General features: G+C 36.8%; 5 protein-coding genes and 2 pseudogenes across 5 annotated transcripts; 3 read left to right on the top strand and 4 right to left on the bottom strand.

Annotated features, from left to right (window-relative positions):
- Positions 1-3329: 3329 nt before the first annotated feature.
- Positions 3330-7844, top strand: LOC122311189. Its single transcript, XM_043125628.1, has 9 exons — positions 3330-3792; positions 3926-4020; positions 4122-4201; positions 5208-5249; positions 5322-5449; positions 6174-6354; positions 6693-6871; positions 7005-7624; positions 7656-7844. Exons 1-8 carry the CDS (start codon positions 3392-3394, stop codon positions 7531-7533), a joined length of 1635 nt encoding a protein of 544 aa, XP_042981562.1. The 5' UTR covers positions 3330-3391; the 3' UTR covers positions 7534-7624; positions 7656-7844.
- Positions 7845-18683: 10839 nt separating this feature from the next.
- On the top strand, positions 18684-20674 carry LOC122311191 (probable WRKY transcription factor 27). Its single transcript, XM_043125629.1, has 3 exons — positions 18684-19469; positions 19608-19721; positions 19825-20674. The coding sequence occupies exons 1-3, from the start codon at positions 18886-18888 to the stop codon at positions 20399-20401; spliced, it is 1275 nt and encodes a 424-aa protein (XP_042981563.1). The 5' UTR covers positions 18684-18885; the 3' UTR covers positions 20402-20674.
- Positions 20675-28488: 7814 nt separating this feature from the next.
- On the bottom strand, positions 28489-34475 carry LOC122310457 (annotated as a pseudogene).
- Positions 34476-37234: 2759 nt separating this feature from the next.
- On the bottom strand, positions 37235-40409 carry LOC122309151 (pentatricopeptide repeat-containing protein At5g52850, chloroplastic). The gene is given in 2 exon segments (XM_043122519.1): positions 37235-38026; positions 38028-40409. Coding segments are annotated over 2 exon segments (2643 nt in total). The 5' UTR covers positions 40229-40409; the 3' UTR covers positions 37235-37584.
- A 1329-nt stretch (positions 40410-41738) lies between these two features.
- Positions 41739-42227, bottom strand: LOC122310453 (receptor-like protein EIX2). Its single transcript, XM_043124325.1, has one exon. The coding sequence runs from the start codon at positions 42225-42227 to the stop codon at positions 41739-41741; it is 489 nt and encodes a 162-aa protein (XP_042980259.1).
- A 1948-nt stretch (positions 42228-44175) lies between these two features.
- LOC122310452 (receptor-like protein EIX2) lies at positions 44176-45761 on the bottom strand. The gene is made up of 4 exons (XM_043124324.1): positions 45099-45761; positions 44866-44973; positions 44463-44777; positions 44176-44286 (listed from the first exon to the last, which is right to left on the bottom strand). Exons 1-4 carry the CDS (start codon positions 45759-45761, stop codon positions 44176-44178), a joined length of 1197 nt encoding a protein of 398 aa, XP_042980258.1.
- Positions 45762-58533: 12772 nt separating this feature from the next.
- Positions 58534-59827, top strand: LOC122310451 (annotated as a pseudogene).
- Positions 59828-63972: the final 4145 nt, after the last annotated feature.

Raw genomic sequence — 63972 nt, 5'->3', positions numbered from 1 at the left:
TTATGGATGAAAGAAATTTTATGGATGAGACACGTTGAAGGCCGCCAAAGATGGAGGAAAGGCTACTCTTGCCTTTGAGAAGCTTTTTCCCGAGGATAGATCTTTTAACACAAAAATATTTAAGGTGAAATTTAGAAAAGACATTATTGTTTTTAATAAATTGATAGACAGACAAAAGATTTTTATGAATAGAAAGAACATGAAGAATATTATGAAATTGTTTTTAATAAATTGATAGACAGACAAAAGATTTTTATGAATAGAAAGAACATGAAGAATATTATGAAGTAAGAAAGGCTTAGAGGAAGAGAATAAAGTAGAGGAACTAGTATGATGAATTTGCAAACCTTAATCGTTACCGACTTGAACCTGATCTAGGCTAGTATATTGCTCGACTTTAGTTGCAAGTTTCCAAAATCAGAGGTGATATGATTTGTAGTGCTAGTGTCCGAGTACCATTTAATATTTTGTAGAGGTGCCGTTGTGGATATGTAAGCATGCTAGGGTGATGAACTAGGAGTTTCAAAATTTGGTTGAATCAATACCAACAGGATGGTGCCACATGACTGACTTTGTGGCAAACCTCGCAGTAAAGCCTAGAGGAAGAACCCTTGGTGGACTAAGATGCAAAGAATTGTTGGGAGCCAAAACGGCCATGCCCCCATCCTCGAGAGCTCCTAGTTAAGGAGCCTGCACAATGTGAAAAACCACTGAGGTTGCGAGAACCACGCCCTGGAGTTGATGAAGAGCGATTGGTGAAATTGGCAAAGAGGATGCCAATATTTGATGAGACAGTTACTCAAGCTGTAACTCATGATGGAGAAGAAAACTAAAGAGAATATCCACAGAAACAGGTTCTAATTTGGTAGTGATAGAGGTGACTAATGACTCATATTCAGATGGAAGCCCATCAAGTATATATACGAGATTTCAGAGTCACTTAATAGTTGACCAATGGCATCAAGAACATCGGCTAAATTCTTGGCTTTTTGGAAATAATATTGGATGGAGAGACCACTTTTTTTTAGGGTGGCTAGTTAAAAGCAAGTATGCATGACACGAGCATTGGATGTGGTGGAAAACATGCGTTCTAAAGTGAGCCAGAGGTCCTGAGAATTGTATTGCCAACAACTTGATTGAGAACTGAATCAGACAAGATATAGGGAAGAGTACTTAAAATAATTTGGTCTTGAGCAAACTAGGAGTCTTAGGATGGGTTTGGCAGATGAGGAAGAAGAAGAGATGTGTGTGGGAGGTGGGGGCAGTTGGCCATCGACATAGCGGTGCAAATTCTATATGAGAAGATATGGCGTTAATTGGATTTTCCAGGATAGAGAATATCTTTTGTGAGTTTGACTTGGATATGGTGAGGAGTGGTGAGGGTGGGTTCGGGTTTAAGATGACTTTGGGGAGGACACAAATGACATTTCTGAGGAGGATGACATAAGGAGGATGTATGTCTTTAGGCTCTTGATACCATATCACAATATTGAGAAAATCTGGCTGCATATATGTTGCAGAGCAGTATCTATTATTTATAAAGAAAATTGTTACAAATAGATAAGTGTAAAAATAGGAGAGAAGTACAGACAAACTATTCAACACTTTTATCATTATCACTCTTCCTATTATCTAGACTTCTATCTTCATCTTCACCATGTGGTTTATGGGCTCTGGAAGTCGAAATCGTTGCTAAATTATGCTTATCTCCCGTAGAGTTTGTTGTGGTCTCAACATTAGGTATAGTAAGACAGCTTATGAAATAAAATTTATAAATTAATATAATTAAATATGGAATGCTAGATCTACTTAATAGTTTATCAATTTATAAGTTTTACTTTAAAAGTCTCAAGTATCGTTTTCAAGTAATTTACCTTACATAAATTTATAGCTTAGTTATCAAATTTAAAGATGAATAAGACGCTTTGGACACATAGATGAGTTATGAAATTCATTCCCAAATATCAATCAAACATAAAACATATTTCAATTTTAAATTTTAAATTTTTTCATCTAATCGTTTCTAATCATTATCTAAATACAAAATTAATACATTTTACAAATTTCAAAACAAAACACAAATATCAATATAACTTTTCAAACTTTATAATAAAAATTATATTAAGATAATTTTTTATTCAAAATTTTCTCTCTCATTTACTAAAACTAGATAAAACATATTAATTCAAATTATTCACTTCTATTCACAAAATTTTAGATGCCCCAATTCTAAACTTCCAAACCACCCAAACTTTGAATTTGGTGCAACAATGTAAACATTTTCACACAAGCGTATTGTGCTTACCCTTAAGAGTGGTAATATGCAACATATCCATGAATTCAATATAAACACAACCTGAAATTAGCGAATATTGGTTTAATATAAATGAGTTCGGATGAAAACGGATTGACTCATTAAAATATAATTAATAAACGTGTCAACTCACTTAACCTGAAATCAACTCACAATAACCCGTTTCAGTTTTATTTCAAAATTAAAATTTTAATACATTTGAGTTGTAATATGGTATTTTTTTAATATTCTTATATTTTTCTTGTAGGGATTGAAATTCTAGATTTATATTCATATTTGTTAGAATTTTGTAATATTAATTTTATTATAGGTTAAAATTTTAAAAATATTGATATTTTTTTTACTTAATTGATATTTCTTGTTAATAGGTAGTCTTATTTTTTTTAAAATATTGCAGTTGCGAATAAATATAAATATAAAATTATATTAATTAGATCGAATGTATTATGCATGGTAGTTAAATATATTTAAATGAAACATATAAAAATAAGTCGTATCAGATTTATTTATTATTAATTAACTAATTTGAATGGATCAAAATGAAAAATACAGTATGACCCGTTATTTAAACCAATCGGATCAACATTTGAAGGAAACAGATCAGATTTAGCCATATAATTAAATGGAAAATACTATTGCCACATACAATTTCGGTAGAAATTGTTTATCGATCTTTTTTAATTTTTTTTAACTAACTGATTAAATAAATATTTTTAAATGAATATGTGATTTCTTTTTTATTGTTTAAAAATGTTTAAATAGTTTAAAAAAATGATGAAAAAAGTGAAAAATAAAAAAACAGAGTTTCACTCATCGGTAGAGTGTAACTATCATGATCCTTACAATGGTGGTACCGAGCCAGAAATCCGGTATCTGTATTATAAGTATAGTTTTTATTTAAAAATTATAATATAAATATAAGTAATTTTACCTTTAAAATTTTTTAAAATTATTAAAATATTCTTTTTAAAATAATTTTTTTTTTTTTTCCTTTAATAAAAATTCTGCACGAAACAGAATTTCTCCTATCGTATTCTTACTTCGCTGCGACTCTCACACCCGACCCTAGCCGTTGCCATGGCCATGGCTTTCCCAACTGACCCCGTCTCCAACTTCCTCCAATCTGCAACTTCCAATATCCTCTCCCTCTTCACTGCCCACAAATCGACGTCTCCCTCGTCCTCTCTAACCTCACCGCCTCATATCTGCCTCCCACTCCTCCTCCCCTCCTCCAATTCACCTTTGGACTCGACTCGACCCAACTCGGGTCTCCCTTCCATCAAGGGTGGCGTGCCATCATCTCCCGATTCCGGCATCTCCTCCGCATTCCCATCCACGGTCAGGGTTTCCGGACTCAACTCCAGCGGCAGGGGTGGTGGGCCCGCCTTCGTGGGCCAGGTCTTCAGTATGTGCGACCTTTCCGGGACTGGTCTCATGGCCGTCTCCACCCACTTTGACATTCCCTTCCTCTCCAAAAGGTATGTATTTTTTATAATTTCTCTAAAATCAAAAGCCTTTCTGCGATATGCCAGAATTTCATGGGACACTTTAGCTCTTAGACCATAAAGTCTTCAAAGATAATTATTTCAGTCGATTATCTTTGGTTTTCAGAACACCCGATTGGCTTAAGAAGATTTTTGCAACAATTAATAAGTGTGAAAGAAATGGCCCTGTATTCCGTTTTTTTATGGATTTAGGTGATGCGGGTACGTTTTTAATGTTAGCTCTTGTTATTATTATTGCTGTGAAGTTCGATGAACGCTATCTTCTGGTTAGAGATAACATGCATACTGTCTCTGTGTTGTAGTGGCATATGTCAAAAGGTTGAATATCCCAAGTGGTGTGGTGGGTGCCTGTCGTCTTGATTTAGCCTACGAGCATTTCAAGGTACTGCTCACCTGTTCTGAGTGAAACCGCTATATTTGTTTGTTGTCTTTCGCCTATTAGGGTATGGAGGGAATACCTATTTGTTAGCTAGCTTGTTGGCATTCCTCTTCATTCGCTTTCTTCCTAACCTCGGATAAGTGTGTTTGCGTATTTCTATGTATATTCATATGAATATACCCCTTTAGGTTGTTTTTTCACTTGCACTAGTGAGTTTCATGATGTCAGCATACAAAATCTTGATAAGGCTGCAAACTGCTTATGAGGCTGTTAAGAGGAGCCATATATAATGAAGTATTGAAAAAAATACAGGAAATTTTTTGGACAAGGCTTAATTCAAGGGTGGCTGGGGTTTCATCATTCATAGCCCCCCTCGCACCCCCCCAGTTTAATCCGTGCTCTAAAATTTTGTTGATTGGAGGTGAGTTTGAAACAAATGATCATTTTTATTTGTAAGAGGTGTGGAATCCTGCTTCAGGAGATTCATTGACAGCTTGAAGAAGAATAGATTATTGAATTTATGCATTTACTATAATTTAGTTGTAGAAATACGATACAAGTTCCTCGTGTGTAGTGGTTGGTTGTGATTGATAGATGATTATGTTGGTTTGGATAAGTAACATGGTTTGCATTGGATCTGTTATGAATATAGTTAGAAGGAAAGAAAAGGATTCTAGTTGAGGTCGGATAAAGAAAGGTTGTTCTCTTGACAGAAACCATGCCCTTGAATTCATCAGAATTGTTAATCAAGACTTTTGTTGCGAACCCAAGTAGTTGCCTAGGCTTTTTTCTTTCAAATGTTTGCTTTCCTGAAGATTATGTACATGTCTGTTATTTTTGTTGGCGAAATAATCTTTAGAATGCATGCCAATGAGTCATATCCTGGACATGGCCATTATTGGGCTTCGCTTTTCAACTTGATATCCTTCATTTATCTCCTTGTGTCGACATTCATTCTATCTTCTTCTCCTGGATACGCTTTAAAAATTGATCACTATGTGCCATGCAGGAAAAACCTCATATGTTCCAGTTCGTTCCAAATGAGAAACAGGTAGATATGATTCATATGTTGTTAGAATGTTAAAATTTAGCATTTGTTTTTATTAGTTAACCATCTGTGCAGGTCAAGGCTGCCAACAAACTTCTGAAGATGATCCCACAGAATGGAGGAAGCAAAAAGGTTGACGGCGTTCCGGTTTTTAGTGCTCAAAACGTGGATATTGCGATCGCAACTACAGATGGGATTAAGTGGTAAGTTCTGCCACATTTGCATATTTATATTTTTGTGAATTTAATATGCAGAGAGGTGAATATTTCTTGTTCATTGGTTTAATGAAAAATAGCGTTATTTATATGCATCAACTGTTGGTATCTTTCCTTTACATGGCAATTGGAAAATAGGCCTATTATTATGATGGATTAGATCTTTATTTTCTGCCCAAACTTTGGCCTTTGTTATTTAAGTATATTGGCCAATGTGAAGACGGGAAACATAAGGGGTTGGGGTTGGGCTTGGGTATTAGTTCTACGGGAAACAAGGGGTTGAGGTTCAGTGTAATTTTTTGGGTAGTTTTGGGATTAGTGTATTTTGGGTTGTTTTTCATGGGCCTTTTTGGGTCATTAGGGGCTCTTTATTTTGGGCTAGGTGTTTTTTTGTATACATTCAGTGTACTTGGTCACTTCTTTTGATATATAAAATATTTTTACTTATGGTAAAAAAAAAGGTATATTGGCCTTCTCTTGTTGGAAATGGGAGTGGTGATTTATTCTTCTTGCTGTTGTCTTCTGCTCTTGTCCATATTTGATTTGTATGAAAAAAACATTTCTAGATACCAGTTGAAGACCAGCTTCCCTATTGGATTGTTATTTCCTAATTTCTTCACAAATATCCAAATTATCGGACATTGAGTTTCCTTTCTATATAACTTTATTTTTTATTGCCTAATGCTTACATTGTTACTGTTTTTTTCATCAGGTATACTCCATACTTTTTTGATAAAAATGTTCTTGATAACATTCTTGAAGAATCTGTAGACCAACATTTCTTTTCTTTAATTCAAACTCGGCACATGCAACGTCGGCGGGATGTCATTGATGACAACTTGGCCGCAGAAGCAATTGAAGAGATGGGTGATAACTTGTGGGAGCCTCCAGAGGTATGAAAACCATTGTTCTGTTCCTACTTTTGGATCAAATGTCAAAACCCAGCATTAATACATAATGGAAAGGTGGGTTGAGATTCTTGGGTTCATGAGCTCTTTTGATTTGGGAACTTTTTAGTGTTTAATATGCAGTAAGTTTGTATTGGATTCTGTATAGTGTATGCACCAGACATGCTTGTCAGAAGCAAACCAATTCTGGAATAGAAGTTACACATATGAATGCGTAACGATGTGAAAGGAAAGAGGAAAGCAATGAATCAGCCACACTCATACAACACTAAGACGTAAAGTTAGAGAACGTTATTTTTTTCTTGATTGAAAACATATTACAGGTTCAAGAACTGCTGGATGAGATGGGCAATCCTGGAATACCTTTGAGTGTTATTTCAAAGGCTGCTGAAATGCAGCTTCTTTATGCAGTTGACAAAGTAATCCTCGGTAACAGGTGGTTGCGGAAAGCTACAGGCATACAACCAAAGTTTCCTTATATGGTTGACTCATTTGAGAAAAGGTGCTTCTATTCTCATTCTTTAGCTTCAGACACCGATTATTAGTATTTATGGAACTTTTAGACTCATTTCATTAGGGAGTTTGGATTCTGCATCTTGTGTCTTTTTTAGCAACATATGATTGTTATGTTGCAGGAGTGCTGCTTCTGTTCTGAGAGCATCAGAGTCCGTCAGCTGTCTTGCCAACTCTGAAATGGGAAATGACAGTAAAGATTATCAACGCCAAGGCACTTCAGAACTTACATTAAGAGATAATATTCAAGTGAACCGAGGTTACAAACCTGATTTCAGGTTACCTTTTGGAGATTTGTTTAGTTATATGTGGGCAAAAAAATCATGCCAAACAGAAGACTCGTTGAAGGAATGCATGAAACAAAATCTACAGGCAAATCCTTTTCTTCCAAAGATTACAATGGTTGGAATCACAACTGGGGAGGCAGGTCAGATGACTAGAGCCAGTTTAAAGAAGACAATGGAGGATCTAACAAAAGAGTTGGAGCAAACAGAACAGGGGCATACTGGAAATGCCACAGGTGGTAGTAGTAGTGTTAATGACTTTAAAAGTGAAGATAGAGATCCACTATTTGTAGCAAATGTGGGCGATTACTATTCTGGCATAGCAAAGACTGGTTCAGCGCGATGGGTTCGTGGCAGAAATATTTAGAAAAGATAGTTGCTTTGCTGTGGTGATACTCATCACTCGAAAGAAAAAATATTCTGTTCCCACCGAAAGGCAAAATTAGGGGGGGGGACTTCCCCCCCCCCCCCCCCCCCCCCCCCCCCCCCGGTCCAAAGGCATGGATTATGTCTAAATTCAGATTTGACCATCTGATCAATGTTGTAAAGGGTGATTATAAATAGATATTGAAGATTAATTGGTTAAATTTTGAATTGTTTGATACTTGCACAACAGAACAAGAATAGATCTTTCATGGTGTTGTTAATGGCATGTTGAGCATTCATGATTCATGGTCATTGAAATGAGCGAGAGGTTTTTGAGGAATAGAGGTTCTCTGTATGATGACGCTTTTACAATTGGAAGTTGTGTAATTAGCTTCCCATTTTAACCTTCTTCCAAATGTGTTAAAGAGTAACATATCTGTGTCAAAAGATTGTTAACTGTCTGGATCTTGGCCTTGATATATTATTAATTTCACTCTTACTAGAATAGAAATAATTATCTGCCAGATACCTCCCGGTTTCATGTGGGTTATCGGTTTGCTCTTCATTGAATATGCCTTAGTACAATCTAGACCCTAGTATATATATTTTGGTCGATGTACGTGCATGTGCATATGCTCAATTGCAGTTGTTTAATTGTATCTACTTAATCGACATTTAACATTACTCTTACAGTGCAAACCATGTGACTACTGGTGGCTCCACAATCTTCAAGCCATATATATATATAATATGGAAAAAGCATATATGCTTTTTGCAAGCTCTTGGGCGCGCCCCCACCCCACCAAAAAGAAAAAGGGCAATGCGTATGATATTTTAACCACTCTATTCTGCCGCTTAAAGAAAATGACATTTAAAAAACTATTACAACATTTAATGTGGACTATAACTTGAAAGTTCCTGCAACAAGATGTATATGTGTAACACGTGTCGAAGACTTTATATCACAACTTTGATAAATGAAAGGAAAATGCTAGTGGAGCTCCTTAAAGTTACTGTTCGATTGTTTTAATATATATCAATAGCAACATTAGTTGATTTGTTATGGTGCAAGATGAAAGTAATAAATCCTAGCTTGATTCATTAAAGCAGTACTAGGGGTGACAATATGTTTCACAACTCGTTAATCCAATACAAATACGACACGATAATAGCAGGTTAGGGTTTAGTCTTAACTGGTTCGGGTCAAAATGGGTTGACCCGTTAAGACACGATTGCTTAACACGTTGATAACAGGTCAATCCATTTTGACTTTTTATGACACGTTAAGAAAGTTAAAATTACAATTATACCCTTATACCTAAAAGTAAAATTGTTAGAATTTTAATTTCGATATTTTTATTATATGGATTGTAATTTTAGACTTGAAGTTAGTTTTATTTTTACAGATATTGTGATTTTAATATTTATATAAAATTCTGCTCAACTTAATCAAGTCAAATGAGTTAATTTCGGGCATATTCAACCCATTTATATAAACAGTTTGAAATGGATTGTATTGTGTTGTGTTAACCTATTTTATAATATTTGCTAATGGGTTAAAACGGATTGACACGACAAGTTATGTTAATGGGTCGTGTTAGGGTTTGAGATTTTGATACGATAAGCTTAACGATTTGGGTTATGGTTGACCTATATAGTATAATATACATGTTTTGACACGACACGAACACGAACCGTTAACATGATTTGACACCCTGCTGCAGCACTAACAACACTTTATAACCCGACCATGCATGTATAGCAAGCACCATGGAAGTACTGTGGGGTTCAGCAGTTAATTCCATTTTTGGCAATGATTCTGCACTCATATTTGATGATGAAAGAGGCACAAACAGAGGACGATAATGTCTCAAAATGCATACAACTACTACTAGAAAGTTAAAACCATGATGATCGGGAAGAAGAATGAGTTTATAATTCAAACTAGCACAATCCAATAACACGTCCATACTGATCAAACTGATACTGATAGTGGTGGTGGTAGTTGTTGGTGCCTTTTTGAGGGTGCCTTCCATCTCCATCTCCTCACTGCCTGTGGCCCTTCCCACTGATCTAACACATGGTGTAATGTCCCCCACCCCAGGGGCTCTCTCAATGTTTGCCAAACCCACTTCTCTGATCTTCTTCCCTCTGATCGCAAAGCTGAAAGAATGGAAGATCCCCATGATAATGACAATCCCATCTTTCACGGTCACTTTAAGACATATACACACACACACACACATATATATAAGCTATTTCCTGTCCTATTCATCTGCCTAATCTTATCAACTTGAAGAAAGACCAGAAGTACAGTATGGTTTCTTTATGAAGTTGTAGTAATAATGATATATCTCTTGACTCAAGAGTGATCATCATGAGACCTAGCTAACAGATTGTCGAGTTTATTGCGGCCAACTTGTTATCTGTGCCTTTCTCATACAATAAACTTATATATATATATATATTATATTTGTTCATCAAGACAGATCTAACAATATATATATAATCATATCTTGATATTTGAGAGAAAATTAATGCAAGTTTTTTCTTATAAATTTGTTAAGACCTTGTTTACACTTAAAAACACATGCAGTACTACGTAAGTAACATGAGATCATGAATTCATGTTATAATATAGCTAATAACTTATGAACTCATGATGATCATGAGAAGAATATTCCAATAATAATTTCTTTATATAATTAGTAATTGCATAAACTATTTGATCATTTAGTGGGTTTGGAGGTAGCTAGCTAGCTACGATTCCTCATCTTATATATAAGTAAAAAGGTTTTGGAGATCATGATCAAAACCAGCCAACCAAAGATAAAATGCTTTGATCAGCAATAATCAATTATAAATGCGAAGATCTTATTCCCCAAACTAAAACTTTACCCTCCCTACAATTTACAAAAAGGATAGGGCATGCATGCACTAGATCGATCAGGTGGTCCCTAATGACATCATTTCAATGTTAAGCAACTTCCTTTAGAAGCACCCATTTCATTTTGTCATTAATTATATCATTAAAGAATTAGTTAATTCTATGTATATATCCTTATCTCTCACAAATCATGATCATTGTTAATGCCACTTACATGAGTTTTTCAATTTTGGCAGCTCTTAATATTCTTAATTATTTAGTGTTTAAATTAGTACGTGAAAAGTGGTGATCTGATTTTTTTTTTTTTTTTTTCTTTTGCAAATATTTTATTGCTTCATTTTTTTAATCTTAATTTCTTTTTTTATTGGTTGGTCTTCATCAAAAGGAACAAAAAGATAAACATCATGCACGTACTAAGAGACATATTATATACTTATATTTCTAGAAGCTTTTATATATATATATATATATATGTTCTTCGCTAATCCTTTTTTATGTATATATATGTTCTTCGCTAATCCTTTTTTATGTATACTTATATATTATATATGCTTAATAATTTGAACCTACATGTAATAAAATACAAAAATTACTTTAATTAATTGTCTCGATCGATCTATATCTTTAAGTTATGGGTATAATAAATTTTAAAGGAAAGTTTAATTTAAATGAGTCATTAAAAACCTTCTCCAGACTGTTTTGGGGTTAGAAGACATCATCATGATGTGGTACTTCTAATCATGACGTTGTTAATCCAGAAAATCACCTTAATTAAAACAACTTTTTCCTCCGTCTATATCTATTTTTAATATAATTATTTCGAGGGCATGCAATGGTACATGTTGCCAATTAATCGGATCTAATTTTCTTATCTTGATCATCATATAAAATAATCGAGTATATTTTTGGCAACTATCAATATATATTATTATTGCCAATTCTTTGATTTTGACTTACTTTTTCCAAATATATTATAATCAAGTCACTCATTTATACCAATTAATTAAGTACATTTGTCAAAATCCTTTAGTTCAGTTGGTAACGCCTTGATTTCTCACTAAGAAAACCAAGATCGAATCCTCCCTCCCCATATATCAAAAAAAGAAAAAGAAAATTAAGCACGTCTCGTTGGACTCGTACCTCCATGCATTAAGGATTAATAGATATAATGGCACATTAATATGCATTAATAGATATGTATGTAATGTTACATATAGTCATTGTTACATACTATCTACTCACTCTATTGATGTGATTGACTGTTTTAATTTTTTTAATACACAACCAATCATATCAGTGAAGTGTGTAAAAAAGTATATAAAAATGATTGTAAATAAAAATTTTGTATATATATTAGAGGTCATGTTCCATGATCAGAGTTATAAGAAATACTACCAAATTAAGATCACGACAAGGTTAGGCCAAAATTTAGAGTGTTCATCCAAGGTTGGACTGGCTGGGTACTCGGGTATACCCAGCCTAGAACCCTGGTTTTATGACCCAAGTTAGAACTCGAACGAATCTAGATTTTTACAACTTGGAAATCTAAGTTCGGGTTGTACTGGGTTTTTTATTTTTTTTATTTTTTTTTAATACAAAAGCCTATATTATTAATTTTCTTTTAAGAAAAAAAAAGATAATATTGAAAAACATAATTTTTTTTAATCTAAAAGTCTATATTCTATTACAATTTTTTCAAGAAAAAATGTTAAAAAACATAATTTTTTTTAATTTTATATAAAACAATTAATATTTCTGGTTATAAATGTTATAAGAAGTGTTTGCTTTCAAAAATAAAATAAAATGAAATAAAACAACTAATTACTACATATTATATTATTTGGTATTTATACATTATATTACAAAACACAATTAAAACATATGAAAGTTGCATATCTAATGGTCCTATTTTACTGTAAGACCCTGTTCCATTAAATTGCACACTATCCAAATTCATTTGGGACATCAGAATCTCGACCGCTGGTAGATCAAATTATGCTAGCAAGGACTCAAATGGTTCATCTTAAGTGTAGATAATAAGACTTCTCAAGAACCATCTTTGCAAAAATGAAATTTACATACATATCAATGACAATCTTAGTGAGAGATATTATAATTGTAATGTCATAAATTCAAACTGAAACTGCTTAGTTGCGCATGCTTTACTTGAAAATATAGCTTGCTATACTTTAATACAAGTTCATACTCTGATCAGGATGATCCTATTATAAATTAACATTTAACAATGCTTAATTAAATGCCTAACCCTGATTCCATTGAAATATCATGCTTGGAGACAATATTTGCACCACAACAGATCCAATACTCTAGACTTCTTCTATAGCACCTAAGCGCAAACGAGCACATCCACTCCAATCTCCGAAAACATCAAAGAACTCATCAACAACAATCTAAGCCTAAGGTAATCAATAGATCATTGTGACAGTGGTTTAGAACTAAGAAGAGGAAGGAAAAAAAAAAGAAAAGTTTCAAGGCTAAAAATAAAGTTCCCTCATGAAGACAATGAGGATTTCTTTTTTCATCTCTCTTAAATCTCAAAGTCGTGTAAAATATAGAGAGTTTATATATAGGTTAAATAAGGGTCTTGTAGGCGATGAAGGGACCCCAAAATCAATTACAAATAGAACCGATGTACTGTAATGGTAGAGAGTGAGGATTAAAGAAAAGAACTGGTTGATTATGCAAGAAGAAAGGATTTACTCTATATTTACTAGATTATAGAGCTGGAAGGATTAATGCACATACCTGCAACATGTAGGCCACAACCACAAATCCTGCTAAGACGAAATAGAAGAATTAATAATTATAAGTTTACAACCATCCATAGTTAATCTCAACAGGTAGAGCTAATTTACCAAGGGGAGACAAAAGGTTCTAATTTTTTTAGCATAAATGAGAAGGGAGACTCACATCAGTCTCGGTTGAAGATGAAACTAGATAATTATCTAAAAAAAATTATTAAAAACTGAGTTAGATATATATTAAAAAAATATTTCAAGTTTCAAACTTACCTTCAAGGTCCATCAACTGTATGTATTCTTCCAACTCCCAAATGTCAACCGGTTTGGTCTTTAAATAATTTTGGGTGCAAATGAGGGCTTCGACAGTTTCTAGAAACAATGAACTACTAAAAAGATCCAATATATGTCCTCCAATATTGAATATGGACTTCGAGGCAACAATTGAAATATGAATGGCTAACACATCACGAGCTATCTTAGTAAGGACAAGATAATTAGTGGCATTAATTCTCCACCAATCTAAAATATCAAAGTTGAGCGAGTCTTTAACACATGCCTCATACAAATACTTCTCTAGCTCCCATATAAACTCCTTAACATCCTGCTCCTCAAGTATTTGGTGAACATGATCCAAAATTTAGTCGGAGGCGGTACTGGCTCATTACCAATATTTGTATTAGTAGTGCTTGGCCTCCCTTAAGCCACATCAAAACTTTCCCCACTAGCCACATGAAATATGTTATACTACTCGATCAAGCAACCTAAAAGGAATTTAAACTTGTCATCTATTTTATCCTCCAACTTATACCCTTTGCACTTTTGCAACCAAAATTTTATTACCATCATTTTATATCATGTATCAAGCACAAAAGCAACAAATATTATCAAGTTGAACTTATTTGTGCTAACCCAATACTTCTCATATTTATGCGCATAGTACTAGCGATAATATCATTATTCAAGCACATATTATTTAATGCATCTTTAATTGTTCAAAGTTGCTTAAAATATTAATTAGTCGACACATACGAGCTAGAAATATTCAATATAATATCATAAAAAATTTTAAGCAACTCTATAAAAATCCGTGCATTTTTCTAATCATCACTAGTGGAGTTCATGAATTGCTCAGGCACAAACCCATTGTTCAAAGGTTTGTTTATGTTTTTTAGCTATACTCAATATCAAATATGTGAAGTTCTATCTAATAGGAACATCCAAGCAAATCATCATTATACTGATCTTTTCCTTTGTTGCACAAGTCTTAAACTTGTCAAATCTTGATGGCAAAAATCTCACATACCTGACTACATCCTTAATCTTTGTTACAAATTCGTAAACATCCTTCAAGTCATCCATAACAATCAGATTCGATATATGGGCAGTACACCACATGTGAAGAAGTTCATCACCCCATATAGTACAATCATTGTCTTTTATTCTCCTCCTCATGTAATTAACGACAACATCATTTAAGGAGGCATTATTAACTGTGATGGTCAAAAATTTTTTAACACTCTATTCATGCAATCCCTAGTCTAACACACTCCCAAAAGTTTTGCCCCCATGGTCAGGAATTTGGTAAAACTTAAGTATTTTTTTTTAATAAAATTTTCAATTGCAATCAATAAAATATGCGGTAATGCACACATAGTTCATACTTTGCACCGACATCCAGATATCGGTGATAAGACAGATTCTTTGACTATCTAACAATTTCTTTAGCTGTATCTTCTATTTGTTATATAGCTTAATACAATTCATTTTTTAAAATAATTCAAGATGGCAAAGTAAATCGACTCTAAATTAGCTACAAATTCAATAAACCCATCATGCTACACAAACCTAAAAGGTAATTCACATCCAATAAAAAACATAGCGGTTGACACCCTAAGTTTTTCTACATCATACTTCACTAAACCTTATGAGCTACATACTCATCCCGGCCTCTGCATCTCTCTTAATACTAGATAATTGACTTTTTCCAACTCCTTTACTTCTAAGAGGAGAGGTTTCACATGCATTCTAAAGATGATGTATCATAGATGAAGTGCCATTTTTGTAGTGGCAATTGAGCTTTTGGGTTATTATGGTCAATAGGTTGTACTTTAGTAAAGTGTTCCCATATCACCGATTGGTTACTAGATTTTTTTTTTTAGATTTTTTGGGTAAATATGGGATGGAACAGATAGAGTGTTATGTATATATGGATGAAGGGATTGAAAGACTCCCATGCTCCTCTACATCTACTGGAATAGAAGATGAGTCGCCACCTAACCCTTGGGTTGTACCAACATTACAACTCATTGTATCTTTTTCCATCTGTTAAAGTTATAACAAAATCAAAGAAAAGCAAGAAATAAAAATACAAGCATGACAAATTGACCACTACCATATATTCACCATATATTATTATAGCAAATAATAATTAACAAAAAAAAAAAAATACAAATAATAATTATCACAAAACATATTCAGCTTTGCCTAACTTGCTTCTCAACCAATTCATTACCTTCTTTTGGTAATGATCACAAATCACATTCAATTTTTATCAACCAAGTCACAAACGTAAGAAACTAATTTATCTTACAACAAAATTTCGGATCATCACATCACATGAAAGGGTTTGGCCCAAAATTACCAAAACCATAGGTAGGCCTCACACTTACGTACTCATGTCCACATTTACGTAGCATGCCACAAAATCACCCACCGTTAAAAATGCAAAAGATTCTCCCGTAAATTAAAAAAGATTAAAAGAGAAAAAAAAAAAAAAAAAAAACGAAAAGCAGCCTTAAAAGGCGGAAAAAATCACACCCATTTTCAATGGCTCACGATTCTTCACCAATACTACATCATCAAAATCGAAAGTAACTACATATATTATATTATATCATATAACTTGTTTCACAAGACGACCAAGATCGGAACATATTTTTCTTTTCACCTTTTGTCTTTAGTTTTGTGGGCCGGTGTGGTGTGGAGCCCATAAAAAGATGTTTCTGGCATCATCGATGGGAGGATCTCGATCACAGGGCCGTCAGTATTCCATCATCACCACATCTAAACCATACATATATAATTAAAATTTTGTTTTATTAAGTAACCATATACATACAATTCATGAGATGATATTAATATAAATGTCAGGCGTCCCTATATATCTAGTAACGCCGGAATAGAATTGGAGATTATTCTGATAATTAATTAAATAACAAAAATTAGAAATTGAGATTGAGAAAAATTACAAATAAAAAAGCTCTAAGATTAAGATTTTACTAAAAAAAATAAATCAATCACCCTCTTAAGCCTACAAGTCAGACTTAAAATTATAATGAAAAAATGACAAAATTATAATAATTAAGGCTAAATAATAGAATATAGAATAAGATAACTATGGTTAAAATCTAGCCTAAAAATCCAGAATAAAATTGTTATTAAAGATAAATATTACCATAAAAGAAAACCAACAAAAAATGAAAGAGTTAACCATAATTGACAATTTGTAGATAAAAAGGACTAATTTTGGGGTTGACAAAGGGACCACCAAGCAAAGCATGGTGACCACGACGTGCGCGCTAAAGAGAACTTTCCGGGTTGGAGTCATATGCACAATTTTGACGCCTGTAGCAAAAGTTATAGTTAAAATACAGCTATCAGAATTTTTCTTTGCCCAACCAAGAGATAAGTCATTTCTTGCCCAAATGTGTGTATAAAAGATTAGAATATACATGCATGTCATGATTAATTTGTTGTTTGCTAATAACCTGATCTTTTGAATTGGAAACTATATATAAGCTACCACCAAATAACAGTAACCAGGTTCGACAATATACTCAGTTCAATAAAAATAAAAATGAACTTAATTTTACTCATTTTAACCAAATATTAATAGTCATTGATCATCTTATATATGTAATTAAACAGATAGAAGTACTACTTGTTACTCATTTAATATATATATTATATATTACATGCATGCATGCATGCATTCTTGATCAGTACGTACATAGTCTGATCAATATATAAGATGATCATCAGTATAGATATATCCAATTAATACAAAATGAAAAAGGGCATGTATATAAATTATGTATATTTTTAATTCACGTCCATTAAAAATTCTTGTTTATAACAAGAATATTACACGTGGAATATTAATATATATGCATGCATGGTCGTTAAGATCATCTGAAATTAATGAACTTAATATGTAGTACTAGATAATGTTAATCATGCATATATGTCTGCTTATTCTTGACAACTGCCATATATACACTTTAATCAAAACATACAATTACAATTAGTAACAATTAATAAGAGACGACGGGCAAGCAGCTGCCAGCTCAATTGATTCTTTACCTTTAACAATTATTATTTTTTAATGCGACGTCGTATTTTGATCAGTATGAGAATAAGGCCGCGCTTGATTATTATTTCTATTTATCACCACTTGCTTGCTATTACTTATACTATATACATGATGATCAATAGTACTATAGTATAAAAAAGGTTAATTAAGGAAGGTTGCATGCAGGTTTCACATGACATTGATGGCTTCATTATTTCTAGTAATAGTTAAAGTAACCTTCAAGCAACCCAACGTATTACAATTAATAATAAGGCCGTGAAAGTAATCAAACTTTGATTTATTCAAGATTAAGAAATTCAAAGTAAAAGAAATTAAAGACTCGGTCATCTAAGAATAAGATCAATTCCCTCAAATTATATATCTGATTGAATTAAATAATGACTCAATTTTACACAATTAGTCATGTGAAGTTCGAACGATTTAATTAGGTTAAAACTCAAGAACATGATGAGTGATCCGAGCTTTATTTTATATATATATATATATATGTATAGCTAGGGGCCAGTACTGGTAAGTATTCAAGGAGAGTGCGACTGGCTTCAGATTCCATTGTTCCAAATTGGTTTACCTTTTTCTTTATTCCAATCCAACCCAGTGCGTGAAAGCAGCCCCACTCCCAGAAAGGAGTACGTGCTTGAAACACAGAATGGAATGTAGCCCAATTGTAAGACAAGCTATGCCGATCCACCTCAGGTTACTACCAAAAAAAGCTGCATTCATCCCCAACGCCCCCGAACACAAAACCCTCCCGCTTGCGCGCGCGCACGCACGCGGCCAACCCAATTAGATTTCGAGTACAAAGACGTAATAGTTAAAAGCATTTGGAGGTGGAGGTGGAGGTGGAGGTGGACGCTTTTTTGTTTTTTTTTTTGGGGACCCTCCTCCTTCCTTAATTTCATTGCCACCTTGCTTTTAGCCTTTTGGCCCACTTTGACATTTGCTACAAAGTCAATGGAAAAGCAAAGAAACCCCAACTTGTGTCTCTTTACCGGCCCCTAACTCAGTATTGCCCCCACCCCCCACAAAACGGCAAAGCCCTTCACCCTCCTAATTCTCTCTCTTAATTCTATACTTAAAATATTTTAATGAGCTATTATTTCTTCCGCTTTTATAAATAATTAACAAATTTACCAGGTCAGTGCTCCATCTTTTCCTCTTACCTCCCTCACCCCCAAAAGTCAGCGCTATCCTCTTCTCTCTCTCTCTCTCTCTCTCTCGGTGCTAATTGTGGGCTGAGGGTATAGCAAGAAGGAGCAGAGATCAGAAATATTGTGGGGGGATTTCAAGGTGATCATTGACTGCCGGTGGGATATAATAAGTGTTGATCAGTCGATGGCCGAGGACGACTGGGATCTACATGCGGTGGTGCGGAGTTGCAAATCCGCCGCCACCAAAAACAGCATCGCCACCAACAACAGCATCGCCGCCTCCTCAGAAGACTCTTTGGCTTGCCTGGCCTCTCTAACTTTTGAGGAGGAAAATGACTTGTTATCTTTTCCCCTTCTTGCAGAGCCCAGAACCAATGCTTTCCATGAATTGCAAGAACTTTGCAAGTCCTTTTTCCCCACTACTACCACTAGTACTGCCACTACCACGAGTAGCCATCGTATAATTAGTCCTAATTCCTCCTCCATTTCAGATGTACAGAGACGGCGACACCCAGTACAGCCCAATCCTACGATTAGTGCAGCTAGGTCTCGTTCCAAACCCGAACCATCGGCCTCCTCGTCTTCTGGGCTTGGAGGAGTCCAAGACCAACAACTACGGAGACATGCACAGCAACAACCACAACAACAAAATCAACCGTATCAACAACGACAGCAAGTCAATCAACAGGAGTTCCAAAGGCCTCGTGCCAGTTCTGCAATGTCTTTATCCGCAGCAATGCAATCTCAGGCCCCCAGATCAAGAAAAAGGTGTTGTTTAACTTTTCCATTGATTTGTTTCCGTGTACTTACGATACCAAAAGAAAAGAAAAATGGAGTTTTTGTTCACGATATTTATTATTATGTATGGCGATGAATACGATCAAATTTCGTTGTTTCAATTTACAGGAAGAGCCAGCAGAAGAGAACGGTCTGCCATGTGACCGCAGAGAATCTGTCAGCGGATATGTGGGCATGGCGTAAATACGGACAAAAGCCCATCAAAGGTTCTCCATATCCAAGGTTTTAATTTCTATGTACACTTATCTAGCTGATCCTTTTACGAAAGATGTTTTCTTTCTCGTATCAAGTTCGATCTAATCGCCGAGTTCGTGAAAAAAAACAGAAACTACTACCGGTGCAGCAGCTCGAAAGGGTGCCCCGCAAGAAAACAAGTAGAGCGAAGCAACATCGATCCCAACATCTTCATCGTCACGTACACCGGCGACCACAGCCACCCTCGGCCCACCCACCGAAACTCGCTCTCCGGCAGTACACGCAACAAATGCTCCGCATCAGGCGTTAAGTCCACAGACAAAGACAATTCCGGATCACCGATCACAGCTAATGCAGCTTCATGCTCGTCTCCACAGTCGACGACAAGCCTCTCTCCCACAACCCAGATCACAGTTCAAACAGATGAAGAGGCAGTAATTACTAACAAGAACAGCAACGAAGATAATAAGGTCATGGTTGATGCGAACAACAAAGAGAGAGAGGAAATGGCTGATGATGCAGACGACGACGTCGACGACGATGATCAGGAAAATGATGATCAGATTCTGATTCCGAACATGGCCATGACTGAGGACATCTTCATGGGGCTGCAACAGCTTGGATATAGTAGTCCTGGGGGAGGCTCCGGGGACAATTTCTCGGATGGTGGTAGAACAAATTCAGGGTCTTGGCCTCAGTGTACATGACTCAGCCGCCGCCATGGATGGCTGCTCATTAGACTTGGAATCTTTTGTTTTGTTTTTTTTTTTTAATCCTTGTATAGTTTCCTCGTTTTATCTTTGCCCAACAATTAGGTATAACATAGAAAAAAAGACGGAAAGAACCTGTTTCGTCCACAGGTTTTAGTTTGTTCTTTTAAGAAAAAAGTTAATTGTTTCGATTTTGGTTTATAAATATTTTTGTAAATACATTACATAGTTGTCCTGTTTTTATGGATCACGAGGCCTTTTGAGTTTCCACTTTCGAACTTTTGTTTGTTGTTCTAATAGTAGCCTGCATTGATGAGCTGAATGCTGGAGGACATGGTGGAGTTTGCCCCCACCACGAGACATCTGCTACGGGGCAAAATAGCTAGCCGGCTTGACGATAATGATAATAATAATAATGATGAGGAGGTGGTAGATGCATGGAGAAATCTAGAATCGATAAAGAAAAAGAGATCAGTTGAATCACCCTCGTGATAATATTACTGCATTTTCGTTTTATTTGTTTTGGAAATTACGAATTTCCATCGTGATATTATAATAATTAGCCAATAAATAAGATATTGTTTTTGGACAATAAGTAAGATGTTATCACAAGATAAAATTTTAGAACATGGATTCTCTTTTGAATAATATTATATACAGTCGTAAAGTGTGTAAATGTTACACAATCATTTTGAAAAAAAATGATGTTCACAATTAAAAAGTTAATTTTTTTTTCATGTGAGTCCCGTATCAATTCATTTTTTTTAGAGAGACTGCCTGACACTTATATAACTACGACTGTAAATATTATTTTTCTTTCCATTTTACTTGCAAGCTACCTATAATTATCATAAATTCAATATTAAAATTTTATTATATATAATTACTTCTGCATATTTCGTGTATATTATATTGATGTGATTAATTAAAATAATTAATTTATATTAAAAAAACATAATACATCTAATTACATTTATAAAATATACAAAATTTACACAAAAAAAAAAAAAATTTGGAGAGCAAGAATCTCAAACGGTTGAGGGGTTTGATTTTTCGAGGTGGCCGAAAAAGGCTCGAAAAAAGAAGAGTAATATATAGGATAAAAAAATATTATTGAATTATTTTTTGATAGGAAGCATATATATTAAATATGAAGTGGGTGCACGACAGTTGTCTGTTCGAAGTTGGGAGTTAGGACGGCCCGTAGACCGTGCGAGCCTCACGAGACAGATACAAGATTGAAGGCCCTCTTTCTGTCTCTCCACAGTTGCACATAGTCGGATTTTTATTTATTTTTTAATTTCTTAATGGTTTTCTTAGGTCAACTATTTCATATTGTTTATTCTTAGAAATTAGAGTTGGTCAAATACAATTTATTAAATGCTAATACTTTGTCAACTATATGTTATTTAAAAGGAAATAATTACAATAATAGTCCTTCCTATGCAAAGATATTATTATATACAAGTGCGCAATGGTACTGCATCATTCACGAGGTAGCTCATCTGGAGACAAACTAGTTACGCAACTTCTTAAGGCCTTCCTTGTTTATGATCTTAAGGAAGGAAAGCTATTTTATTAAAGAAACGCGACAAAAAAAAGTGTGCGACTGTGTCTCTGTTGTGGCTTTAAAAGGTCATTTTGTCCCGCAATACTGCAAACAAGTCAAGAAACTTGCCTTGTAAATAAAATATGCTTTGCCGTGTAAGCTATTTGGTTACTAAAATGATTTCGGGGCAAAAGTTCTGTTTGAATGGAAAAAATAATTAACATAGGATGGTCCCTGAACATTCCTAGTGATTCTTAAGTTTGATAGTGGACACCAGATCTTGGAGTCGAATTTTATGACAGAAAGGGCTCAGGATTATTGGTAATCTATTGACTCATGGACCATCGATACTCCTGTGGGATTGGAGTCAGGCTATATCTCAAGTTTAACTTGTAGGGACTAGGGAGCGCCTAGTTCTAAGGCCCCACTTGCTTGGCTCTTTAACAAGGTTGTTGAGTACCGTGGAGTCTGGTTCACATCGCTCGAACAGAGGCATTAGCCACTCGAGCAAATTCAGATAGATTCGAACGCTCGATGTTAGCTCGACAGTGAACTCGAGCAGGAAGTTTTCGCTCGAGCGGAGGCATTGGCCGCTCGAGCAAAGTCAGGTAGAGTTGAATGCTCGATGTCAGCTCGACAGTGAGCTCGAGCAGATGCGGAAAGGAAGTTCGCTCGACGCGCGCTCGACACGCCGCTCGAGCGAACATGCATTTTTAGGGTTTTTCCGCCGTTTAACTATATATATGATGTTTACATCATATGGCCGTACTGTTGAAACACTGTGGACGTACTGTGTTGAGATCCATCATTATAGTGTGATATTTCTCAATAATAAAAATCCTCTGCAGCTTCCGTGGACGTAGGCAATTTGCCGAACCGCGTAAATTTTGTGTCGTGTGTGATTGTGTGATTGCTTTTCTCATTTTATTTTATTTTTTTTCAATTCATTGTCATCGTTTTTCACAACAATTGGTATCAAGAGCCAAGGTTTGGGTCTGAGGAAAAACGATGGTTGGAGATGATTTGAAGGTATCGGGGATCCAGAAGTTTGATGACACGGATTTTGGATACCGGAGGATGCAGATAGAGGACTACCTCTATGGGAAGAAACTTCATCTTCCACTATTGGGAAAGCAACCGAAAAAGATGGATGATGCTAATTGGAACCTGTTGGATTGACAGACTCTGGGGGTTATTCGATTAACCCTGTCGAGATCTATTGCACACAACGTCATCAAGGAGAAGACGATTGCGGATCTCATGGCGGCTTTGTCAGGTATGTATGAAAAGCCGTTAGCGAATAACAAGGTACATTTGATGAAAAAGTTATTCAATTTGAAAATGGCAGATGATACGTCTGTTGCACAACATCTGAATGATTTTAATACTATCACAAATCAATTGTCATCTGTTGAAATTGAATTTGATGATGAGATACGTGCACTGATACTATTGGCTTCACTGCCAAATAGTTGGGAAGCCATGAGAATGACTGTCAGTAATTCTGCTGGTAAATCAAAATTGAAATATGATGATATTCGTGATTTGATTTTGGCTGAGGAGGTGCGTAGGAAAGATTCAGGCGAAACCTCGGATTTGAGTTCAGTTCTAAATGTTGATTCTCGAGGAAGATCACACGACATGAACTTAAACAGGGGAAGATCAAAATCAAAGAACATGGGCAAGAGTAAGTCGAGGCCTGATCAGTAGGCAACTTGCTGGAATTGTGGCAAAGCTGACCACATAAAGAAGAACTGCAAAAACCCTAAGAAGACGGAGAATGATAGTGCTAATGTGGTAATTGAAGAAGTACAGGATGCACTATTGCTTGCAGTTCATAGTCCAATTGATGACTGGATACTGGATTCAGAGGCTTCCTTGAAGAAGTACAGGATGCACTATTGCTTGCAGTTCATAGTCCAATTGATGACTGGATACTGGATTCAGAGGCTTCCTTCCATACATCTTCCCACCAGGAGCTAATGCGGAACTATGTTGCAGGTGATTTTGGGAAGGTGTATTTGGCTGATGGAGAGGCTTTGAATGTAGTGGGGATGGGAGACATTGATATTGCACTCCCTAGCAAGAACAAATGGACCTTGCAAAAGGTTAGGCACATTCCGGAGTTGAAGAAGAACCTCATTTCTGTTGGGTAGCTCGATGAGTGTGGTCATTCAGTGGTGTTCTCAGATAGCACTTGGAAGGTCACAAAAGGGGCATTGGTACTGGCTCGGGGTAAGAAAACTAGTACACTATATATAACTACTGGTTTGATTGACACTATTGCTACTACCGTTGCAAAGAGCACAGCAGATTTGTGGCATTGCAGGCTTGGCCATATGAGTCAGAAGGGTATGAAAGAACTTCTGTCTAGAGGCAAGCTACCAGAACTGAAGTCAGTTGATCTCAGTATGTGTGAGAGTTGTGTTATGGGGAAACAAAAGAAGGTCAGCTTATTGAAAAGTAGCAAGACACCTAAGACAGGAAGACTTAATCTTGTGCACATAGATGTGTGGGGTCCTTCCCCAGTGGCATCTCTTGGAGGTTCTCGCTACTATGTTACGTTCATTGATGACCATAGTAGGAAGGTATGGGTTTATTTTTTGAAGCATAAATCTGATATATTTAATGTGTTCAAAATTTGGAAATCCATGGTTAAGACAGAGACAGGCTTGAAACTGAAATGTTTGAGGTCTGATAATGGTGGTGAGTATGTTGATGGTGGGTTCAAGGAGTATTGTGCAGCTCTGGGTATCAGAATGGAGAAGACCATTCCTGGGACACCACAACAAAATAGAGTTGCTGAGCGTATGAACAGAACCATTAATGAGCGTGCTAGAAGCATGGGGTTGCACGCTGGACTACCACCTACTTTCTGGGCAGATGCAGTCAGCACTGCCGTTTACTTGATAAATAGAGGGCCATCAGTTCCACTGGATTGTGGATTGCCTAAGGAGGTTTGGAGTGGGAAAGAGGTCAAATTTTCTCACCTTAAAACTTTTGGTTGTCTTTCTTATGTGCTTATTGATTTTGATGCTCGTAGTAAACTTGAGGCTAAGTCAAAGAAATGCTATTTCATTGGCTATGGAGACGAGGCATTTAACTATCGTTTCTAGGATGATCAGGGTCGGAAAATCATAAGAAGCAGGAATGTGATTTTCAATGAAAAAATTATGTACAAGGATAAGTCTAGTACAGCTTCTGCAGTAGCTCCTCAGGAGTCCGAATTTGTAAGATTGGATGACCTACCAGAGGTCACAGTGCAGTGTAGAGATCTGAGTGACGGGAAGAGTGGGTCCAGTGCACCCATTCCTATTATTCCGCAAGCAGTTTCAGAATCGTCCACTCTTACAGTTGCAGTTCGCAGGTCAGTCAGGACTATACGTCCTCCACAGCGTTTCTCACCTATTTTGAATTACATTTTGTTGACAGATGGTGGAGAATCGCAAAATTACGAAGAAACCTTGCAAGATAAAAATTCTAGCAAATGGGAGCTGGCCATGAAAGATGAGATGGATTCCCTGTTAGGGAATCAGACATGGGAATTGACAGAACTTCCATTAGGGAAGAAGGCATTACACAACAAGTGGGTGTATCGGGTGAAAACTGAGCATGATGGCAGTAAGAGGTACAAGGCTAGACTTATTGTAAAAGGCCTTCAGCAGAAGTAGGGTATTGATTACTCTGAGATCTTTTCTCCTGTGGTGAAGATCACAACTATCATAATGGTACTGGCTATGGTTGCGACTGAAGATTTATTTCTTGAGTAGTTAGATGTGAAGACAACTTTTCTTCATGAAGACCTTGAAGAAGACATCTACATGCACCAGCCTGAGGGGTTTGTGGTACAGGAAAAAGAAGGTTCAGTTTGCAGATTGAAGAAGAGCTTGTATGGCCTGAAACAAGCTCCTAGACAGTGGTACAAGAAATTTGATAACTTCATGCATAGTGCATGGTACATTAGATGTCAGGCATATCACTGTTGCTATGTCAGGCATTTTGACAATTCTTACATTATTTTATTGTTGTATGTGGATGACATGCTTATTGCAGGGGCTAGTATTGATGAGATCAATAATTTGAAGAAGCAGATGTCAGAGTACTTTGCAATGAAAGATTTGGGAGCTGCAAAGCAAATCCTTGGCATGAGAATTGTCAGAGATAGAGTCAGAGGTACGTTGAGACTCTCACAGGCTGAGTATGTGAAAAAGGTACTCAACAGGTTCAATATGGACAAGGCCAAACCAGTTGGCACACCCTTGGGAAGTCACTTCAGACTCAGCAAGAATCAGTCACTAGAGTCAGAGGAGGAACAAGATTACATGAGTAAGGTTCCTTATGCCTCAGCTATTGGTTCACTTATGTATGTTATGGTTTGCACAAGACCGGATATTGTCCATGCAGTGTGAGTTGTGAGTAGATACATGAGTAACCCAAGAAAACAACATTGGGAAGCAGTGAAGTGGATTTTGAGGTACCTAAAGGGTTCCTCAGAAACCTGTTTGTGTTTCTCTGGAGAGAGCTTGGAGGTTCAGGGCTATGTTGATGCTGATTTAGCTGGAGATATTGATAGTAGAAAGAGTACCACGGGCTTTGTTTATACACTTGGTGGTACTGCAGTGTCATGGGGTTCTAATATACAGAAAACAGTTTCTTTATCCACTACAGAAGCTGAGTATATTGCAGTGTCAGAGGCTGCAAAGGAGATGGTATGACTACAGGCCTTCTTGGAGGAGTTGGGTAAAAAGAATAAGAAAGGCACTCTCTACAGTGATAGTCAGAGTGCCATATTCCTTGCCAAGAATCCAGCATTTCATTCCAAGACCAAGCACATTCAGATCAGGTATCACTTTATATGATCATTGTTAGATGATGGACAATTGTTACTTGAGAAGATTTGTGGAAGTAAGAACCCTGCTGATATGTTGACAAAGGGTGTTACACTTGAGAAACTGAAGTTGTGCGCAACTTCAATTGGTCTTCTAGCATGAAGACAAGGGCAGTGAGTTGTAGAGGTGGAGGATATCATGTTTGAGGAAAACGGCGATACAACGAGTGTACCAGTCTCCAAGTGGGAGAATTGTTGAGTACTGTGGAGTCTGGTCCACACCGCTCGAGTGGAGGTATTGGCCGCTTGAGCGAAGTCAGACAGAGTTGAACGCTTGATGTTAGTTCGACAGTGAACTCGAGCAGATGCGGGAAGGAAGTTCGCTCGACACGCGCTCGACACGCCGCTCGAGCGAACATGCATTTTTAGGGTTTTTCCGCCGTTTAACTATATATATGATGTTTACATCATATGGCCGTATTGTTGAAACACTGTGGACATACTGTGTTGAGATCCATCATTGTAGTGTGATATTCCTCAATAATAAAAATCTTCTGCAACTCCCATGGACTTAGGCAATTTGCCATCTTGTGTCGTGTGTAATTGTGTGATTGCTTTTCTCGTTCCATATTCTTTTTTTTTTAATTCATTGTCATCGTTTTTTCACAACAATTTGGGTACTACTATGGTTAAGTCCTATTAGGGAAACCATTTCTGATTGTCCCCTTCAACCTTTTTTGTCTAGAAAAAAGAAAGAGGAGAGGTAAATGCCATTGGATTGCAAAGTCATTATTAACTTTATAAAAAAAGATATGAATATTTTGAAATAGAATGCATGTTATCTAAACTCATAATGTTCCAAATTTTTCGAGGATAAACTTATAATGAAATATAATGAACGGAGAAGAAAAGAATTCCATAAAGAAATGATAATATTGAGATAAAAAGCAAAACTGAATTATTTTAGTAACAAGTTCGTAGACAAAAAAAAAAAAATATGTATTGCTATTAAAGTTTACACACCTTTTCCTCTATGTGTAGCCATGCAAATAGACTTAGGAGACCGGAGACCCTTTTGAACCGTTGTGATTTCCTGAACAAGAGCCAAGACTACATACAGTGCATGTATGAGATGTGGCTAAACGATAGAAAGAAGAAAACCTAGAATGGATGATCAAGGAAGGGCTTGCTAGTAGTCTTGGAGAAAGGTTTGAAGCAAAGTTGTCTCAGCGACAGTGACTCCAAAAAAAGGGGACAAATCTTCGGATTTCATCTTGAGATTATTAAAACCAACTTAGAGGATTCCAAAACGATAACATATTGATGTTTTTAATCTCCACATTTGGGAAATTAACAGAATCTTGCATAGCTTATGCCTCTTACTTTTGACACTCCCAAGTTTCAAATGCCGGGCAGCTAATTCTTTAACATAACTACTTTATGTTGATAGAAATAACTGATGCTCTAGTACTTAGTCAAGTGAAGATTATTAAGATACAAGCCCTTGTCCCATAAATGAAACTATTCCATCTACCAAATAGTTCCTCCTATAAGAGAACAAAATCAGGAGAATATGATCAAAGAAAAAGGGCAGATTCAGCTCTGGAATCCAATTTTCCCCAACGAACATAAAACATGTTACTCTTTTGACTGTGACTCACTGGAGGTGACTGCAGCCTCAATCCTTTTTTGGGCCTGAAAAAAGACTCAGTTTCTTGTAGAACTCCTATGCTTGTCATGCAGAGGGATATGTTTAGGAACTGGAGTATCATTCTCGATGACCTCGCATTCATAGTCATAACGAACACCCCATAAATAGGACTCTGCATTCCAACATAATGCAAAAACAAAAACCATTTCATTACAGAATAAACTTGTGCACTTATCAAGTATAAAGCTAACACCAATTAGAAGTAATAGGCTCTGAAAAATTTGAGGATATATTACTCAAATATTTTCAAGGTAACCTGACACAATCTCATGCATAAATGACTCTCCAATGGGAAACTCAATGTGTACGATCAATATGTGGTCTACTTCAAATTATCCCAAAAGTTAGATAGTAGCAATCTAGACAACAACAAAGCATCAAGATTGCAGAAACATATTGCCATGGTAATTGAACGCGAGCGGTTATCAACTTACCATTATATAAAGAGGTCAATTACTAGTTTCCAAATTAGAGGTCTGCAAAGAATTCTAGTGAAGAATTATTTAGTTAACCTCAAGGATGCTTTTATTCAATCTAACTTCAATAATAACACAATCCCAAAATCAGGTTCATTTGGTTATGTAGATGAGATGAGATGAGATGAGATGAGATGATATATTTTGTTAAAAGTTGAATAAAATATTATTATAATATAATTTTTTAATATTAATTTTGTCTTAAGATTTGAAAAAGTCGAATTATTTATTATATTTTGTGTGAAAATTTGAAAAAATTATAATGATGAGATGATATGAAATAGTTTAGTTTTGTGTAACCAAATCAGTCAAAGAGGAAGTTTTCTTCTTCCAGAGAATTAAAGTGTCATCAACAAATTAGAAGTAATGTAAGATACCTTTTATATATATATATATATATATATTTATATACATATATTTTATAAGTGTAATACAACTTATAACTTCTTTTTGATAAGGAATTCATTTCCGTTGCCAGCACCACACATAGCCCTTAAAAAACTTTAAATAATACAATATTGAGATTCAAAGGAATTGAAGGGGCTTGCACAAGCGAAACTCAAATTTGTCTTAAGAAATGCTACAAACATTGGATTTCCTGAGGATTTCAAAATTTGTCCAAAAATTCATAGGGATCCCCCATTTCTTACCAAGAGGAAAGACTCAGGACAAGACTATCATGAAAATTGTCCAAAAGTCCCTTATCCAATTCTTCAAATTTCTCCTTGTAAACCACAATTAGATAAACCTAGAATGAGGAAAGAACTCACTCAAAAGAACATCTTCAACTCTTAAGGTGCAAAGGACCTTATAAAGTATCTCCAAGACTCCAACAAACTTGCCCCACATTATAGGATAAACCTTTTTCTCAATTAACTGGCTTCGACATGAATGGATCAAATAAGGAAAAACTATATAAACATAAAGAAGACCAAATTTTATAAACCTAATACATCTTTCTGCCTGGGTCAGTACACTCTTTCAAGCACCAAATGACACGAAACTCACACGTTTCTTCTACTTCCTCTTATTCTCTTTTTTATATCAGCAGTGGAACCAATAACAAACACGAACTATAGAATTTTACAGATTGATACATTTCTAGAATAACCTTCATTTATCTATGCCAAATGTCCCACATTACAAAACAAAGTAAAACGTCATCCCCCACCCCAAAAGAAAATCTTCACTTTATTTTTTACCTCACATTCTCAAAACCCAAACAGGGAACAAAGGTGAAATCACAAACAAACCTCCCTCGCTTTAGGCACCACTTTTGGCAAATAATAATTTTTTCATGAATTCAAATCTCCATTTCCTTTCATAAGATTTCCTCTATTTTCTTGTCAACTCAAATAGACATATAAAAACAATACTAAAAACAGAAATTTGTTATGAACCTCACAGATTGTATAGATCGAATGGCAATGGAAAATAGAGAAAACTATGAACAGAGAAGAAGATGATATAAATGCTACTGGATTCATACATCTTGGGGTATTTGAGCTCCCCAGTTCCTCCAAATGAAAGTAGCAAACAAGTCTAAGAGAATTCCAGGTACAAGATGATTCCCTCAACGTATTTCCCTCCTACTTATATCCATGCAGGGATAAGAACCAAGGCAATAGAATAACGACACGTGTTCTGGAAAGTAACAGAAAGGAGATGCAATAACAACTAATGAATACAATATTCTAGAATATTTATTAACTAGAAGAAATGGTGCACTGCATGATCCTCTACAGTGCGTTTTATCCTTCCTTTGCCCTCTCATTCATACCCCACCGAGAGGGCATAACAATCCCCTCCCCTTAAAAGGACCTTGCCCACAAGGTCATAAAATTTGCAGCTAACTTCATCAAGAGCATGTGATGATGGCTCAAGAAGACCTTCCCTCAACAACTTGGTTGGGACTACTTCGAGTTCCTCAAACTTGCTTTTACTTGAAGCTACTCTTGACTTTGAAGGGACTTTTGAAAATGCATTGAGCATCAACTAAATAGATTTGCAACATCATCACACTCCAGTGGATAGTAAACCAAATACCATTAACCTCTTGGGAAGCATTCTGGTACAACAGATATGGAACTTGAACTTCATACTCAAAATCTCGCAATATATTCTCCACTAGGTTATTTGTGTTGCTCCAATTCATTACAATGAACTGGACCCACAGCTGAATATTCCTCTTCATGATAGAAGGAGATCCTTCAACGTCTTTACAACTTGGGTTGGCACTTGATAGTCATCCAATATAGTTTTCAAATTGAAGAAAGGTAATAACAATTGGAGGCCTCTCTTCCATAGACCACTTCAGCCCATGATTCCCCCCTAGATTTTTGTCCTCTTCCTCTATCAAAGGGCCAATAAGGTGACATTATACCCATAAGCAACTCAAATAGACATATTGTGCTCCAGGAAGGCCTGAATGTATTTCTCAAAGAATTTCTCTGTACAATAGTCCCACTAATCCCATCCCACTAAAAAACAACCCCATGTAACAATTTATTGAGCAACTAAGGAGTAACTTTCATATCTATTAAAACTTGTGAAACCATGAGATTTTTCCATGACCATATAGGTACATGTTCCAGCTTTGCTCTTGACCTTGAAGTCTCAAGTGTCGGTGGCAAAACATTGATAATTGCTTTAATCAATGTTTTGAATTCAGTGAACAATGACTAATCTTCCAACAAGATAGGGACTATTAAAATCTCATATATAACACTAACAACTTCAGCATTATCATGAGTTGGATCACATTCTTCTCTTGCTATTTTTGCATTGATCTCTCTCTCAAGTGTTGAGTGACCCTTTGCTCATCAAGGGTTCGCAGCACATCAAGAAGGGAATTAATACAACTTAGCTCATACTCTCTATCATACATTTCTAAGGCTTGATGGTACTGAGATAAGCGCTGGATACATTTCCGCATCTCATCAGAAGTTCTCTTTGATAATTATTTGAAAGGAGGATCAGGATGCTCATTTTTTAAGTAATTGTAGAATGTTTCTAAAAAAGGACCCATCAAATCCCAAGGGCCAACCCAGATGTGAGTATCTTTTGGGAAGAAAATTAAGGAATTAAATGCATCTGCAAACCTTTTCTCCTTAAGATGGTGGAGACAACATCATTTAGAGGAGTCATGGAAGTCTTCATCATCTTCTTTTTCTTCTTCCTGTTTTTGCTTCTCCTCCTCGCTCTCATCCTCGAATTTCAAATCCTCATTCGTAGCAAAAACCAGTTTCTTACCATCATACTCCTTCAACTGACCAAAGACATACTTATCAATTGCATCAACCATAAAGAGCACATTGTAGCCCTTTTTCTTAAGCATCTCCTAGATAAACATGTCCAAGTCCTGCTCTACTGATGATGAATTGGTAGCCTTACCCTGCGAGTTCTCTTCTGTATATATTTTCCATGGAGGAAGCCATGTGAGGCGTATAGAAACATCCTTGTATTTATGATCATCCAGCCTTCTCGGCTCTTCGACATTGTTGATGGAATGCATCTTGTTGATTACGAGCTCTATCTTGGTGACGTCAATATATGGCAGAGTATTAATGAGGGAGAAAAACGAAACATGGAGAATAGGATCTAAAAGTTAATACGATAGGATGAAGTTTCTGACAGAATTTTTGAGAACTGATGAAAGAGGTAGCTCGTTGAAATCATGCTTGACTGCTCGTTCTTCTGAGAGAAGAGACATTAATTTTGGTTCTGGATTTTTCAGAACAGAGGAAAGACAGATTTATTTGGGAGCAACTTTTGTGGACATCGCAACAAACTCCTCTACCTCCAGTGGCCTTTTTATGCCCTCCTTCGTAGCTTGGTCTTCCCAGACCAATCAATCTTTCATGGACCCCATAATTATGTCTTCTACCTCTATTATTGTTTCTTCTTCTTCTTCTTCCAGCACAGTTTGTTCTTCTTTGTGCTCCTAGTGTTTAACAACTAATGGCGTTTGCTTCCTACCTTTAATCTCATTAATTTTTCCATAACGTCATACAGATTAGTAATATTGTTATGCCTTACCACCCAACGAAGTGTCATATCTATCAAGTCATTCAAGCTGTTAGTAAGCCCTTGAAGACTCTTTTCATTAGCGTCTACCCATCGCTGTAATTAGCGTCTACCCACCGCTGTAAGGCCCCTTGTTGTTGCTCGAAGAGTAGTTCATCCTCCATGGATCATCAACTCTAGATACCACTCGTTATGAACCTTATAGATTGTATAGAACGAATGACAATAGAAAATAGAGAAAACTATGAACAAAGAAGGAGTTGATAGAAATGCTACTGGATTCATACACCTTGGGATATTTGAGGTCCCCAATTCCTCCAAATGAAAGTAACAAACAAGTCTAAAAGATTTCCAGGTACAAGATAATTCCCTCAATGCATTTCCCTCCTACTTATATCCATGCAGTGATGCAGGGATAACAACCAAGGCGATAGAATAATGACACGTGGTTTGGAAAGTAACAGAAAGGAAATGCAATAACAACTAGTGAATACAATATTCTAGAACATTCATTAACTAGAAGAAACAGTGCACTCCATGATCATTTACTATGCGTTTTATCCTTTTTTTGCCCTCTCATCCATACCCATACCGAGAGGGCATAAAAAAATTTTCTTAAAAAAAAAAAAAGAGTATATGGTCCAATTTTTCGATTGCTAGTGAGATTGACGCAGACATTTGTGATTAGCTCGTCAAGGCCACAATCGAGCCTGTTTTTGATTGCCTCCAAGTCTTCTTCTTGGCACATCTTGAGCCTGTCTTTATTGAAACTCTCCATGACCTTCCAGTAGCCATCGTCCTTCGACAGCTTCTAGATCTCCTTGAGCATCTTTGAGTACAAGCCGATCAGGACCTCCCTCGCGTTAGCCACCACTATTGGCAAATAATTTTTTTTAAGGAATTCAAATCTCCGCTTCCTTTCATACTATTTCCTTTATTTTCCTATCAACCTAAATAGATATATAAAAACATAATTTTGCTACAAATCAGCCACTATTCATCCTACAAACCTCACACTTATAGCTTTTCATATAATGTTGGAGTGTTTTTCATAGGATGTATAGTTTTTTTCATAGGATGTTAGGTGTGGATAGTAAATAGTAACTGATGAGAAAATTATTCATAAAAACAATACTAAAAACATAAATTTTCTTTAAAAAAAATATCAAAGTATACAGACGGATCATTTTTCGTATGCGAGTGAGCGTGTCGCAATCATGCTCGATGAGCTCCTTGAACTGGCCACATCCAATGGCCTCCTAGTCCTCCTCTTCCTTGCACACCTTGAGCCTGTGTTTCATGAGGCTCTCCACAGCCTTTCGGTAGCCTTCATCCTCTGGCACCGTCTGGATCTCCTTGAGCGTCTTCAAGTACAAGTCGATCAGGACTTCCCTTGCATTAGCCACCACATCAAGGCCCACGAACCCCGTCCTCTGTTTCACCCTAGCCAACAGTGGTCGTCCGATAGCCCGCAGGAACATCTGTCGACTGTCGTTAATTGTGTGTGAGGTGTGTTAGGTAGAGAGAAAATTCTTAGAAGAATTCCTTCATTGATTAAATTGCACATGACTCAAGTGTATTTATACACGACACAAAGAATAAAGAAACAATTTGTTTGTTACAAATAACCATAGAGGCCAATAACAAATTGCTCTACTGTTACGTTCTAGAAATTATATTTGGCTGTAGTGTGATATTCTGATGTTGTAAATAGCGGTGCCACTGGTCAATTCAACTGCTAGCACATTTGTGCTTTTATTTATTTTTTTCTTATATTTTTTAATATATTTGAATATTTTTAAAAAATATCAATATGTTTAAAATCACTTCTTTAATCATTAAGCAAAAAAAAAAAAATTGTCGAGCGGTCAACTTGGGCGATAAGTGTTGGGAGGCACACTAGTGTTTTTCTGTTGTAAATCGTGATGGCTCGGTAACCAACTTTGGTTGGTTGTTTATTGCGTTGTCATGGGTGCCCTCCTTCTGTTTGTGAAAATGCAGTATCGAGTCTTCTACTCCAATACTCCCCCTTGAGTCCAAGGGGGTATCTACCACATTGAGAATCGTCCTAAAATGAGTGAATTTCTCGACAGTTAGTAGTTTTGTTAGGACATCTGCTAGTTATTCCTTTGGGCTGCAGAATTGGACTTGTAATGCACGGGCAACAACTTGATCTCTCAGAAAGTGATAGTCGATGTCCATATGTTTTGTTTTGGGATGATAGATTGGGTTGACAGAGAGATATGTGGCTCCAATATTATCACACCACAAGATTGGAGCCTTATTAAGAGAAATACCTAGCTTTCAGAGGACAATTTCAAGGCACATAGTCTCAGCAGCTGAAGATGCCATAATTAATGGTGCCTTTTAGATACTTGAGAACTCGTTTAACAGCATTCCAGTGAGAAGTTTTCAGAGAATGCATGAATTGGCAGATTTTATTCACTGTGAATGAGATGTCGGGTCTGGTGAGAGGGAGGTATTGCAAGCCACCAACTATGCTTTGGTATAGAGTTGGATCATCAAAATCTGGAGAATCAAATTTTGAAATTTTGAAAATTTGAGAGAGGCTGACATAAGGGAGGAGATCGATTTGGCATGAATCATTTGACTTCTAAGAAGTAGGCTCTTAATGTACTTCTGTTGAGTGAGTAGGAGTCTTGCTGCTATGTAGTCGACTTCCAATCCAAGGAAAAAAGATAAGTTGCCCAAGTCTTTAACTGGAAAGGTAGAGCCCAAATCATATATATGGAAATCAAAAGCAGAGGACTTAGACCTTGTGATGACTAAGTCATCAACATAAACCAAGAGATAGAGAATAACATCACGATGCTGCATAATGAACAAAGAGGAGTTTGCCTTCGAGGCCGTAAAACCATATGCAATTAACCATGAGCTAAGTTGTGCAAACCAAGCTCGTGGTGCTTGTTTGAGACCATATAGAGCCTTGTACAATTTGCACACATGTGGGATGTAGTGGATCTATAAATCCCCGAGGTTGCTGCATATACACCTCATCAGTCAATAATCTATTCAAAAAAGCATTTTAGATATCAAGTTCGCGCAAAGGCCATGATTGAGTGATAGCAATGGATAGAATGAGCTGAATAGTGGAAGGCTTCACCATGGGAGAAAATGTCTCATTGTAGTCCAATCCATGCTATTGATGAGACCCTTAAGCCACAAGACGAGCTTTACGATGTTGAAAAGAGCCATCGACATTTGTTTTGGTGCGAAACACCCACCTACAACCAAGAATGTTAGCCATTGGTGTGGGGGGTACAAGAGTCTAGGTGCAGTTTTGTTGAAGGGCGGCATATTCTTGGGCATAACATCTCTCTATTCCAAGAATTTTGAAGCTGCTGAGTCGCTTGAAGGTTCATTTGGGATAGTGATAGTGTGGTGAGATGGAAACGGGTAGAGTAGGGAATGGTGCCATTAGTGAATAGTCTTGGTCTGGAAGAATTGGTCTGGGCATGCGTAATGATAGGGGAATGTGGTGGTTGTAAAACTGCTGGAGGAGAGGAAAGAACAGGAGTAAAGGATGGGAGTGAAGGTCTGTTTGAAGGAGAGACCGAAGATGTAGTTGAGCTTGAGGTAGACAAAGATAAGGGAGAGGAAGAAGTCTAACGTGGGTTTGGGCTTGGACCACTTCCAAGAATGGATGAAGATAAGAGAGGTAGAGGGACCCTATCTGTCTCGGTTGGGGAAGCAGAGTAAATGGACTGCGACTTTAAAAGCAAAAACGAAATCTCATTAAAAGTAACGTCCCGAGAGATGTATAACTAATTAGTGTTTAGGTCCAAGCACTTATAGCCCTTATGTGAGGCATTGTACCCCACAAAGAGACATGAGACAGAATGAAAATTTAATTTATTTGAGAGATAGGGTCTGAGCCATATACTTCAACAAAAGTATTTTATTTACATATGACTATTCCAATAAGGATGCTCTTAGTGTACTATATGAGTAGCATTTTTATATAACAAGCAACATACGGCGGGAAACATGATAGTATTTCAATGGCTCGATTGATGATAACAGTTAAAAGAATGTTTTTTTATTTTGGTTTCCATTCTTCCAACCTCACTAATTAATGCAATAAATAACAAAAATAATAATGATAATAAAAGTATAAGAATAATAATAATAATAAAAAGGGATAAACATGGTCTATACTCTAGTTGAAAAGCTTTTCCCTAATTTTATTTGAAACTACGCGACCTATGTTAATTGGCAATAACCTCTAAATTCTGACCATTTATATATTTGCTTAAATTTCTTTTTTTGGGTAAGTACTTAGTACAACGGTAATTCGTTTGAGAGAAGTTAGCACCAAGCACAAGTTATGTTTGAAAGCGTAGATGGGGTCATCAATGCTTTGATCTTAAAGTGAACCATGAGTGACTTTCTCTTACCAATAATCTTTCCAAACTCCACAACTAGCTAACTTTCTAAACATGTGTCACAGCTTTGCATGCTACAAAGTGTCCATCTGTATGATGTTGCTAAGTCTCTCAACAGTCGCATTGCCAAAAGCATCCTCACTGCGTAACATCTTTCACCGTAGAAGCACAATTACCGTTGTCCTCAGAGAAGAAATTCATGATCATGGCGTACGTAAGAGCATGAGCAGCGACCTTTCTTGAAAGAATGGACCCGGTTCCCTTCCCTTAATACTATTTCCCTATCAACCAATTCAGTTACATGCATTATAAAGCTATGACAATCCATGCACATACGTGTATTCTTGATTATAAGTATTGGGGCCATTGATGGTGTGTTAAGAAGACCAAAAGCAGTAGCTTGTTTCTCACTATGATGAGATCTATCTCCATTGTCATGGTATAAATATCCCCGGTGCTTGAATTCAATCATAAGTGATTCTATTTTTGCCTTAATTTTAGTAATTTGTGGATGAGATCTGTATCCTGCAGTGAAGACATGAATCTGGTTTCTTGTCTCCATCCAGCTTTGGCAAGGACTACTCCTCAGACCTCTCTCTCTCATCAGCCTACGAGTTTTTTCACGACTGGCCTGATCTATCATACAAGTTTGCAAGTAGTATATAGAAAGCTGGATCAGATGGGTGAAGATTGAGACCTTGCCTTGCCATGTCTTCCCCAAGAGGTACATTCCTATGTAATCTGCAGGCACTCAATAATGTCTTGTATATCAAAGCGTCTGGCCTGAAGGGCAACGTCTTAATCACTTCCACTGCCTCCCCTAGCTGGCCAGCTCGTCCAAGGAGATCAATTAAGCAAACATAGTGATCCAATTGTGGTACCATATTGTGTGTGTTTCTCATAGAACGAAAATGCTCAAGACCCAGGTCCAATAAATCACCATGACTGCAAGCAGAAAGCACCAACACGAATGTAACTGAATCAGGTTTGACTCCCCCTAACCTCATATCTTCAAAGGCAGATAAAGCAGAGGAGAAATAACCATTCGATGCCAACCCAGATATCAACCCATTCCATGATGCAACATCAGGCTCATCTATTTCCCTAAAAGCTCTGTGTGCATCATGCATGCGGCCACATTTCCCATACAAGTCAACTAAGCTATTTGAGACTGATAGCCAGCACCCCAAACCAGATTTCACAGACCAACAGTGTAGTTGCTTCCCGGCTTCCATTGAGCCCAAGCTGGCTGATGCAGATAAGAAGCTCGCCATGCTAAATCCATCCATCTCAATGTCTTCATAGTTCATGTGCGTGATGATGTTTAATGTTGTGCCATGATGACCCATTTGATTCATTCTTGTGGCTAAAGTTGTGTATGTGATGGCATCTCTGTGACTCATTTTTCTAATCACACACCATGCTTCATCCACCATCCCCAATCCAGCATAAGCATCTACAAGAGCATTCCCCACAACTATATCTTCTGCTTTGGTTTTAATTATGTATCCGTGGAGCTTCATAGTTTGACCATGAGATTTTATTGTTCTACAAACACTGAGAATGCTAGAGAGAGTAAATGAATTTGGTTGTAACCCCACCGCTCGCATCTCCAAAAAAGCCCGAAAAGAATCTGGCTCAAAACCATGTTCAGCAAAGCCAGCAATCAGAGAAGTCCAAGTGATCACATTTGGTGAGGCCATCCCTCTAAATACTTTCAAAGCATTGTCTATAAGGTTGGAGCATTTCATATACATATCAACCAGTGCATTTCCAACAAAAGCATCATCCTCTAAGCCTGCCATAATCACCCGTGAGTGGACCTGTTCCCCCAGTTCCAGTGATAAAATTGATGAGCAAGCATTTAGGACAGTTGAATATGTAAAATTATTTGGTACAATTTCGGACATCTCCATTTGACGTAATGCACCAACAGCCTCCCCGACCTTCATGTTTCGACTGAAACCAGATATAATAGCAGTCCACAAGAACACATCATGTTCAGGTGTCTGATTTGAGATCTTGACAGCATCTTCCATCCTCCGGCACTTTGAGTACATATCAACAAGAGCTGTCTTCAAAATAACATTCACCTCAATTCCTAGTAATATCATATGGGCGTGAACTAATTTTCCGAAACTTATACCGAGAGAACTAGATGCAGCAAGAAGCTTCACGAAAGTAAACTCATTAGGAGGAACCCCCACCTCAATCATTCGGATGTACAACTGTAAAGCCTGACTCCATTGCTGAGCTTGAACCAATGAACAGATCATTGTTGACCAAGAAACAGTATCACCACCATCCATATGTACAAAAACTTCATATGCTTCTTCAATACAATCACACTTGGAGTACAGGCCAATCAAAGCACTTGCCAAAATTGGATTCGAATCGTAACCATTCTTTACCATATAGGCCTGAATACGAGTTCCATAGTGAAAATCCCCTAAAGCGGAGCACGACCTTAAGGCGCTTGACAACGTGAATTCATTTGGATAGTGACCTAAATTTATCATTGAACCAAACAATTCAAGAGCTTGAGCGTGGTTTCCATTTCTGACACAAGCAGACAGAATCCCAGTCCAGGATACAACATCCTTGTAAGGCATTTCGTCGAAGAAGTAGCGTGCATTGCCCACTCCAAAGCATTTCGCGTAGAGGAACAATAAGTGGTTGTTCAAATAGAGGTCACGTTGAAGACCCAGTTTAATAATTGGGCTGTGAACACACAGACCCTCTTTCAAAGACATGGAGTTGCAGAGTGAAAGAACCCCAAAGTATAGTTCATTTCTACTAAAGACCTTGGTGACTGTTTTACATAGCATTTTCTTGATCTCAGAAACAGCTTTGTTTAGATGGTGACATCAGAGCAGCCCGTTGGCAATTTTCTACGGAAGTTGTGCTGAACATATCATTAGCTGTAAGCAGTAGAAATTTTTGAGCAGGAATCACTATAATGAGAAAACCAGGCGCTGGAAATGGGATCCCTCTCCAGGATGTGTCTTTTATAATGGATAATGCTTTATCCACAGAAGGTGGCCACCGAATGTGGCCACCGATTGTACTTTTTAATTTTTTTAATATAAATTTTTTTAATTCTTGATTAAGGAAGTGTTTTTAAATAATGTTATGATTTTTATTTATTTTAAAAAAATATTTAAATATATTAAAAAAATACATATAAAAAATGAAAAACAAAAAAAAAAATTGTTTTTGCCTTTTCGGTGGCCACCTTCGGTGGCGTTTTTCTGTGGACGTAGCAGCGTCCTTTTATAATTAATGTTGAAGCATTAGTGGAGTTCAGAAAGTTGCCATTTGAGCTTTTTCTAGGCCCCGAAAAAGGTACGTCAGTTAATATTATAGAATTTTCCTTAAATACTTATAATATTTTATGAGAAATATTGCTATATAGTTTAATAAGAATTTCTTATAAAAGTAAAATTTTTTAAATATCGATATGAGTAAATATGATATGCTAAATTTATTTATATTAAAAAAATACAATATGATGTATTATAATAAATCACATTAGTTTATAAATTTATTTTGGTGAGATCTATTTGTTATTATAATATTTATCATATATTATTTATGTTATTATAAAAGAAAGGGAAAGATTACTAATAGGGACAATAAAGAAAAATTACTTTTAGGTTCGATTTGGTAACAAAAAATTTTCATATTAAATTTAAAATTCTCATCTCATTATTACAATTTTTTCATACAAAATATAATAAATAATTCAACTTTTTCTTAACTTTTTTAAATTCTAAAACAATAATAATATTAAAATATAATATTTTAATATTTCATTTTAAAGTCAAAATTTTCATCCCATTTACTAAACTGAACCTAATTAGTTTAGTTTCAATGCAAGAAATGAAGGTGGAGAGTCACCCGAATTCAATCACTAATTTTTTAACAAACAGTAGGTCCGATTTGGTAGGATATCAAATTTTACGCTTTCAATCACTACAAAGTGTTTACGCCCTTTTTTTTTTTTTTTAAAAAAGAAGGAATTTCAATTTTTTTGAATACCCTCACTTATGATGGAGAAAAACTGTAGTTATAATCGGATACCTAATCTTACAAATAAGCCTAAAATCCCAAAACCAGATATCAAAATGACATGTACCAAAGTGTTTAAGCTTGATGTTAACAAAACATAAAAATCTGATAGCAAAATATAACAAGCAAGCCAAGCTAATTGAATGCTAATGAACCCACCAATACTAATTAAAACCCCAATACAAATGCCAATGGTACGGTTACATACAAGACTTCATGCCAATCCCTGCACCTCCATTAACAGCTGGTATTGGCTCTAGGGGTGTATCATCTCCACTGCAGCTGGGCTGTAAGTGGAGGTCCACAGAGATCATGGTTGCCAATGAAACTCAATGCAATGAGATTTTGGAAACGACTACTCCTTGGAATTCTTCCTGATAAGTTGTTGTATGATACATTCAAAAAACTCAATGAATTGAAACTCCTCATGCTTTCAGTTATTACACTAGTGAGTTGATTCATTGAGATATCAAGTGACTCTAAAAATTTCATGGCTCTGATTGTCTTAGGAATCTTTCTGACGAGTTGGTTGTTGGACAAGTTCAAGAATTGCAGGCTGTAGAGACTGGTGAGTTCCTGGGGGATTTCTCCAGCTAAATTGTTGCGAGAGAGGTCCATGCTTGTGATGAGAGCAAGCATGTTACTATATCGATCCACTATTGTCTCCTCTATTGCTGTTGTTTCTAGGAACCAGGGCTGTCCCAATGTGTAGGAATCCTCAAAGATTCTACTAGAGCCTTCTAATTGTCTCACCATGCCACTAAAATTAGAAAAGCATTTGGAAATGAATCCTGATATAAGTAGTTATCTGCAAAGTCCAAGATTTGGAGAGAATTGAGACGGCATCGCTCCTGAGGAATACTATCATTGAAGTTGTTTGAGTAAAGTACAAGAATCTTAAGCTTCTCTAAACTATTTCCCAACCAACTGGGTAAGGCACCAGAGAAATGATTCTCACTAAGATCTACATGCTTTAGCAGTTTACAATCCTGCAGGGACAACCGTAAATTTCCAACTAGATTGTTTTTGTGCAAAACGAGGGATTGAAGACCAGATAGATAACCCAGGGACATTGGAAGATTTCCTAAAAGGTTATTATTTCCCAAGTGTAACACTAGCAAATCAGCATATCTACTCCAACAGTTGGGAAATTCTCAGGATAAAAGGTTTCTTGATAGATCAAGAAAAATTAGAAATCTTATACTGGCTTTATGTTCACACAATATAGAAGAAAGAGATCCATGGAATGAGTTATTAGAGAGATCTAAAAGCAAAAAGGTCGAAGGGTCAAGGAAGAGGGGGTGAGCCGGATAAGTTTGAATCAATAGAGGCTGCTACTGAACAACTTAAGGTTGGAATAGTGCCACAAAGTTGATTATGAGAAAGATCAAGCAAACTGGTTTGGGAAGAGTGGTTGCAAAACCAAGAAGGGATTACATTTGAAATTCCCGAATTTGATAAATTTAGAACTCGAAGCCCTTTCTGTGACTGAAGCCATGCAGGAAATCGTGGGCCTATTTGCCATGACTCCATCTCTAATACTTGGAAGTTGAAAAGGAGGAATCCAATCAGAGCTTACTTGCAAAGTCAATGAGTTAGAAGAGGCAAGAAATCTTTCCAACCTTGTTCGGTTGGAAAAATGCATATCGAAAACAGAACTGGCCGAAAAAGAGACATCTAGCTCTTCAAGAACTGAGTATTGAGGCTACTTTGCTTCCAGATCACAGTAGCAAACAACCAGCACACAAGAGGAGTGTGACACAATGGCACTTAGGAGCTCTAGTAATGGCACGCCAGCTGTCCAAAGTTCTAGAAATTTCTATCCTAACAACATGAAGTAATAAGAGCCATGTGATCATTTTGTGATGGATTTTTGTTATGAGAAATATCTCTATAAATACGGATACTGTTGTACAAAGGAAAGTGTGTAGAAATATACTAGAAATATGGAATGAAAATTTCTTCTTCTTTCTGACATATTGTCAAACATCTAGAGTGTGCATTTTATATTTTCTGCTTTATTCTTCATGGTATCAGTCGCCGCATAGGATTAACATCCATACACTTTCATTCTCTACCTTTCGATCCTCATGGCTTGGAGCTCTAGTAATGGCAAGCAGTTAAACGCATTTTGCGTTACCTTCGTCTAACCTCTCATTTCGGTCTTCACTTTTCAGTCTCATCTCAGTTTTCTTTAGCTGCCTTTTCTGATGCTGACTGGGCCAGTTGCCCTGATGACTGCAAATCTACCGGTGGTTTCTGTGTTTTCTTTGGTTCTCATCTTGTCTCTTGGGGATCCAAGAAACAACCAACCATCTCTCGATCCTCTACTGAAGCCGAGTATAAAGCAGTAGCCTACACCACATGTGAATTAATTTGGCTGCAATCTCTTCTTGGAGAATTTGGCATTTTGTTATCCACACCACCAACTCTTTGGTGTGATAACCTTGGGGCAACCTACTTATCTGTTAATCCCGTAATGCACTCACGCACCAAACACATTGAACTTGACTATTATTTTGTGCGAGATCGAGTTGCTGCCAAGACCTTGAAAGTCTCATTTGTTTCAAGAAAGGATCAACTTGCGGATATCTTCACCAAGCCTCTGTCAACAGTTAGGTTCAACTTACTTTGATCAAGCCTCACCATCTCTCCGGTGCCGCTTGACTCAAGGGGGGCTATTGAGGCTACTCTGCTTCCAGAATCACAACAGCAAACAACCAGCAGACAAGAGGAGTGTGACACAATGGCACTTAGGAGCTCTAGTAATGGCACGCCAGCTATCCAAAGCTCTAGAAATTTCTGTCCTAACAACCTGAAGTAATAAGAGCCGTGTGATCATTTTGTGATGGATTTCTGTTATGAGAAATATCTCTATAAATACGGATACTATTGTACAAAGGAAAGTGTGTAGAAATATACTAGAAATATGGAACGAAAATTTCTTCTTCTTTCTGACATATTGTCAAACATCTAGAGTGTGCATTTTACATTTTCTACTTTATTCTTCATTGAGAGACTTCCAATTGAGACAGGAATTGGACCAGAAAGCAAATTGGAGTTAAGTAAGAGAGTAGATAGATTTTGACACTTGCATGGTTGATCAGGCAAAGTCCCTGAAAGTTGATTCCTAGCCAAATTTAAATACTCGAAACTTTCCATGTTGTATGCTGCTGAGTTTCCTAGAATTCCATATGCACCAGCTCCCTCACATCTGGTGTGAGACAAGTCTAAATATCGAAGATTACAAAGATTTCCAAAGAATCTTGGTAATTCTCCTCCAGTTCTGGCATTAGGAAGTACTCCCTGAATATTGTTAAATGTTAGATCAAGCATCTTAAGTGTAGTTAGATTGTATAAGGAGTCAGAATTTATGTAAGCGAGGTTGTTTTACCAAAGGCTTAGATATCTCAAGGAAGACATGTACGTTCTTGAAAGCATCTTGCATTGGAACCTGAATATGATTAGACATGAGATCTAGTATAACAAGGGAGGTAAGACTCTAAAGCCAGTCAAATGTTGTATTAACAAAGTTATTGAACGGAAGATCAAGCTCGACGAGGGATGAAAAATTAACATAAGAAATAGGCTGATAGTCATCAAGTTTCATGAAGACAAGCATAAAACTGATAGAGAAGGGAGCATGTTCATCGCTTGTAGCCAGTTAGATGCTTTACTAAGATCGACCCAACTCGTGTCTAGAAATTCTAGCAAGGAAAGACGAGACAACCATTCAAGGTCGTCAGAAATCAGGAACGAACTTTGAAGGTCAAGATATTGCAAGTTAGACAGATTCCCCAACTGTGAAGGAATTATACCCTTGAAACCCGAATCTGATAGGTCTAGGTATCTTAAATTCCGAAAGTAACCAAAGAAACTTGGGATACGATTGCCTCCAAAATAATTGGAACTTAGGTCCAAATAAAGAACATTTTCTAATACCAGAAGAGAATCATTTATCGGACCCTCCAAAGCTGCAGGAGGTAACTCAGGTGCAGTACTGAAATTAGGACGATATTGGAGGTTTAGCTTGATGACATGTCCAATAACGTTGTCACAGCCAATTCCTTTCCACAGACAACACTCTTCGCCGGTCCAAGATGAGAGCCGATTTAAAGGATCTATGATACCTTGTTTGAAAGTCAAGAGAGCCTCTCTTTTTTTTTTTTTTAGGCAGAGGACATTTGGATTTGCATGGCAATATTGGGTAAAGGTGGTAGTAATTGCTAACAACATGTACAAAAGCGAAAGGAGGACCAGAACATCATGAGTACTAGTCCGCTTGTCCATGACCGTTCCTATACCACAAAGTAAGGAGGAGGAGGAGATTATAAGGATGAGTTGTAATCTCAAAACTCAAAAGATTGAGATCACCACGGTCCATATATATACTGATACGATACCCTCCCTGCCTCTAGAAATTGAGGCGAGCCTTTCCTGGTTCAATATTCAACGCTAGCTGCTTGCTCATCATATTAATACTAAAAACTTGCGTCTGGCTTCACGCAAATCTACAGTGTTGGTGATCTCGTTCCCGATTGATTGACCCAACAATATTATGCACTAATTATTTATAATTAATCTAGGCTGGCCGGTAGAAGGCTCGATCCTTTCATGTAAACAAGAACGACACGCATAATATATGTGTATATATATATATATATATATAAACCTGACACTAATTACTTGAAGTCGATGCAATACGGTCTAGAGAAAAAATTACAATTTTCCCTGCACATGAACAATTACAATTCATGACTTCTTTTACTATTAATTTCAAGTCAATATATAACGTCTTCATACTACTCTTTACATGATCAATGAAGTTTCCTGCAAGCTGCTTGTGGTAAATACTGCTAGCTAGCTACATCAGTCATGCTGAGGATTTTCAAACTGATCAGCACCTTTACATTAATGCTTCGATCGACTTCTATAATTCAAGTCTAGACGTAGTCATATTCTTTACAGTTTACATGATGAAATGAAGTTTCCTCATGTAATTTTGTACTTACTAAATGATATTGCGAGGTCAGTGCTAAAGATTTTCAACTTTACTGGAGAGAACTCGATCAGCATCTTAAACGAATTGATTGTTTCAAGTGAATACATCGCCATATTCTCTACATCAATGAAGTTTCCTACAGGCCAAACATTATGGTAATAATTAAAAATTATTGCTGGGCCCCTGCTAAAGATTAATTTTGAACATTTTTTCTTGGGATCGAAATTAATTCATTGGAAGCATATATATTATATACTTCTCATCAAGACCGAAGAAAACTCCACCAACATCATACATATGAAGATTATGGGGATTGCACTAATAATATGAGTAATGTTACATACAGTTATTTTTACATACTTTTTATATATTCTACTGATGTGATTGGTTATATTAATTCTTTTTCAATACACAATTAATCATATCAATAAAATACATAAAAGAAAATATAAAAATAACTGCATATAGAATTTTTGTTTCAACAAAGTTGTCACACAAATGGCAAAAGAGTTTCGGCAAAAATCTTCCGGGGTGGTTGTCTACGAAGTGATAAAATCTTTAGTGGGTTCTGATAATGGGCTTCTTGGTATTTTCATAACTTGGGCCGGTACCATATACTAAGTAAAATTTTGGAGCTGGGTTTTTGTTGTTTAATTGATTGCTTTTCATTCTTTCTGCACATCATATTCTCGAAATGGGTTTTCGCATTCCAATTCTCAAATGGGTTTTCATTTTTTAACATATTTGAGCAGCAAGTTTGTGTTATTTTGACAATTTTTTCTTTTCATATCTTTGCGCTTGTGCGTGTACGTTTGTTTGGCGCGATTGGAGCTTTAATTCAAAAGGAGGACTTGATACCGCTGTGGAAATTAGATAGTGATTGGAATGATCCGGAAAGCAAGCAAGAAAAAAGATTAGTGGGACGAGAGGAAATTGGGCTACATGAATCTGACTTTGTGTTCAGCTAATTGATAGTTTCTCATGCTGCTAGCCACAGTACTCAGGTCATTGCCAACGCACCACGTACGGCCTCATAATTTTCAATTTTATAGTGTAATTTACCGGTTTCAATATTCTCGGTTTATATAGTCATACTAATTTATTTAATTTTTGTTTCTGGCTATTGTTCTACATTTAATTTTTTCTTTTAATCATTTGAGTATGAGTACTTACGTGAAAGAAAGTGAGCTGGTAAGCATATCTGACTTGACAAACATAATTAAGGTCTTCGCCTAACTTGCCCACATTACAAGCGCACGAGACGGATATAAAGGAGTGCATGGGTACTTCCAACATAAAAGAAACTTCAATAGGCAGTGAATATTAATGTTGGGCTATGACGAAGCCTATAGGAAAAAAGAGAAGAAATTAATTACCAGTTATATCAACCGCAAGGTAAAAAAAAAAAAACCACTCTCTCGCTAGAGTCTCTCCGCACCGAAGAGTTCAAACTCCCCTTTCTTGATAACAACAACGACAGTCTCTTGCGGGAAAATTCAATGAAGAACACCAACAGCTAATTGACACAATAGACAGAAGCTCTATCTTGACAAGATTTTCAGCTCAAACCTACACTAGAAACATTGAAGTTAACTTCAGATACGACACTAAGAGGCCGTTTAGTAGCAGATAAACCACTCAACAAATTTGTCATTCACTCTAGCATCAAGGCAGCCTAGAACTTCATTAAAAAATTCTTCATTGAAGATCTAGAAGCCAATCTGTTCTTATTTACTTTTCATACTCCATAGGACAAACTTAGAGCGCTCAACCAAGTACCATAGAACTTCAAAGGTCACCTCCTAATCCTAAAACCATGGTCTCTAGGTTCTACTTTACAAGAAATCTACCTTTCACTCCATTTTCAATGTCTGAATCTATGGTCTACCTCTGAACCACATGACCCTAAGGAATGCCACAAACATAGGGAAAAAAGATATAGGCAAACATTTGTATAAAAGTTGAAATTGATGTCACCAATCCTTTAAAACAAGGATTCATGCTATCAAGAGTTAGTAACCAAGAGACCTGGATCTCCTTTAAATATGAGAGGCTATCTGATTTTTGCTCCGTATGTGGAAGATTGTGTCACTCTCAAATCTTCTGTAACTACCAAAAGACCCCACCCACAAGCCTGGCTTTTGGTCTTTGGCTATGTGTAGAATACATGAGCCAACCCATGGTTCAAACATTTCATCCAACACTAGAAATGAAAGAACCAAATGAGCCCATCCCAACCCCTTTTAGCCAAACCACCGAGCAACAAACACGAAAAAACAAAGCGAAGGCTATTCTAATAGCAAACAATCAACAACATAAGACAATTCATATATCAGATCTCAAACTAGAAGAGCATATCTCTATGGGCAACAAACAAGGGTAGCCAAAACTTCACAACTTCTATCTATCGTTGGCATTCTCCACTGAGCAAGTAAAGAAAACTCTAACCGTAGTGTCCCATGAGCCAATATCACTATTAAGTTACAATGCAACACCAGTATTCAATTCGGTGCAACCCAACCTCACACATTTCCCCTTTAGGCCATCACTCATTTCAACTACACTGAGCTTAACAGTTAAACAAAATCTATCCCTCTCATCAACTAGAATAGGGATTATTTTGATTGATGAGATGGCAACGACCACATGTTGAATTTATCTCAAACACCTCTGGAGTGTTTGCTAGAAGATACACCCCATGGAAAGCACAATTGTGATAGATATACATGGCTATGCAAGGATCCAAAGCTCAGTAAGCCAGGTATAGGGCTGAACATACTGAAACCCATTTAGGTGAGCCTAACCCTTTTACTTCATTTTTTATTAGACAAGGTCCACTCTTCTTTCATAAACCAACTGAAAACATATTCTGCTTAAGCCTAACCAGCACCAACCCCTCAAGCTCAACATTCCTCTCAAATCCCTCAAGCCCAACTAACCCCACAAGCTCTTTAGCTAATCTTGAAGCACTCAGCACACGTAGCCACTCAAGCCTAGTGAACACTTTAAGCCCAATAAGCCCCACTCATACTGATCAAATCCAAGCCACCAATGCCAAAGAGGTCCAGTATTTCAGCTTCCTTAGATGACCTGAAACCCTCTAAAGAAAAAGCCACAACTGATCCAAAAGCCTGAAACACCTCACCAAGAAATGAACACAGCCACATATCAACATCCTGACAATGCAACAATGGCCTTCACCTTGCTAATTTTTGTATGCACCGACTTAATGGCAATACAAGGCAAATTTTTAGAGCCACTTGGATTTAATTGTATCAAGCATTCCCACGTCCCTAGGTTTGCATGGGTGATTTTAATGACCTCCTTAGCCAATTTGAGAAATTTGAAAGGCGTCCGATCCCCTTATAATCAGCTGAAGGCCTCTAATCTCTAATGGAAAAATATAGACAGATTGACATTGGATACACAGGTCCAAAATTCACTTGTTCAAATAACAGACATGGCAACACCTTTATAAGAGAAAGACTAGACCGTGCAATAGCCAACAAAAAATAGGGCCTACTCTTCTTGGGTGCAACATTGCACCATCAAGTTTCTTCGGCTTCAGACCACCATCATCTTCTGCTACACACAAGAGCAACTTAACAAAGAGTCTCATCATTCAAGTTTGAAGAGTTTTGGATACATGAACCACTAAGCCATATCATAATCAGATAAGCATGGAGCATGGGAGAATCCAGACAAATATCCAAAAAATAGAAAGCAAGCTACTAGAAATCTAGTGTAGACCAGCAAATCTTTACAACCAAGAGAGAAGCTTCTACAATTCAACCTCCAAAAAGAAATGAAGAACGAGGAAACCAAATGATGTCAAAAATCCAGAATTGCTTGGCTTACATATTCAGATCTCAACACAAAACTTTTTCATCTATCAACAACAATTCGAAGAAGAAACAATGTAATATACTCCATCAAACTATTATTGAATCATCTTTCATAGATTACTTTAGATCCATTTATACTTCCTCAAACCTATAAATTCTAGAGCAACTAGAAAATTTATTTGAGAAGCAGGTCTTGGATCAAGACAATGACTTGCTTAGTGTTATGCCAAGGGAGGAAGAAATCTTTGGTGCTTTAAAACAAATTCCAAATCATAAAGCACTAGTCCCAGATGGAATGACAGCACTCTTCTACAGTCATTATTGGAGTATCATAAAAAAATAAGGCCATTGCAACAATTCAGATTTTTTTAGAAGTAGAAAACTCTTGAAGCAAATGAATCATACTAACATAACTCTCATCCCAAAAATTTAGAATCCAAGTGCCTTGAACCAATATCGCCTAATCAGTCTCATGAACATCATTTACAAAATTATCACAAAAATCTTGACAAATTGTTTTAAATCCATCCTAGCCAACATCATCTCCCCTTTTCAAACAACATTTGTCTTTGGCAGTAACATAAAAAAGAACACGATAATAGCTCATGAACTATTCCATCACTTTAAGAAGAAAATAGGGAATAAAAGATCAATGGCCATAAAGCGTGATATGGAAAAAGTCTTCAATCTTGTTGAATTAGATTTCCTCTATACAGTGATGAAAGCATTGGGCTATATAAAAAAATAGATTAATCTGATTAAATAATGCATCACAACAGCAACTTTCTCCATCTTAATAAATGGCTCACCAAGAGGCTTCATTAAAGCATAGAGGGGATTAAGACAAGGAGATTCGATCTCACATTTCCTCTTTATGCTGATCACAGAAGCATTATCAAGAATTTTATTAAAAGCCGAAACTCAAGGAATTCCTGAAGGAATAAGACTCAACAAAAATAGCCGATCAATATCGCATCTACCCTTTGCGGATGACACCATTATCTTTGCAAAGGCAAGCGAAATGAGCGCCCAAGTAATTTCTGATCGTCTGGAGAAATATTAACAGTGGTCAGGACAAAGAACCAACATTAATAAGTCATCAATTTTCATCACGAGAAACACTAACTTAGCAACCAAAGCCACAATCTTTCAGTTGCTTCCATACAAAGCCTCCACATCAAGAATGTAGAAATATCTACCTCGGGCTAATTGAAAATATGAATCTCGCGCTATTAGCAAAGTCATGTTGGGAAATGAGTAACAATAGCATGACACTATGACATTCCATCCTCTCGGCAAAATACATCAAAATTTCTTATTTTTGGAACGTAAAGGCAAAGTTGTTAAATTCATGGCTATGGAAAAGGAATTATGCGAACAAAAGACCTTCTCAAGAAAGGAAGATGCTTTCAATTCAACAATGGACTTTTGATTAATGCTTGGACAGAACCATGACTTCTTTCAATGGAAAACCTCAAGCCAAAACTGATCCAATCAATGAATTAGGTTCACCCCTCACTAAAAGTATTTGATTTTCTCATTGAACACCCAAGATCTTGGGACATTACAAAAATGAAAAATTCTTTTGATCATGAAAGCATCTCGAAAATTAAAAAAATATCCCTGCCGATCAACTCCTTGAGGCAAGACAAACTCATATGGTCCCCGAAACACAATGACAACTATACAATCAAAACAACTTACCATATCGTAGTTAGTGATCAATGTATGGCTCAACAAACTTCCTAGTGCCCTTTTTCAAAACCTTTTGGAGTTTGAAAATTTATGATTGCCATAAGTTGATGTTATGGAAACTGATTTGGAACATTCTCCCTACCAAAAAGAGAGTGATGTCTAGTATCCCCCATTTCGGAACTGAAGAGTGCTCACTTTGTAATGAAGTTGAAGAAACCTTTCCCCATCTCTTCACAAAGTGCCCCATTAATCAGATTCTATGACAACAAAGCTCTTAGCCATTAAATCGTGAAAGTCTGCCGATTACTCCATATCAGACTGGATAAAAATGATTCTAAATCCATAAATGGAATTAGGACTAATAGCTTTAGAAAAGCATTCTTTTCAACTTTTTGCAGTCATTATCATAGACTTCATTTGACAAAGAAATGATATAGTCGACAACAACACAAATCTCTCTCTCACTACAGCAAAAGGATAACTGAATCAGACTTATCAAGCCTACAAGAACGCATGGGAAGACAAACAAAAAAAATCAAATGGATGTTTGGAAAACACCACCTCAAAATACAAAAGTTTTTCTTTTGATGCAGCAATCAGGGATTCTTTTTCGGCAATCTTAGTGATATGTAGGGACCATAGCGGGGAAATTTTAAAGGTTAGAGTATCAAAAATCCAAACCACAAATCCAATGATGGCTGAAGCTTCAGCAGCCCTTTTAGCTTCCCAAATGGCATTTCAGTTCCAACAAAATTTAGCAATTCTAGAGGGTGATAGGAGTGTACAAAAAATTGCCACATCGGCCATGATTAACACAGATCGGCTGTCGGAAACTAGAACTGGTTGAAATCGATAGATAATCGGTCAGTTGGCGGTAGCATTTTAATAAAACCAATTGGCATTGGTTCGGTCGCGGTTTGAGGCCTGTTCAAACTGCTAAATAGGCCAATGCCTTATAACATTTTTTTTTTTTTAAAATTATATGTTTCTAAAATGACGCCGTTCCACTTAAGTTTAAGTGGATTGGCGCCGTTTTATGCCATTGGTTGTGTTTTAAACACAATTGAAACGATGTTGTTTGGTATTAAACCAAACAGTGTTGTTTTATCTTTACGTATAAAACAAAAAATAAGTGGAACGACGTTGTTGGATTTAAAACCAAACGGCGTCGTTTCCAATTTATGAAGTCTTCTTCAACCTTTCTTCTTTCTCGATTTGTTTTCGTTTCTCGCGTCCTCTCTCTCTCTCTCTCATCTGTGACTCTTTCTCTCTCTACTCTCTCATACAACCATTGTCGCTAGGGGGAACTGTGAACCATTAAAGAACCGTCGAAGTTGATACAACCGATTTTTCTCGTCCCCATCAATCGGTTACAGTTAGTTGTTCCACTGTTTTTCCTCTCGTCGGTTGGCATCAATTTTGACCAAAACCCGTACTGAAGGGGTCGATTTTCACCTCTAGAGGGTGATGCTCAAACAATGATAACAACCATCGAAAGTAAAGAATCCTCCCCCATATTGGCAAATCGCTCCTATCATTGAAGATATTTAATAGATCTTCCGACAATACAAGGAGTGATGAATAGAAAAAATCCATGGAACTCAAAATTGATGTGTGTACTTAGTGGTGCAATGGGCAGTAACCAATTTAATTTTTGATTGCATACATTTGGAAAACCTTACTAGATGCATTTTGTTTATTGATAGTGGTAAGAATCCACCTTGAACTCTCTATACTAAACAATGGGATTAGGAAAAAAAAAAAGAAAAAGAAAAAAGAAAAAGAATAATGTTGGGTTATATACCAATGTTTTAAGTTCTTTCTAATGATCCTTCTAGTATATTATATATAACTATTTATATGTATATAGAAGCTACAAACAATAGAATAAATACATATGTATGTAAGTGTGTGTTGCATTACGTGTACATAAGGTGTTTTGTTGATTTCTACACTATCTTATTGAATAATGCTATTATGTCTCTTCATTTTAGTTTATTATTTTTATTGTTTATATATTTGATCTTTGTTATTTACTAATTAAAAAGTGATTATTAATATATTAATATTTTTAAAAAATTTTAAAAAAACATTTAAAGATATGATAAAAATATAAAAATAAAAAATAAAATAAAGAAAATAAATTTTACTTAAAAGGACACCAAGCGGTCACTACTGACAGCACCTTAACAGTACTCTTATCTTATTAGCTTGCTTAGAAGCTGGATCACCAGTAACAGCATATCATAACGGCTCATTAATTTCCTCAATTACTGAAAAGGGAAGTCAACTTGTAGTATAAATAGGAAAATGTTAAACCTACCGCTCCTAAGAGCTGCCGTTGCCAATTTTTTATTTTTACTTCGTGATTAGAGAAGTATTTGCTTAAGTGTTAAAAAAATATAATAAAAAATAAAAAAAATACACTTTTATACAAACGGTTGCTCAAGTATAAATAACATGCATACGACACTTTGGTGCATCAACCCATGCATCAACTATCTATAGATATAATATGTTTTTTTTGGACCACTCAAACTGCCACATGAGTTACTGTCCAAATTAAATGAGTTCACGACTCCCAAACGTCAATGGCAGCTAGCTAGAAGGAGCAACAGTACTATATTAATCCTTCCCTGTTGAACCGAGAACACGTTATCCTGATTACTGAGCACAGAGTTAGAATCAATATATATGTAAAATATAATTATTTATCTGATTAAACTGATGGAAATAAATAAATTTGATTATTTATTATATTTTTCATATTTTATTCGCTCTTGAATCATACTCTTTCTTGATAAATGAATATTTAATTTGTAAGATATAATATAGATAAGTTATTTATTAAAAATATATTTATATATATATATATATATATTTTCTAAACTTATGAAAGGAAGTGGAGGTTCTCACAGATCTCTCTGTTGTTTATATCATCATGATTATAAGTAGTACCTGAAGTTTAAACTAAAGGTAATGCAGCTGAAGTTAAAACTGTAACAAGAAGCTATGGACGAGGCAATAGTTCCGTACCCAACACCAGCCATAGGGCATCTGGTCTCCATGGTGGAGCTTGGAAAACTATTACTTACCTGCCAATATCCTTCCTGTTGCGCCTTTGGCCAGTCTAAAAATCACACAAGACGATATTTAAGTAGTTCAGCAAATTGCCTACGTCCACTAGAGTCTCTTTTATAGAATTTATACAAGATTTACAAATAAATCTACAAATTCTCATCTCTCCCTTACGTCCCTCTTTCCCTTTGTTTTTCTTTCTCCCCCAAAGCTGCTGCCACGCCCCACTCTCTGCACAATTAAGCTCTCCTATTTATAGGAGAGTAGACCTCTACGGTGCAGCAGATTGATGCATAATGTTAGGGGAGGTGCCTAATAAAACAAAGCACCAAACGGTGCCTATTAAACCAAGAGAGAAAACGGTGCATGTGTAGCCCTTCATACTTGGGTTGATTCAACAATCACCCCCTCCACCCAAGTGTGTCATACCAGGCTGCTTGCAAATTGATTCATTCTTCAAATGAATGCACCTCTTTCTTTGACATGAGAGACTTCTGCTATCAAATGCATCTGCAGATACGTCTTCAAATGGATGTCCAAATGCTTCTCCAAATACATCTTCAAATGCATTAGCATCGTCTACATCCACGGAGCTTGCAAGGGATTTTTTTTTTCAGAGGAGATTTACAAGTACTTTATTGCACAATCTCAACTCTCTAGGATTCTTCTTTCGCTCGAGTCCATGAGTCCGCACTCATGTACACTTTGAGCAAATTGAGTTTCGCTCGAGCCACAACCGAGCAAACAATCTACCTGGTGCCTTTACAGCTTTCAAACCAGACTCCATAATCCTACAATCACACCAATTTCCAACTTGGAGACTGATTCTCAACATGCTAGCGTCTATCTCTAGCATGATCCCTTATCATCTATACAATTTTACAGCTCATGTTTTCAACTTAGAAGACTAACTAAAGTGATGCATAACTTTAGTTCATCACGTACAATGCCCTTAATCAACACATCTGTATAGGACAACACATATCTCACTGCACTAGGAATCAATGGTCTCGCACGGACCTTGACACATATTAGAAAACCTGTTGCTAAGGTCTCTATCTCTGATTTGACTGACTCACCATCCTGCTGCTGTCTTTAGTCGCATGTGCCCATCTTGTATGCAGTCTCCAACTTGTATAATCTCCATTCTTGCAAGATTTTCTTCATACCATAGTTAATTACCTTCATTCAGCAGGATATAGTTTAAGGTAGTAACCACCATAGAGGTCTGGTCGTCTTGGCAGTTATGTGATCATCAACTTTAGGTGTAGACGTCCCTGGAACATCTAACGTTCTGTGCCCATCTCTCACACCTTTACATCATGTCGTGGTCTAGGGAGATTTCTTCAGATTTAGATGAGGAAAAGTAAAACTGACTTCTTTTTACTTGCTCATCTAATTCACACGACCATTACCACAAGTCAAGACCAATGAATCATTCGTGACCTTCCATATCTTTTTGAGAAAACACTACTGAATGACTGCTGTCTTCAAGCTGTCTTTAACAGCGTTGTGCACTGCAAGAAATGCAACGCCATGTATTTCTTCAGTCACCATATTTATAGCATCATTCTCAATTTTCTCCTGATTTTAGCAGTATCTTGTAGCTTGTCTTGCCACAATTTCTAGCAAGTCATCTGTTGTCCAGATCTTGACTTGCCTCTGCCCTTACTATCAACATTCAGGACCAACAACTCGAGATCTTGCCAGAATCTCTTCTGTGCACCTCCTCACCTAGGATAAGATCTCTTACATTGAGAAACTTCAACTTCAACTTCTTTGCAGAATTACTCATAGACATTCTCATGACCTCCCAACGTTTTGACCACAACACCAAATGCTATTGGGCAACAATAGTACTTTCTGCATTCTCTGAAGTTGAACTATTTCTTCATCTGCACTTTGTTATTTGCAACTGGCTTTTGAAAGAAAGCCCCAATGAGATCCGTTGCGGTTCTCTCCTAATAACATTATGCTCCATGAGTTGTATGACTGCCAAAACTTGCTGATATAACAAGTTAATCAGCATCGTCCAATGATTTGAAGTTTGCTCCTCAAACTTCACGATCCCAACTGGCTTAAATCAAACCCAAACGTACTGAGTCAGGCAACATTGGACTCCAACTGGCTGACATCAAGTCCAAAACCAATGAGTCTGGTACGACTCCAACTAGTTGCGATCAAGCCCAAAAGAAATGAGTCCATCATGACTCCGATAGCGAATCTCAACATTCCCACCGTACCGATGAGTCCGGAATGATCCAAATAGTTTGTCAGCACTATTTGATCATCGCAATGGAACTCCAACTGGCGTAGATCTAACCCAATATGATCTGCAACACATGGACGGTTCAGATCGAATGTAATGATGACGAATTTCAACATTTCCACCGTACCGATGAGTCCGGAATGATCCAAATAGTTTGTCAGCACTATTTGATCATCGCAATTATACTCCAACTGGAGTAGATCTAGCCCAAAATGATCTGCAACTCATCGATAGTACCGATGGTGAATCTCCACATTTGAACCGTACGGATTAGTCTGAAATGATCCAAATAGTTGGAAAGCACTATTTGATCATTGAAATCGGACTCCGAATGGCTTAGATCTAGCCCAAAAAATATCTGAAAAGTGGACGGTTCTGATCTGTCTGGTGCGTGGGATGCCGAGCGTCTGGGCGGCGCGTTAGCGCGTTGATCACACGCGCTACAGTCCGTGTGCGTGTGGGATACACGCGCTAAACCTCTGTATGGCGCATGAGAGCGCGTGGGCGCATGTCTGACACGTGTCTTCCTCCTCTGGAGCATGTGGGGACATGTGGGAGCATGTGGATCACTCGTCTTCAACCTCCGATGTGCGTGGGGGCGTGTGGGTTGCAGCAGATGCACGCGCCGATCTTCTAGAGGCGCGTGTGTGCTCGTCCGACTTCCGTTTTCGATTCTGTTTGCGGCAACGGATTCGTCTTGACACGAGGAACACCCTGGAGTTGTCAAAAATTTATTTTGAGCAACTTGAATTTTTAGATAGCTCGAACCAGAGCTCTGATACCAATTGTTGTGCCTCCGGCCAGTCCGAAAATCACACAAGACGATATTTAAGTGGTTCAGCAAATTACCTACGTCCACTGGAGCCTCTTTTATAGAATTTGTACAAGATTTACAAATAAATCTACAAATTCTCATCTCTCCCTCACGTCCCTCTTTCCCTCTGTTTTTCTTTCTCCCCCAAAGCTGCTGCCACGCCCCACTCTCTGCACAATTAAGCTCTCCTATTTATAGGAGAGCAGACCTCTACGGTGCAGCAGATTGCTGCATAATGTTAGGGGAGGTGCCTAATAAAACAAAGCACCAAACGGTGCCCAATAAACCAAGAGAGAAAACGGTGCATGTGTAGCCCTTCATACTTGGGTTGATTCAACACTTCCCTCACCATTCACATACTCGTTGCCCCTCAACCCTACAATGCTGGTTCCACGGCTCCTTACATATCCTTTGTCTCTGCCACCATCCCTTCCATCACCTTTCACATTCTCCCCAACGTTACTCTCCCATCCACCACCTCTCTCCACCGTGAAACCCTTATCTTTGAGCTCCTCCGTCTCAACAACCCTAATGTTCATCAATCTCTCTTGTCTATCTCCGAAAGCTGCACCATCCATGCCCTCATCATGGAGTACTTCTTCTGCACTCATGCTCTCTCTGTTGCGGCCAACCTCAACATTCCTGGCTACTACTTCTATACTTCCTCTGCTAGTTGTCTGGCTTCATTTCTATATTTCCCAACCTTACACAGAAACACCACCAAAAAGCTTCAAAGATCTCAACGCCCTTGTTGAAGTTCCTGGCGTACCACCCGTACCATCCTGGGATATGCCGAAGCCTGCACTTGACCGTTTTGACAAGGCCTACGAGTACTTTCTAGACTCCTCGATCAAAATGGCTAAATCAGCAGGAATACTCGTAAACTCTTTTGAATCCCTGGAGTCGAGAGCTATCAGAGCAATATCAAATGGGCTATGCATCCCTGACGGTCCCACACCTCCTATTTACTACGTAGGGCCACTGTTAGCATCAGGTGATAAAAGAAGTGTTGGAGGTAACGAGATCGTGCCTGAATGCTTAAAGTGGCTGGACTTGCAACTGAGTTAGAGCGTTGTATTTTTATGTTTTGGAAGCTTGGGGTTGTTCTCCATTGAACAGCTGAAAGAGATGGCCATAGGGTTGGAAAAGAGAAGCACAAGATTCTTGTGGGTGGTACGCAATCCACCTACTGATCAGGAACATAGCTTGGCCACCTCAGCCCACCTTGACCCGGACTTGGACTCGTTGCTTCCTGAGGGTTTCTTGGAGAGGACCAAGGAGAGGGGACTGGTAGTGAAGTCCTCGGCACCATAGGTGGAGGTATTGAATCACGAGGCAGTGGGTGGTTTTGTGACACATTGTGGATGGAACTCGGTATTGGATTAATCGATATGCCCGGGTGTGCCGATGACCGGTTGGCCGCTCTACGCCGAGCAAAGAATCTGTAGGGTGTCAATGGTGAAAGATATGAGGATTGCCTTGCCAATGGAGGAGTCGGAGGATAGGTTTGTCAGCGCAACTGAGGTGGAGAAGCGAGTCAGAGAGTTGATGGACTCGGACAAAGGCAAGCTGATCAAGGACTCGCACCACAGGTGGACGTATTGAATCACGAGGCGGTGGGTGGTTTTGTGACACATTGTGGATGGAACTGGGTATTGGATTAATCGATATGCCCGGGTGTGCCGATGACCGGTTGGCCGCTCTACGCCGAGCAAAGAATCTGTAGGGTGTCAATGGTGAAAGATATGAGGATGGCCTTGCCAATGGAGGAGTCGGAGGATAGGTTTGTCAGCGCAACTGAGGTGGAGAAGCGAGTCAGAGAGTTGATGGACTCGGACAAAGGCAAGCTGATCAAGGACTCGCACCACAGGTGAATGTATTGAATCACGAGGCGGTGGGTGGTTTTGTGACACATTGTGGATGGAACTCGGTATTGGAATCGATATGCGCGGGTGTGCCGATGATCAGTTGGCCGCTCTACGCCGAGCAAAGAATCTGTAGGGTTTCAATGGTGAAAGATATGAGGATTGCCTTGCCAATGGAGGAGTCGGAGGACAGGTCTGTGAGCACAACTGAGGTGGAGAAGCGAGTCAGAGACTAGTTGATGGGCTCGGACAAAGGCAAGCTGATCAAGGAGAGAATATTGGGTACGAAAAATGAGGTCAAGGCTTTACTCAATGAGGACAGGGATCAAGTCGGGTGGCAATGGACAAATTCTTTGAGTTGTGCTCGTCCATAAAAGAAGACTAGTTGGGTCCAATTAATCACTTACTTTTCACTTTCTTATCATCATAAAGAGGGCATGATTGTATGTTAATTGTTGTAATAGCAATACTATCATTCGATTCAACTGCAAATTCAATTGTTTTGTTTGGGGGTTGTTGTTGTTTTGGCTAATAGAGTCTTAAAATAATGTATTAGATTAGGCAAATGTAAAAGGGGATAACCTTTTGTTATAGTAAGTTAGCTAGTGCTGTGGGTCAAATTTGATAGTTAATGTAACACAATTAAAATGAATAAAAAAATATTTTCTTCATTAGTTCCTACCATGATTTGGTTGCAATTGTTTTTTTAGGGCTATAATATTATTACTAATTAACATATAATCAATATAATGGTAAAATATAATAGAATCGAATAATTTTAAAAAGTTTAAAAATGAATTAATATTATTTTGTTATTATATAAAGAATATATGGATAATCCAATATGGGGATTAGAAGTTAATGAAATAGGCAAAGGTAAATTTATATCATATTAACTAAAACTTAGGTTTAATTTTGACTATTTTAATGAGAGTGCTCGAATACGTACCGGAGGTTAAGGTCTCATTTTTTTTTTTAAATTATTTTATCTTATCATTATAATTTTTTTATAAATTCTTATATAAAACATAATAAATAATTTTAACTTTTAAAAATTTTAAATAAAAGTTATATTAAAAAATTATAATTTAATAATATTTTATTTAATTTTTAACTTTTTTTCGTATCTCATTTTTCTTCATCTCGACTTTAATTAGTATCGACTTTAAATTTCAAGACTTTATAGTCTAGTCAACTTAATAAAAATATTTTTTTCTGGTTTTTGTTTTCATGTTTCGTTTTTAAAACATTTGGGCACTTTTGTGAAAGAATTACTTAAGAAAGTGCGCTGGTAAGCATATGATCTCACGACTTACAAACCTAATTATCATGGTCTTCGCCTAACTTGCCAGGCGGCCACAAACTAGCTACGTACGCAGGAGACGGATCGTTGTGACTAATTAGCTTTGTCTAAATATACGAGTGGGTGGTCCTCCATAAATAAGCATTAAGCAAGCTGCTTATAAGTATGGTGCAGTAAACGTCAGACCATGCACTATCTTAATTCTTACTTGTAAAGTCAGCCCAATTAATTGAGGATGTTGAACAAGCTGCTTTCAAGGAGTTCCATCTCGTACTCAAGTTGGCATGAGCGCAAAGGGCAACTCAAAAGCTAACCTCTAGAACATTGTTCGAGATGAGAGTACCAATTATCACGAGGACTATGATAACGTTCTAAAAACAAATTAGAAAATATATAGTGGAGGAAGGAAAAAAAAAATCTATTTAATTATAAGCTTTTTATTTACACACGTGCAACTACATTTATTAGCCTTCATGCATGTTAGATAATGGTAATTCGAATTATCTCAATATTGTTGGTCTTAGAGTCCACATCAAGTTTTTGAGATTGCATATCTACGTTACTTAGAAGGCTACTAGACTTGTCAATTAATAAATCTCCCATTTAAAGATCAAGAATCTAACATGATTGTTCTAAAAAAATCATAGATAACGAGGAGAGACGTTTATTTGTATGTTCACTCGTATTATGAAACTAACATACGTAATGCTCTTTTTTTAAGATTTTTTTAATGAGTTCATTAAAGAACGACTCTAAAAGCCATAATTGTATTTGTAGTAGAGAGCTAACTAATTGTTTGTAACATTTACTTGTACCAAGCCTAGTCGTGTTCCAAATTAACTTGCAAATCCCCTTAATTAACTCAAAATTAATGTAACTAGTGTTGCTCTAATACTCATTTTGAATCTCTTAACCACGTGTTGGTATTGACACTACAACAGAAACGTTATTTTGGGATGAAATTTTTCATCCCAAATTGTAACTTTTTTGTTCCAAAAAATATTTTGGGATGAAAAAAAATCATCCCAAGGTCATCCCAACATCATTGTCCCAGAAGGTATTTTGGAACGAAAATCACCATTTCATCCCAGAAAATATATTTAGGGACAATTTTGAAATTGACCGTTCGATACAGTTCGAACGGGCTAGTTATTTGTAACGATTTAATTTCATTCCTGAATGATGTTCGAATGGCAATATATTGTGCATTCAAACGAAATTACATTGGTTGAACGGTTATGAAAACACTTTCAAACGATCTCAAATTTTTTTAACGTTCAAACGGTACAAAATAGATTTATATTCGAACGTTAAAAGAAGAGATCAAACGGTAAATGGATCGAACGGTGTTGAGTTATGTTCGAATGGTACGCTAATGAATTGTGTTCGAACATTTTTTGACCAATCTGGTTTCGTTTAAACGGCTATATCAATAATGTTCGAACGTTACATGGTCGTTCGAATGAAAACTATTTTATTAAAATTCAATAATAATAAAAAACCAATTTGATATTCATAAGATTTGAAAAACATACATTAGAAACAATTTAATACTCACGAAAGTTTTATAATAAGTGCGAACTAATAAATAACCACGAGACTGACATTGTTCATACATAATTAGATAATATCATAATCTATACGTAAAAAACAATCAGTTGCTTGGAGGCCTATATTGTTGCATAAGCTGCTGCATTTGGAGTTGCATTTCTCTCCTGAACTGTTCTTGTTTTTCTTCTTGTTGTTTGAGGCGCGCCTCCATCTCTCCTTGTTTCGCCAATTGAGCCTCTAACTCATGCTGCGTTGCAACCAATTCTTCGATTCTGCGATTCGAATTCTATTGTGCTATAGAGGCTGCAGAAGCAGACCCGGAAGAAGAGGAAGAGGGGGAAGGTTTGACACAGCAACCCAAACCCCTCAAATATCCTGAACATTGACCCAGAACTTGTGTGAAAATCTCAACTTCATTTGTTGAGGAGTTTTGATCTGACGCAGATTCAGCACGTATGGCAACCATTTTATCCTACACATAAGATAAATAGTTAATATCATTATAAATATTCTAATATATTTATTTAGAACAATTTATAATACTGACATAATTTTCACGGGCATCAGGATGACTCCACTCTCCATTACGATTAGTATGCGATGCAGCATATAATTTTGTCAGATCATAATTGGCATCTGAATCTTGCTATAATAAATATTTGTTAAGATATAAAGTCGTTAGAATTCATATATTCAATTAACTATATACAAATAAAAAAAATAGAAATACCAATTTCTTAGAGAGGCGGTGGAAAGATATTGAGCCTGCATGAGGAGTAATCTTCAGTTTCGGTCTATTTGTTTTGTTTATAGAACTTTGCTCCTACATAGGAATTGAAAATATTAGAAAGCGAAATTAAAAATGGGATGACTAAAATAATTAATATAATTATACCTTATATGATAGATTCTCAAACATGTCACAAAGTTTTTCCTAATCAGAAGGTTTGACATCTTGAAAAGGATGTTGGCGTGCATCTTCCATATTCTCGAACTTATTATAGTGCTCATGACACATCGCTTTATATTTACGGAATGCATTACTCATAAGCTCTTCCATAGTCTTACGCTCCTCTCTC

This window comes from Carya illinoinensis, chromosome 5 (assembly GCF_018687715.1).
Source record: "Carya illinoinensis cultivar Pawnee chromosome 5, C.illinoinensisPawnee_v1, whole genome shotgun sequence".
In the NCBI taxonomy this organism is placed as follows: Eukaryota; Viridiplantae; Streptophyta; class Magnoliopsida; order Fagales; family Juglandaceae; genus Carya; species Carya illinoinensis.
This window is presented reverse-complemented; position numbering and strand designations above follow the sequence as displayed.

Excerpts from the sequence above, each read along its gene's own strand:
- LOC122311189 (XM_043125628.1), top strand. The coding sequence starts at position 3,392 with ATGGCCATGGCTTTCCCAACTGACCCCGTCTCCAACTTCCTCCAATCT. Across the intron at positions 5,250-5,321 it reads TCGTTCCAAATGAGAAACAG|GTCAAGGCTGCCAACAAACT; the intron begins GTAGATATGATT and ends CCATCTGTGCAG. Across the intron at positions 6,355-6,692 it reads ACTTGTGGGAGCCTCCAGAG|GTTCAAGAACTGCTGGATGA; the intron begins GTATGAAAACCA and ends AACATATTACAG.
- LOC122311191 (XM_043125629.1), top strand. The coding sequence starts at position 18,886 with ATGGCCGAGGACGACTGGGATCTACATGCGGTGGTGCGGAGTTGCAAA. Across the intron at positions 19,470-19,607 it reads GCCCCCAGATCAAGAAAAAG|GAAGAGCCAGCAGAAGAGAA; the intron begins GTGTTGTTTAAC and ends TTCAATTTACAG. Across the intron at positions 19,722-19,824 it reads AAAGGTTCTCCATATCCAAG|AAACTACTACCGGTGCAGCA; the intron begins GTTTTAATTTCT and ends GAAAAAAAACAG.
- LOC122310453 (XM_043124325.1), bottom strand. The coding sequence starts at position 42,227 with ATGGTGAGACAATTAGAAGGCTCTAGTAGAATCTTTGAGGATTCCTAC.
- LOC122310452 (XM_043124324.1), bottom strand. The coding sequence starts at position 45,761 with ATGGACAAGCGGACTAGTACTCATGATGTTCTGGTCCTCCTTTCGCTT. Across the intron at positions 44,778-44,865 it reads TTGAGATATCTAAGCCTTTG|GGAGTACTTCCTAATGCCAG; the intron begins GTAAAACAACCT and ends AACAATATTCAG. Across the intron at positions 44,287-44,462 it reads TGAAGAATAAAGTAGAAAAT|GTTGTTAGGACAGAAATTTC; the intron begins GTAAAATGCACA and ends TTATTACTTCAG.